This window comes from Amblyomma americanum, chromosome 11 (assembly GCF_052857255.1).
Source record: "Amblyomma americanum isolate KBUSLIRL-KWMA chromosome 11, ASM5285725v1, whole genome shotgun sequence".
NCBI classification, from domain to species: Eukaryota; Metazoa; Arthropoda; class Arachnida; order Ixodida; family Ixodidae; genus Amblyomma; species Amblyomma americanum.
The window spans coordinates 83,262,171-83,334,259 of NC_135507.1; the positions used below are offsets into that span (position 1 = coordinate 83,262,171).

Below are 72,089 nucleotides of genomic sequence, written 5' to 3' on the forward strand. Positions count from 1 at the left end.
TGCGAATGTTGTTTTATACAGTTATCGCCGGCTTACGCTAATGTCCCTTTCGTTTAATTAATGGTTGTGTCAAACCAATCAGGAAGAAATTACAAAACTATTTCGTGACTTCGCAGTTCACCGAGATGGCCACTCGTCATTTGGTGCTGAGGGCTTTGTTGAGAAAGCGTAGAAGTGCTGCCGACGTTATTTTGATGCTGTAGTCTATTTGAAAACGTCACCATTGTTGCTTGTTGTGACACCGAGTGTATTCCAGCAGGCCTTCTAACCTCTGCAGTTTTCCTGAATGGCTCAAGCTTCTCTTGGAGTCCCATATGAGGCCGCATGCTCAATATTATCTCTCTAATCATCACCTTCATGTAAATCAGCCTGACTAATCCCAGTTCAGGAGAACAGCTTCTCCCATATACCTCAAACTAATCATGTGCTTTGAAAGGTTCGGCCACCTTAACCCCGGTAACTACTTAATCTCATCTGCCCATCTGATTTTCTGCCACCTGTTCGCTTGCTTCCTCCTACAATTAATTGTTACCACTTATGTTCTTCGGTTGTCTGCCTTCACATCACATCTGCTTGCAATAACGTTTGGCCTTGATTTAAAATCCGCTGACATTTAGCCGAGTTTGTCCTCTGGCCAATTCTCCTCTCTTCTTGTGTCTTACCGCAGCTTCTATCGGGTTATTTCTATTGTCTACTGTGCTGTCCGCAACCTAATTCCGGGGCTTTACGTAAGTATAGGCAAGGCTTCCGCTTCACAGGTTAGTACGGGCAAGATAAAAGTGTTTAAACATTTTCGTGTTGAAGGGTATTGGAAATGATTTATTTTTGAGAGGAGGAGCCCGTCTACTGTGCGATGCCAGTGCACGTTAAGAACCCCAGGCGGTCAAAATTTCCGGAGCCCTTCACTACGGCGTCTCTCATAGCCTAAGCCACTTTGGGACGTTAAACCTTCATTAACCATAAACCATAAACCGTAACATGCATACTCTAGCCAAAACTGGGTTTGCGGTTTTTTGTTCACTTGTATGAAAAATGAATTGCGTATAGTTATTGCAGGCTTAAGCTAATGTCCCTTAAGGTTTAATTCATGGTTGTGTCAAACCAATCGGTAATATATTCCAAAACTATTTCAGCACATCGCAGTTTGCAAATGCAGATAGCCACTTGTTCAATGGATAGGGATTTCTTGAGAAGAGGGTGGCAGTGTTGCCGACAGCGTTCGAACTTCTAGACTTTTCCTGAATTTCGCAAGCTTCGCAGTTAGGAAGGCCAGCCGCCTTCTACGGTCGCCGAAAGTCAAAGATTCCTCAAATTTTTCAACGATTACCCTACAGATTACCTTGCACGATCTTCGTATGTTTGCTGGTTCAAGCTGTGCTACTCTTGTATCGAGAAATTCTTTTCTTCAGCTTAGCCCTATATCTAAGCTATACGAAACCGATCTTGAAATCTTTTTTGACCTGTAGTGTATTCTCGGTTCTCAGCGCCAATTTCGTGCACCTTAATGCACGCAAGGCCTTGTAGTCAATTTCTGAACAAAAAATAAAACTAATGATGGTGACTGCCAGTGACAAAACCCAGATCATTATAATGGACGAAATGGTGCTCGTGGTAATCGGAATTGTTTTACGATTCGCAAGGTTTCATCCTTCAATTGATTAGGACAACAACCCGGTTAAAAATAATTGGATTCACATGTGTAATAATTTGAACATTGGCCCATACTTCAACGCTTGGCTAACGATGGGACACTTTCGGCCGCTCCTCGAAACTGCCCGTGCCACTCACGCCGGACGTTCATCAGAAGTTATCCCTCAAAATGTTCGCGAAGATTTCATTTCGTGTGCTGTGTGTATCTTTATTTCCTTTGTCCGCGCCTTCTTCAGTGCTTTTGCTCGGCTAAAGGTCCGGTAACAAAAACTCTTTTTTTTCTTACCGCATTCCTATCGTGGCCAGATCAGACTGATTATTAGGTGAAACAGGTGCATTGTCTTCACTGTAATTTCTAGATTCACCTGTCAGCCTGCCCCGCCGCGGTGGCTCAGTGGTTAGGGCGCTCGACTACTGATCCGGAGTTCCCGGGTTCGAACCCGACCGCGGCGGCTGCGTTTTTATGGAGGAAAAACGCTAAGGCGCCCGTGTACTGTGCGATGTCAGTGCACGTTAAAGATCCCCAGGTGGTCGAAATTATTCCGGAGCCCTCCACTACGGCACCTATTCTTCCTTTCTTCTTTCACTCCCTCCTTTACCCCTTCCCTTACGGCGCGGTTCAGGTGTCCAACGATATGAGACAGATACTGCGCCATTTCCTTTCCCCCAAAACCAATTATATATAACTGTCAGCCCCAGCCTAGTAACACTCCAAAGATCTGAATACAGTCACACAGCCAGTGAAATTGCTACGCATCTTGCCTCTTGTGCTCGGCAGCAAAATATTTCATTAGAGAAATTTTCATTTGTGGGGAATCACCTAGCTTAGCTACATGCATTTTAGACGTTCAGGTTCATGTACTTGGAAGAATGCAGGTTTCAATGAATGAATGCAACCTTCGCATGCTAAGCTCAGGATTATTTCACTCATGTAGCGCTTGAGAATTTACGCTATAAGTATACTGCTCCATAATGCAAAGGGTATTAAACAGCAATCCACATGTCTAAACAACTGAACGTGAATGTGAGAATGTCAGAGGCAGATACAATGTTTACAATGTGAATACTAGGCGATAATGACGAACAATTTTGCAGTCCATCAAGTCCACGATGCTTCGGCCCCTCAGTGATAAGGGCACTCATCTGCTCCGCCAGATTATACCCGGGATCAAACCAGTCGGCTGAGGGAGCGTTTCGATGGAGCCGAAACTCGAAGAACGCTCGTGTGCTGTGCGATGTCAGTGCACGTTAAAGATCCACAGGTGCTCTAAATTATTCCGGAGCCCTCCACTACGAGAACACACTATTTCTTTTTTACTACCACTTTCCTCCTTTCCCTTACGGTGCGGTTCGGGTGTCCGCCGAGAAGAGGCAATTACTGCACCGTTTCCTTTCCTACAAAAGCCTTTTTTTCAAAGGCCAATTTTCATTGTACAGCACACTGCGTGTTTGAACACGACAGCGTTACCTGGCAAACGACAAAAATGCAGCCAGACGCCAGTCTACTGAGTGGCGCCGATGCAGCTCGTCCCGATTCGCAGAGAAGCCGGTGTCGGCAGCGTTGGCCGTCCGCGAAAAATACTCCTCCTCGCACTCCTCCGCCTCCTGCTTTTCCTTCTTTTACTGCACCGTACGGGTGCCCAGCGAGAATAGATAGACAGCCATCATTTACTTTCCTTAAAACCAATTTTCCTTTAATTTTCTTTCCCTTACGGCCCGGTTCGGGTGACCACCGAGATAGGTGAGACAGGCGTCTTTTCCTTAAATTGTCAACGGGCCACGCGTCGCGCCGAACGGGCGCTGGCGTTCCGTGCACACCATGGCAACGCATCAACCCGCTGTCGCGTCTCACTCTTAAAGAAGAAGCTTATGCGTCCTGCAGTTTTTTTTTTGCTGTTCGTCTCTACAGCGTGGAAAAATAGAGTAAAAATAATATCCCCACTTCGCATAAATATCAGATTCCAATTTGACATTGATCAAAACTTCGTTGCAACGTCGACAGTACACCGTCAGCATTGAAAGTAAGCAAGGGTTCTACTTAGACGTTGAATTTATTGAGCAGAAGCCGCATACTGGACCACTAATTTTTCTGTGCGCTGAAAGCATTAGCTAGCGGTACCTAATCAAGAAAGTACCGGCTCTATTTGCTGTGTATCTGTGACTACTGCTTGTTTGTGCATAGACACGAGCTTATATGCACGTTTTGATGTTTCCCATCAGCTGGTTTTGAAACTAATTGTCTCGGCCCGATATACTATGTCCTCCAATGTATCATTTTCGGCGCACATTGATTGCTGGTATGGCGGTAAAATAAACATCCCTTTTTGTATTCAATAAGCGTATGTAGCTATGGGTAGCCAGCCTGTCTTCATAAACTTCTTTATGTTTATGAACTCTTCTAAAACTTGGGATCACTTAAGTTCAAATTTGGCGCTATAGTTTTAAAGTGTCCGCGTGGTCGGTTTGGGATTCCTTTGCGCGCCATTACGCAGATATCAGCCGCTTTTCACATGACATCAACTTCAGCTGTATGTCACGTCATCGCACATTATAATCCTTGACGCTAATTAGTGGCCCTTAAATTTAAGTTTTCCGTTATTGTTATTTGCGCACACTGCTGTGCGACGTGCTTGTACAAATCCTCTGTTTATCCTCCTGAACGAACATCCTCAATGGTGACGAAGTGGAGCCCACGGCTCTGATCGAAGGGACTCCGGTTGAGTTCCGTTTGACAACCTTTTGTAGCAAAGGATCGGCCCGGATTACGGAACTCGCTCTAAAGTTGTAGAGCGTGACGTCAAAATGACGAGAGCATGACGACAAGGCAAGACGTCAACGCGTGACGGAACGCAGAATCAACCAATGCCTAGTAGGCCGGGTGCCGCCCCGGAAGCGTTTTTCTGCACGACAAGAGGCCTATTTGCACGGCAAGGGGCCGTATGTTATCTTTTTATAAGAACACACAGTGAATTAAATAAATATTGCTTCATTCTTTCAAAAAAATGTAGTTCACTTTCACTGACATGAATGAAAACAAGAAGAACATCACTTTTGCAAATAACTGCTTTCGTGGGTAACTTTTGTTGCCACGAGGGCGCGCTGGCAGATGTAAACAGTAAACATAATAGTTTGTACATATTACTTCTCCCCCTGTCCTCTATTCCTGTCCCCTCACCTCTCTGATTTCATTTCTCCATTCTGCCTGCTGTCCTTTATTTCCGCTGCCCCAGCTCAGGTGTTTCAGTATCGATGGCAGATGCCGGGGCTAGCAAAAATCTTTTCATTCCTTTTTACTATTATTTTTAATAAAACCACTACCACCACCACCACCACCTTCAAGAAGACAGCTGACCCCACGGCTAGTTCCTGCTTTCTTACGCGTCGTCTGAAATCAAGGTTCTATTTGGTTGTCCTAAGTGCGCGGAGAACACTTGTCGAAGCCAGTGAAGGCCACGAGCTTTCAAAAAGGAACCTGCAAGAAACATCGGTACCGAAAATTGACGAAGACAACTTGAGGTAAGCCGGTGTTATTGGTTTAACGATGTCATATGCCAAGAATAGGATTTTGGTTCAGTTTCTTTTGCTTTAGGAAATACAAAACGACCACGAAGCACAGCTTGTTGGGTAAAATCAACTTTTTTGGCCTCATAAACATCTGGCACAAATTATTCAGTTGAGGAGCAAGAACCAAGCAAGGCGGTTGGGCGCACACTAACAACCTTGCTTGTTTTCGTTCGTTCTTAGCTGTGCTATAAATTGCTGCAGGGCAGCGCACGCTTATGTTCATGTAAAACATATTAGCCTGAATCCAGAGCAAAGGGTTTTCCCTGCTATTCATGCTTTCCAAAAACAGAACAGAAACTATTGCCTGTTTGTTTTCACGACTGTGTTCGCTGCTGCAATTCTCTGCGCAGGAACTCTTGTCTCGAAATGGCGCCAACACGAAGAATGTCGAACGAGCAAGAGCTAATCATAATATAGTTTATGGAGAGCCATCACCTCTTGGATCGGGCTTCTGCCGACCTAATAAACTCATACACAGCTGTGGAAAAGCGCGAGCTGTGGAACCAGCTCGCGTCGATTCTCAAAAACGAGGGGCCGGCCGTTTAAAAACATAAAAACTGTGCCTTGCGCCTTACAAGCACTGTTTACTTCATCTGTGATTTAGTTTAGTCTCGGAGGAGGTGCAGGAATGCATAAACTAGTGGTTGAGCGTAAGTGATTGTTTCTCTTTTGCTAGTGCTCTTATTTTCATGGTTTGCGGGTACCAACCACCCGCACCTTTTTACCCTATTACAGCAGAGGAGATGAACGGAGAGTCTCAGCAAGTTGTCGACAAGACACACTGAGCCCCAATAACCGTGAGTTGGCTTGCCTTTATTCAATCTCCTTACTACCCGGCAGCTGCTTGAAAGTAATAGCACTATCCTTTCTGGCAGCATTTGCAGGAGTAGCCAGATAACTGCAGTTATTTTTCACTATACACAAAACTGTCCCTCGCTGGCTTTGCTACGCAGTGCAGAATGCTTATTTATCTTGCAGTAAGGCTGCAATATCTCCTAGTAGCCTAGCAAATGTGCACATGTAACATGCTATAACAAGTATGGCCGAGATTGCTGTTTTGTATATTTATGTCAAGTCCTCTAATACATTGTATCAAATGCTTTGCTCATTCCACAACATGACGCATTGTCTGATGAGCACATTTTCATTCCTAATAGCTTCACCGGTGCCCTCGCCGCAGCCCTCACCTCAGCCTTCACAGCAGCAGACACCAGAGACCCCACTGCAGTCCACAACGCGTGCCACGCGAGCCTTCTTGGGGAGCGATGGCAAAACGATGAAGTCGATGAGGTGTTGCGCCAGACGCTGTATGAATCGCCTCGTTTAGCAGACCTTACTGAGGCCCGCAACCGCTAGGACACTGCGTTTCAGCAGAGCATATTGGAGATCTGAACTCACTGTGCACACTGCACTTTGCAGAGTCGAAACTGTCACCTTGAGCATAAATACCAGTGCTCTCTTTTGAGCACCTCTACTTCTGTTTTGACGCCTCTTGCGGGGCGTGGTTGGGACAGCTGAGTTTATGAAACTGACATGAGCCTTCTGCAACCATATTTTGTCCAAAATACCTCAGCACCTGACCTTTTACATAAAATGTAAGTGAGATCTCAATATTGGTTGGGACTAATAACTTCTTATTGAAGCTGGTTTACATGCAGGCCACGCGGGAGGTGGCAGAGGAAGTGCGGGCGTCAATTGGGCAGCAAGACCTGCTCGTACGGAACGTGAACCTACTGACGCTGATCTTACAAAAGCAGCTTGAGCCACCTGCACCGCATTGAATTGTTCATTTTTATTTGCATTATTTCCGTGTTTTATATTCATGAAACAACAGCTTTATAAGTTTATATTTATTAAAGAACATTATTTACTTCTCTGCCAGGTGCAGACACATTGAACTATTTTTAGATTGCATTTTTAAATTTCTGTTCTTTATGTTTATTTTTATTTTCAATGTGTGCGTCTCTGCCAGTTGCACAGACATACCATTTTTAGTTTGTGTTCTTGAAGTTCTGTTTTCTGTTTGTTTTTATTTACATTATTTGCTTTTCTGTCAGGTTTCTGTTTCTGTATTTATTCAAGGTCATCTCTGCCATGTGCTATAGCATCATTTTTTTCGTGTAAGCTCTGCAGGCCCAGACGCTTAACCCAGTTCCTTAACTTCCAGTTATGTGTCTTAAATTTTGCCAGGGTTCGAAGCCTCATATACTGTTTTGATTTTCGAGTCTTTCAACTGTTTGCCTGCACCTGTGGCAGCTGCACAAGGTGCAATTTGTAGTGGTTGTTTTGTTTCATTTGCTAGTGCAATATGTGGGGCAAAGTGTTCTGAAGTGACTGTAGCTATGAGGGGCATGATAACATGAGGACTCTGAATAAATTTTGAATACTTCGATTTTGTGCCTGTTAAGTTTGTTCGCATATTCCTGAATCGTTTTTTCGCATTACTTTTCCTGCTTTTTCATACAGTGTCCATTGTAAGCATTATAACATTTTCTATCCTCAAGAGACCCGAGGAAAAATGAGGCTTGCCAGCATTCGTCCAAACTCACTTCTGAACTGGTGTTGAATGCCGGCGAAAAATTTTCGGGGGACGGTTGATCTCCTCCTTTAAAGGTATTATGCAACAATGTTAATGGCTCTCGTTGGTGGGTCCCTTTACGACTTCAAACAGAGCCATGTTGGCATCATCGTCTGTGATACTTGTGTGTCTGATACAAGTAACATGGTTTTTTAGTCCAGTAAAATCTACGAAGAGCAATGTCTTGTATGGAACTTGCTGTGCATTCCACCAGTTATTTAATGTGTTTCAGCATGTGCAAACTTGCGCTACAACGGGGCTACAAGTATGCACAACATGCCAAACGTTTAATCACTAGTATTCAAGCTTGCAGTCAAGTGGAAGCTTTTTTTCAAGGGGAAACAGCGCGTAAGACTTAGACGGAGAGCCAAGAAAACATTGCACTAGCGCTCGTCCTGTCCTCTGCTTTCCGGCTATGCCTTTCGCACTGCTCGCCCTTAAAAATGTACAGCCAACTCGCCCGTTTGGCCACAGAGTAAGATACAACTGTTCTTGTGCAATCTCTGCGCAGCACTCAACAAGACATATGAAAATCATTGTGGAGGCTTCATGCTTTTGTTTCCCTGCTGTGTTTTACTGTTGGGGTAACTGGTAAGAACAGCTCTGGCAAAAAAACATTATTGTGACCAATGAATAAAGGTGGTGCAAAAACAAACGCTTTACTGGTGCCTTGCAGTGTCCACACTACATTTCCTCGTGGACATTCATCAAACACGTAGTGACCGCAATCAACTTTATGGCTAAACGAGCAGGTCGACGTAAACAACGGCGAAAGTCGGTGTACATGAATGCATTTTACTTGTTGGACGAGCTGTTTCGGCGTGTATTTCGACTTGAAAAGGAGAAAGCGCAGTAGCTGTGCGGCAAGCTTGCTGATGCACTGAAAGGCATACTGGTGAACACTGTCGGATTAACAGCAGCTGGTGTGTGCACTTGATATCTTGCCACTGGAGGCTTTCAAGCACACGTAAGAAAAAGTATTTTACAAAATCTGGAATGTGGCTACCTGTGGCCGAGGGCATGATATCACACAGGGGCTCACGCACTAACACAAGGCAAGGGCACTGCTAGTAGCAAGAGTGGCTGCGACAACTCGCCACGCTAACACGGTGAGTCATTGCAGCTACAGCTGCCGCATGGTGTAGAGCTTACTGATGATGGTGCTGCTGTTGCCGCTGCTGCTGTCGCCGCACCATCTGCAGGTGTGCTTGCCTCTGCGCGCGGGTAGTGCCAAAGAGGCCAATGATACGGTCTCGCATTGCTCTACCACGCAGGTAGGTCATGCGGGATCCCGTCCCCGCCAAGTACCCGGCAAGCATAGGTGGCCCATTGTTGACAGAGTCATCGGTAGTGGTGTCTTCGTCTGCTGCCAGGGCTTCCTTTAGACAGATGTGCAACGCAGCACACGCTGCAGTGATGACCACCGCTCGCTCCGGCTCGTAGTGGAGTGTCCGGTACCTTTGAATGCACCGGAAGCGGCTTTTCAGAACGCCAATGCAGCATTCCACAACTCATCGCATTGAGGCATGTGCTGCGTTGTGTTACCCTTCTGCAGTGTTAGCATGCGGGTGCCCTGACACTGGTGTGAGAAGCCACGGAAGTCACGATATCCGCTGTCTCCTGCACAACCAAAATTTGCAGTGAAGTGTGTTGTTGTCTATGTAATAAATTATTCATGCCAAGCAGCTCAACACCAGTATGTTGAACCAGAATTCCTAGGCATGCAGAAGATTCATTACTAAGAGGTACCTCTGTAAGCACAACCTCCTAGGTTAATGATGTACTGTGATATCCTGCACAACACTAACGATGTGTACACCGGTTTTGCCTTGGTGTTTTACGCTTGGAATACGATTGTCTTTATAACAATGTTTCTTTTGCCTGTGCACAAGCAGTAACAGTAAATACACAAACATAAATACGATAGATCATACTGTTACATGTCATCCATATTAAAACCCGCCTCATTTAGTTGTGAGCCACTGCGCAGTACTGTAGCTTAATATGTGCTGTAGAAGTGGCCCGATGATCAACATACTGCTTACCCAGAAGAAGTTCTCCATCCTCCAGCAACCCGCGCACCACCTTCCGACGCAGCCATGAGCAACGCCAAGAAAAGACATCGTGACAAGACCCCGGGCAGCGAGGGTCGACCTCAAGGATCTTCATGTTTGCGTCGAAATCTGCGAGAAACCCCGGCAGACAAACTTAGTCGTGAAGTTCCATTGTCGGGGTCACGGCTTTCGATCACATGCGGTCAGAAAACCAGTCTACTCACGATCATGGTGTTCGCCGCATTGTATCCTTTGCGGCTTCAGAATGCTGCCCTGTTTGCTGGGTATCCGTCCGGCGCTTTGATGGCAATCAGCGTGCCGTCGACGAAGCCGATGACGCCGGGGATGGTGCCGCGGGGACGGAAGGTCGCCTTCGCTGCTGCCTTTGCCTTGGGGTGCACAGGGAAACGCACCCATACCTTCTGTGCGCCGACTTTGCATATGACTTCAGCCACACGCAGCACGCACTTTTCGACCTCTGCTCGTTGCCGACACACACTTGAAAGCCCTAGGAGGCAAAAAAAAAAAAACGGAGAGCGCACCGCACCTGCCGCCGCAACGACAAAGCATTCGTCCGTCCCCTTCGCAGTTCGTCGGCTAGTTCGCCGCACAACCAATCCACTTTCTCCTTATCCAGTCGAAATAAGTGGCGGAGCAGCTCGTCCGAAAAGTCACACGCGTCCTAGTACAGCGTCCTTTGTCGTTGCTGGCGCCGACGTTGCCACCTCAGGCAACCGACGTTGCCGCCTCAGCAGACACCATCTCCGCCATTTTCCCTCTAAAACTGTAAACCGACTCTTCGCGCTCGCAAAAAGTAGCCTGAAACCGCAGGCGTATTTAGGTGTGCGACGTATTGTATTTTCTCTCGTACGTGAAGCTATTGCAGCTTCCTGTGACGCAACTTTTCAAAATGGCGCCGGCAACCCATAGGAGCGGGCGTTTTACAGCGCTCTAAATTGTAGAGTGGCAGAGCGAGTTCCGTAATCCGGGCCCTGTACTAGCCTAGGGCGCCGATTTCACTGCGTCTGCATAAATGACATTGAACAGAAGATGCGGAGTTGCATAAGTGAACACGCTACGCACCACGTGACTCGCAGCAGCTGCAGTCGCGCGCTCCGCGGTCAGGGCGGCAGCTGCGCGCTGCACAAATGCCGCACCGGCAAACGCTAGGTGTATCGGTTAGCTGGGTTAATCGGGAATGCCACTGCTGTAATCGTTCGGTCTTTCTTTTCTCACGCACGTAGTGTCCGTACAACTTACCTGACGACAAGTGGGTGAAACGCTATTGAGGGCAATTGACCAGAGCCACAGTTATGCGTCATTACTTCAGTATGCCTTCACAAAGTATCCTTTTTAAGTGGGAAAACGCATTCAGCTGCACTTTGCCAGTTGCAGCGATGTCCGTCTGTGTTGTGGTGAAAATGTTTATTGATACCGAAAAGTGTGGGGCACATCGGCCCCTAGGCCTCCGCAGGGTTTTCCAATCCTCCATGGTGGTGAGATGCTCCAGGCCCCGATGGGGAGGGCACACTTGCCTTTGGAATGAGATGTGGACAAAAGGAAGGGTTGGGTGGTTGAGAGGTTTCAAAAGGCGTCGGATAGGGCTTAATGACAGTAGGGCATAATATAAGTGGAGAGGAGGATTCGCGTCTGGAGGCGGTGCCATTAGGATCGGTCCTAATTGTTTATGGTTTATGGGGGTTTAACGTACCAAAGCAACTCAGGCTATGAGGGACGCCGTAGTGAAGGGCTCCGGAAATTTCGACCACCTGGGGTTCATTAACGTGCACTGACATCGTACAGCACACGGGCGCCTTAGCGTTTTTCCTCCATAAAATCGCACCCGCCGCGGTCAGGTTCGAATCTGCGTAAAAAGAAACCACGAACCGCAATTAGCTGATGCGTAAAAGCCAAGGCATTCCAAGATTTCGTATTCATTATTCTAAAAGTAATCATTATGCAGAGATTTTAAGTTAGCTCAAAGCTTTCCTCCAGCCATCGATGACACACTGCTAGAGTCGTTGCATTGAAATGTTGATCAAGTTGTAGAAAGCAATTAAGATTTGAGAAGAAATGTTATTAACATAGCATAGTGGGCGAGTTGGTATTGCAAGTTATAGGAACAAAACAGCGGAAGTAAAACAAAGGGGAGGCGCCTGTTCGTGCCTCTCTTTTTCTGGTGTTCTTCTATCTTTTCTTCTGGTCCTTCGTTTTAGTTGCGCTGTTTCGTTCCTACTGTTTCGTGAATACTTTTCTTGTTTCATTTCATTGTAGTTGACTACGGCGCGTAAGAAAAAAAAGGCGTTTTTTTGGTGGTGGTAGTGGTTTTATTATAAATAATAGTAAAAAGGAAGGAAAAGATTTTTGCTAGCCAGGCATCTGCCATCGATACTGAAGCAACTGAGCTGGGGCAGCGGAAATAAAGGATAGCAGGCAGAATGGAGAAATTAAATGAAAGTGGAGAGGAGACAGGAAGGGAGGATAGGGGGAGAAGTAATATGTACAAACTATTTACACAATAAGAAATGTGTCCAGGTTGTGCGCGTGATTAGTTCATTTTAGAGGAATTAAATCACACACGCGCACAGCACTGTGATGGTTACAACTGCAGTGGGGCGTCCAGTTATTAATCGTTCAAGGTAGAACTCCGGAGCGTTCGGTCACTGCGTGTAACTACCTGACGGAGAACAGATGAGACGTCAAGCCCGTGTGTTCGAGGAATGCACAGAGGCTCACCAAAGTTGGCTCACGAGTGCGCGCACTGCCCTGCGACCACAATAGCGTCTTGATGGAGTCTGGTAGTATGCCTTGTGCCCTATAGGCCGCGAGCATATCGCGACGAGCATCGGCGAACGCGGCACAGCGAAGGAGCAGGTGTTCTAGTGTTTCCACTGCACCGCATCCGTCACACACATCACTCGTCGCGATTCCGTGACGCACCCGTCGTTCCCCGGGCCAAACGCAGCCAATGCGCGCGCGGAGGATCATCGCACGTTGTGACCGTGTAAGTGCGCGATAGCCGGTGACACTGTCGATGCGCTCACCTCCCGCGATGCGTAGGTCGAGGTGCTGCTTTCGGAGATGGTCGTGGATGGCCGCACGCACGTCCTCTTGCGCAAGGGGCAGATCGCTGGCAGGTAGTTGGTGTGCAACGGTCGCGAGGTCGTCAGGTTCTTCGTTGCCGGCAATGCCGCAGTGACCAGGAACCCACTGTGCACGCACGGCACATCCCCTCTGCGCGAGGCGCTCGATGCGCGAGCAAATTTCCCGCACTAGTGGGGTACCGTAGCCGTTAGATTGCAGGCGGCTGAGGGCGGCGCGGGAGTCGCACAGCAGAGCACTCCTGGGCGGCGGAGGGCCGACGGTGAGCAGCAGGTCCAGCCCGAGCCGGATCCCCATCAACTCCGCCGTGGTGGAGGATCCCAGGATGGCTGCGTGTTTGCGATGGCGGTGCATGAACATTTATTTCCTCTCGTATTTGAAAAAAAAAATGAAGCTTGGTTTTGAGGAAAGCAAGTGGCGTAGGAACAGTCTCGCATATCTCGTTGCACACCCGAGCAACGCAGCCAGGGATACATGGAGCGTTTTTGTCGGCGATCGCCTCGTGCGAGCTGTCGAAGGCGCCCTTTAGATCCAAGGCCAGGATGAGATGTTCATGACCTCTGTCCCCAAAGTCTGTTCCTGACCTTGGGGAAGTGTTCTTGCTAGGGCAGGAAGGTGTCTTTGGCCCATAGGCATGGCGTGAACCGAACCAAAATAGAATGCAAGAGGTCATTACCTTCAATCTAATTTTTGACGCGGGTGTGGACGCCCCGTTCAGATCTTTCTCTTAAACATGGTTTTAGGGAGATTGGTCGAAGGGCTTCAAGTGACATTTCTTTGCACGGCTTGGGAATGGTAATTTCTTTACGTCGTCAATCCTTAGGTTATATAATCTTTTCCCAGAGTTCATTATTTAAGTAGAGAATGATGGATTTGATATACACATAGCTAAGGTTGCGAATAACTGTGTTTGTGATTTATTCGCTCCAGAAGCGGTGTTGCGTTGCGATGCATGCGCTGCAGCTCGCAGCGCTTTTGTTGGTATGGGGCCGCCAAGTATGGAGTTGGAAGATTGCTGAGGGTGTTTGGTCATGGTGGTAATGAAGTGTCGCCAATATAACGCGTCCACAATACGTACGTGAGTTCCTTGTGGGACCCATAAAATTCTTGAGCTAGTATTTTGAGTGTACGATTTGTGGTCGTTTGGGCTCGGTCGGCTGCAGTGAAACTGCGGAAGATGGACTAGGTTTGAGCAGAGCTGGGGGTTCATTTCAAGGAGGATTAGAACTGTACCCAATTCCGTTGGGCGAGTTAGGTGGATTATTGCTGAGCTCCTTCTGTGATTGAGGCAATGCGGAGGCGGAGTTGTTGTGTCTTTGTTGTTTTCAGCGCTTTATCAGTTTTTCTTTCACCTCCCACAACCGTTGATGTCGATCGATCTCCGGAATGGTGGCCGTGCGTTGTGACTTTTGAGTAGCGGAAGCATGAGTATCTCGGATGTGTTGTCCACTCTGTTATGTTCGCGATCCCTCCTTCGGGTGGGAAAGGCTTTTACGGAATGCTTCCAAAATAGCGATGTTTTGTGTCCCCAACGATAGCTCGCAGCATAGAAGCGCTCGACTACTGATCCGGAGTTCCCGGGTTCGAACCCAACCTCGGCGGCTGCGTTTTTCTGGAGGAAAAACGCTAAGGCGCCCGTGTGCTGTGCGATGTCAGTGCACGTTAAAGATCCCCAGGTGGTCGAAATTATTCCGGAGGCCTCTACTACGGCACCTCTTCTTTTATTCCCTCCTTTATCCCTTCCCTCACGGCGCGGTTCAGGTGTCCAACGATATATGAGACAGATACTACGCAATTTCCTTTTCCTTAAAACCAATTATTATTATTATTATTGTTCGGAGCGGAGACTGGTGTAATCTGAAGGCAATGGCCGCTCCCTAGGGTCTGTCGAAGTTGCGGTCATGTGACACTGATAGCCTGCTACTTAAAATATCGATCAGGTGGGGTGTCTGCTTCGCAAGAGGTGGCTATATGATTTTTATATATAAGTGCTGTGTTCTTCCCAATATTGAAGGAGGACTTCCAGTAATATTGCTACGGTACACAGGCGCGAAGCGAAGAGGAATTTGGTCTGTCGCTGGACAGTATAAGACGCAAGGCCGCTGCAGCTGGTGCTAGTGCTGCTTTCTGGTGTTTCTTCTGTGTATGACCCATGGCTCCTGCTGCTGAACTAACCCCGTAACATTTGGTGGAGGTGTTAGGTGCTACACATGGCCTGGACCTCCGCAGCGGTCGTCACATTGAATCCATCGCTGTGCCGTCCAACGCATCTCTGGCGACAGCGTCATGCAACCCCATTTCCGACCGTTATCGTGGCACAGCCTCGTGAGCCGGGCATTTTTTGTGGCATCAATGACGTCGATTTTGAATAGGCCTAGCCATGGCTGGGACGCGACACTCATGCTATTAGCGTGATCCCCTACTTGACGGGCATGGCGCGCATCTGGTTTGAGAAGCATGAGCAAGACCTTACCTCTTGGGACACCTGTAAGGAGAATCTCCGCGACTTTATTGGCAAGCTAATTAGACCCAAGCTCGGCGTTAAAAAAGACCTTGGCTCTCGAGCTCAATCATCCACCGAGATTCACGTCTCTTACGTACGGGACGTTCTCCCACTTTGCGGTAAGGTAGACAGCGCAAAGTCAGAGACCGACACATCGGCCACATACTCAAGGGATCGCTGACGATGCTTTTAACCTGGTCCTCTGCAAAAACTGCGCAACGGTCGGCTCTGTCCTGCAGGTATGCAGGCAGTTTGAGCAAGCCAACCACCGCGGCATTTCTCCCCGTTTCGACCGCCTTCCGAACACGGCGGCGACATCTTCCTGCGCAGACCTGCTAACACTGCAACAGCCGGCCCATCCTGCCAGTTTAACCCGAATTTCACGGAGAGAACTGGCGGCTATGACTCCCGTCACCTTTGCCCCTCAGCCGCCTGACAGTACGATTGCTCTGATTCAGGCCGTTGTTCGTGAATAGTTCGCGAACGTGGGTCTCAATTCTGGCCTCCCCTCTGCGTCGCCCTGTACAGCAACCATCCCTCCGTTGGTTGCTGCTGCTTCACCGACTCCGGCCATCCCGCCCTTTTAGCGCTACCGGAATCGTGCGGACTGGCGAACCTCAGACGGCCGGCCAATCTGATTCACCTGCTCACGTGTCGGCCACATTAACCGCCACTGCCGCAGCCGTTGGTTTTCCCGACCTCGCCGTAGCTATAATTATGATCGTCGTATGGACTGCGGACCTAGCTCTAACTACAATCGTCGTTCCGACAACGGACTTCATTCTGGTTACGATCAGAATTCTTCCCAAGTACGATTTACGGAATTCATTCTAATTAGTGATTTTCGTATCCCCAATGATAGTTCTAAGCTTAGGAGTGGAGACTCAGGATGTAATGGCCACTCCGTAGGGTCTGCCGAAGGTGTGGCCATGTGACGTTTATAGCCTGCTACTTAAAATATCGATCAGGTGTGGTGTCTCTGGTGTATGTTTCGCAAGAGGGGGCTATATGAGTTTCATATAAAGGTGCTGTGTTTCGCCCAATTTTGAAGGAGGACTTCCAGTAATATTGGTACGGTACAGACAGGCGCGAAGCGAAGAGGAAGTTGGTCGTTCGCTGGACAGTAGACGACGACAAGGACGCTGGAGCTAGTGCTTGTGCTGGTTTCTGGTGTTTCTACTGAGTACGGCCTATCGTTCCTGCTGCTGAACTAACCCCTTAGCAATATGTTGAAAATACCAATAGCTACGGCGGCATGGGCCGCACAGGCTGAGGCTTTGAATACATACACCGGGACTCGTAGTAAATCCAGAGAGAAAATTTGGCAATAGCCTGTTAGGGTGGCGGTATGCGTTCCTTTTTCCTGGAGACCGATAACGTTGGGTGTAGCAGGCGAGGTCTGAATAAAAACGGATGGATGGAAAACTTTATTAGCAAGCGAGCTTGGACCCTTTAAGGTCTCAGGGCCACCCCACAGCCCCCACATCACGCGCATGTGTCCATGCCACGTATGGCCATGACAGTGGCACCCTCGATTCACACAGAGAAGTTGGTGCCCGGGTCGTGCGACGCAAGGAGGGCCTCCCATTCCTCCCAAGTTCAGATGGCGGGCTGTCCCTGCGGGGGACGATCGGCGGGGCAGCAGACGGGGATAAGGTCCAGGGTGGCGTGCGATTTTCCGCAGAGAGTGCCTCTTGGGGAACAAGGCGCAATTAGGGTAGGAGCTGAGGAGTGGGAAGAGTTCGGGGCTGCAGTCGCCTCCAGAGGATTTGTTTGGAGTGTGATAGGCAGAGTTTTGATGGAACAACTGAATTGTTCTACAGATGTATCTCCGATTGATATCGAGCTTCTTTCTGCGCCAGTGACGTCATTTATGTTTCTGATGCGCAAGAATACCTTGGTTCTTGGTTTTTTTGTCTAGTCAACCCTCTTGCATGGACAGTATTCCAAGGCCCAGACATGGCGTTGGAACTTGGCTACGGGCTCGCCTAGCTCTGTACTGGTCTGCTTCGAATTTTGCATCTAGAAAGAAAATGAAAGTTGGTTCTTGGCGAAAGTAAAAGGCGCAGTATCTGTCTCACATATCGGCGACTTCTGAACCGCGCCGTAAGGAAGCCGATAAAGAAGAGAGTGAAATAAAAAGGAAGAAAGAGGCGATGTAGTAAAGGGCTCCGGAAAAGTTTCGACCACTTGGGATATTTAATGTGCACTGACATCGCACAGCACTTGGGCGCCTTAGCGTTTTTCCTCATTCGAAACGCAGCCGCCGCGGTCGGGTTCGAACAAGGGAACTCCGGATCAGTAGCCGAGCGCCCTGACCCCTGAGCCACCGCGGCGGGTGCAACTGGAAGGCAGTAGCAAGTTGTTTTTATTAAAATAGTAATAAAAAGGAAGGAAAAGATTTCTTCTAGACCCGGCATCTGCCATAGATACTGAAGCAGGGGGAGAGGTAATATACACAAAATGTTTACACAATAAGAAATGTGTCCAGGTTGTGCGCGTGATTAGTTCATGTTGGAGCAGAATCTGGAACACTATCACCTGTGTTTGGGTGATGAACGTTCGAAATGCCGCTTGTAAGCAGGGCAGACTTGTGGTTCTGTAGGGGATGTAACTACTTGAAGAGCGTGTTCAACTTCACTTGTATGAGCATCTTTTGTTTATTTCTTGTGCTATAGTTGTGCAGGTTGGCTTTCGTGCTTGTAGGCGCTGATGGCACCGATTGAGTGTAGGAAATTTTCAGAGCATGAGCTCTTACTCATTACGTTTCGAGCTTTCGTGGGTCTGCTACCACCTTGAGATCACAGCGCGATCTGTGGCAGCAGCTAGAAAACTGCAGTCAGTCAGTGAGAAAAAACTTCATTTACAAAAAAAGCTGAGTTGAGAAGAGGTGGGCTGGTTGCCTAGTCCGGCAGGCCATTAGCTGCAGCTTCAGCTCGAGCCCGGCTGACCAGGCCACGTTGGGCCGTAAGATCAGAGCAGTTGAGCAGGCCCAAGCCTCCTTTATGTTGGAGGTTGGGGTAGCGTTGGGGCTTAAGGGACAAGCCCATACCATGTGATAGGTACCAGCCTGCTGTGCATCCCGGAGCGGGCAGGTACCATCTATTTTGGGATCAAAAAATTTTTGTATTGCAAGATTTATATAATTGTTAGTGAAAATACGGGTTAGAATTCTTTCTTCTGAATTTTTTAGATCCTTTCACAGGGGCGGGAAGCGTTAATGTTCTAAACGGTATTTGGTAATGTGGTATACTGATAGCGCATGTTTTAAACTGCATTTTCATGTATCGCTTATCAGCCACGCAAGCAGTCGTCGGCAGATCACATGTTCATCGGCCTATAAAAAGGCACTGTCTCAATAAACGTTTGTTCAGTTCCACCCTGGCGTCCGTCTGATACACAACAGTTGGCGACGAGGCAGCGACGGCGATGGCCGTCGGCAGGATCGGCGAGTATCGTCTCGGCACGAACGCGTCATGGAAGGAATACGTCGAGCGCCTGGAAATGTTCTGCGAAGCGAACCAGATAACGAAAGAAGAGCAGAAAAGAGCAGTCCTGTTGAGCAGCTGCGGCGAAGAAGTGTACGGGCTCATCGTAACTTTGGTGAAGCCAGAAAGACCGACAGCAGCAACCTACGAAGAAATCAAGACTGCCGTTCGCAAGCACCTGCATCCAAAGCCTTCGGAGCTGTATGCAAGGTTTTTGTTCTACAGGCGAAACCAGGCTGCCGAGGAATCGGTTGCGGACTACGTCACGGCGCTTCGGAAGCTAGCCGAAGACTGCGGTTTTGGCAGCGCCCAACTCCCGTTGGACGTCATGATGCGGGATCGTTTCGTATGCGGACTCCGGAACGAAGGTGTTCAACAGCGACTTCTCGCAGAACACAGCCTTACGTTTAAGGTTGCGTATGACTTGGCCACAACTGCAGAAGCAACCGCTAAGCAACAGCGAGACATACGCAAACACGGTCGATACGAGACGGACTGCCAGGAAGTGGTACAAGCAACCCGTGCGAAGCAAGACACCCCAGCGGAGGGGTCCAGCTGTTACCGGTGCAACGGTAAGCACGCTCCACATTTGTGCCGTTTTAGAAAGGCGACATGCTTCAACTGCAAAAGGGTTGGACATATAGCTAAGGCTTGTCGGTCGAAAGACGACAGTAGAACTGCTCGGAAGACAGCGTATGAGCAAAAGAAGAAAGGAGATAAGAGCAAGGGCGTGTACGAAATGAGTGCGTTGTTTTCCCTGTGCGAAGTGAATGAGCAAGAACAGAAGTTCATGGTTCAAGTAACGATTGAAGGGCAAGAAGTTCCGATGGAGGTTGATTCTGGCGCATCGTGCTCAATTGTGAGTGAATATACGTTCAGGGTTGTTGAAAGGAATCACGGTAAAATACCACTGCAAGATTCTGGAACAACTATCGTAACCTGGTCAAAGGAGGCGTTACCCGTGCTGGGTCAAGCAAGTGTCTTGGTGGAATTCAAAGGCAGGAAGGCAAAGCTACCTTTGCTCGTAGTACAGAAGCAAGGCAACAGCCTGATTGGGAGAAACTGGTTTAACCCGTTAGGTATTGGCTTGCGGGGTATACAGCAAGTAAACGTGGAGGACGTGCCTTCGCGATTTCCCGAGGTGTTTCGCAGAGACCTTCCTGGCTTCAACGGACCGCCAGTTCACATCGAACTGAAAGATGACGCCCAACCGGTGTTCCTCAAAAGTCGACCACTTCCATTGGCCCTCAAGGACGACGTGGCCAACGAAGTGGACCGCTTGGTGCAACAAGGTGTATGGGAGCCCGTCAGCTACTCCAACTGGGCAACACCACTGGTAGTGGTAAGAAAAAAAGATGGAACTTTACGTCTTTGCGGCGACTATCGCAGTACCGTAAACAAAGCTATTAAGAGCAGTGGATAGCCCTTGCCCACTACAGCGGAAATGCTCACAGCTCTAAGTTCAAGCAAGTTTTTTACCAAGTTGGATCTAGCCCAAGCTTATCAGCAGCTTACGCTAGACGACGAGACGGCTGAGGTGCTCACAGTTAACACGATAAAGGGACTGTACAAGGTTAAGCGGCTGCCGTTTGGCATTTCGGTCGCACCTTGGGTTTTTCAACGAGTCATCGACACGCTGTTAGCGGGCGTTCCCGGAGTGAAAGCTTATCTGGATGACATATTAATTTCTGGATGTAACGCCGAAGAGCACGCCGAGAGATTAGAGACTGTGCTATCGCGTCTGCAGAAGGCACAGCTACGAGTAAACAAGGACAAGTGTGAATTTAACCAGACGAGCATCGAATTCTTGGGACACAGGATTGATGACTCAGGAGTACATCCCAGCCGAAGCAAGACGGACGCCATCCAGCAAGCGCCTGCGCCCGCAAGCAAAAAGGAGCTGCAAGCCTTTTTGGGATTGCTGAATTTCTACAGCAGTTTCCTCAAGGGCAGGACGGAAGCGGCCGAACCGCTTTATCGACTGCTAGACCGTGACCACGAATGGAAGTGGACAGGTGAGCATCAGCGGGCTTTTGAGAGACTGAAAAATTTACTCAGCTCAGACGCCGTACTTGTGCCCTACGATTGCAAGCGTCCTTTAATTTTGTGCTGCGACGCATCGCCTGTGGGGGTGGGGGCAGTGCTAGCCCATCGTGCGGATGACGGGAAGGAGCAGCCCATAGCTTATGCTTCTCGCACTCTTGGCGTCGGTGAACGCAACTATGCTCAGATTGATAGAGAGGGTTTGGCTGTGGTCTTTGGCGTAAAAAAGTTCCACCAGTACCTAGCTGGGCAAGAATTTACAGTGATAACAGACCACAAGCCGTTACTCGGCCTGTTTAACACGGACAAGCGAGTGCCCGAAGTTGTGTCGCCCAGAATGCTGCGTTGGATTTTACTGTTGTCTGCGTATAACTACCACCTTGAGTACAGACGAGGCCAAGACAACTCCAACGCCGATGCACTCAGTCGTCTACCAGCCCCGGGAGACGAGGACGAGCCAAGACCGCCTGGGGACGTGCTCTTGTTGGAAGCGGTCGAATGCGCACCGCTGCAAGCGGCGGACATTGCTGCGCTGATCAAAAAGGACTCGGTTCTATCCAGGGTAAAGGAATGGCTACTCAGTGGCTGGCCGTCAACACAAGTGGACAGCAAGTTTGCGCCTTATGAGGTGAGACGGTCGGAGTTGTCATTGCATCGTGATTGCATACTGTGGGGGAATCGCGTCATAATTCCAACCGCAGCAAGAGAGAATGTGCTGCAACTCCTGCATGCAAATCATCCAGGGATGAGTGCCATGAAAGCATCAGCTAGAGGGCTCATGTGGTGGCCGAAGATGGACCACGAAATTGAGGAGTTTGTTCGGCACTGTCATCCGTGCCAGAATAACCGGCAATGTGATGCCAAGGCTCCAGTGCATTTTTGGATCAAGCCAGATCAGCCTTGGAGTCGACTGCACATTGATTTCGCTGGCCCAGTCAAAGGAGACGTTTTCTTAGTCGTGGTAGACGCGTACAGCAATTGGGCTGAAGTCGAAATCATGCCATCCATGAAAGCTACGGCTGTCGTCAACAGCTTAAGGAAGATGTTTGCGACACATGGTGTACCGGACGTTATCGTTTCAGATAACGGCACAGCTTTCACTAGCACAGAGTTGCAAATGTTTTTGAAGTGTAATGGCGTGCGTGCAATTTTCACTGCACCTTATCATCCAGCCAGCAATGGTAGGGCGGAGAGGATGGTAAGAGAAGTTAAAGAAGCATTGAAGAAGCAGCAGGAAGGTTCGACACAGTGCAAGATTTCCCGGTTTCTGTTTAAGCAACACACGACGCCACATTCGGTCACGGGAAAATCGCCAGCAGAGTTAATGTTCGGACGAAGACTGAGGTCAGCGTTAGACAGACTCCATCCGGACCGGCAACACGCGCCTGAGTTACAACGACCGGAGACTAAGAGGTTTCGTGTCGGTGACGCGGTCTACGCTAAAAGCTTTTGCCCAGGTCCAAGGTGGAAGGCTGCCAGTGTTGTGGCAGTCAGAGGTCCGGTGTCGTACGTGGTACAGCTAAACAACGGCGAGCGTCATCACAGGCACCGCAACCAGTTGAGGAGCGCCTGGACGCGGCTCGTAGTTGACCCAGTCACAAGTGAGGACTACCACGTCAGGCTTCCTCCTACAGCCAGGCAGCCACAGCCGCTGTCAGCTAGCCCAGAAGCAACCCCTGGGGCGAGTCCAGGCCAAGCCACCCAAGTACCCGTCGAGCCGCGAAGATCAACGCGTGTTCGACGGCCTGTCCTGCGTTATGGCATTAATGGCTATCTAGTCCGTTTTGGATTGTGCAAATCTTAGGAGAAAGGAGTGTGGTATACTGATAGCGCATGTTTTAAACTGCATTTTCATGTATCGCTTATCAGCCACGCAAGCAGTCGTCGGCAGATCACATGTTCATCGGCCTATAAAAAGGCACTGTCTCAATAAACGTTTGTTCAGTTCCAGCCTGGCGTCCGTCTGATACACAACAGGTAAGATTTTCTTTAAAAGTCATGGGTATGGTGGTTGTGGTGGTTGACCAGGTGGTTGCACAGTATTGGGTTTGGGAACGTCCCGGTACGTAAGCGTCTGCAGCTTCGTTCCCTGTTGCCCTCTGGTGAGCCCGTACGCATACCAGATGTTTATGCGGAGGATCAGTTTCCCGGATGCATCTTTAATAGATGTCCGTGGCCAGATAGGGTGCAGAAACCTGTAACACTTTTCGATGCGCCTCATACGGGGCATGATAGATTTTGAGTTCGTTGAATCTAATGCTATAGCTATTTCTTCAGCGTGTGTTATGTCCAGGGCGCGGAACTTCAGGCCGTCAATGATGTGGTTATTATGTGTTATGGTCGCTCTTTACCAGCTCCCGTGATGTGGTCCGGTAGCATATGCAAGAAGACTATAGATTCGGATGGTTAATATCGATTTATGGCCTCCGCGCGGGCTGTGAGCTGGCCCTGATGGTGCGCCGAGGTTGCATTTGGTGGCAGGGGTCTGACGTGGAGTGCCCGACGCCATAATTCCAGGATTCGGTATCATTCTTGTTCTGCATTGGTATATTGGATCTGAAGGTGGGTTAAAAATTGTCGACTTGATTCGGTTTCTGCCAATCCCTCTGTTTGACTAGTTATATGGGCAATTTTAAGCACTACACATGTGTTCGTCATACCGAGGGCGAGTTGTTTTAAGCTAGACGCAGCCATGGGAAGGTCCAGCACATCTCGCATTGAGGCTTGTTGCGCCATCTACAATAGCTTTGTAGAAACAACCATCTGCCGCGTGCCAGTGATGACGTCACGGACCAATATAGTGGACAGATGTGGAACTTTGTGAATATGACGTCAGAGACGAAATGGTGGCATAGTTTCGGTTTCTTGAATTTAGGATGGCGACATTAAAAATCTTGTACCCTCCCATCCCTTTCCTTTTTCAGCTCCTCCTCCCAAAAAATCTTATGATCGGTATGCGGACGAGGCCATTATTCTTTTTCATTTTATTGCCTCAACACACTGATATATGGATACATTCGCTGCTGCTGTTGCTGACAGGAAGACTGTAATGAAAATAGCACGGCCCTGCCTACTGGTTGAATCCGAGCCACAATCGCTGCCACGTGTCAAAAGTAGGAGACTAAACGATAGGAGAGCAAAGATTGAAGGAGAAGACGCGCGCTAGTACGCCCAGAGCCGATCCCGAGGCAGTGCAATGCCGGGCCGACCTGTGCTTCTAGCACTGCGCCGTGTTTCAAAAAATACGGTAATATCTTAGGTCTCAATGGGACCCGTATCAGATATATACATTCGTTCCAATATATAAACTCCGGCAACAAGGGGCACCCATTCGGGGTCATTTGTGTACAGAATTTGGTAAGCGAATAAAACCCTATGGGTTGCGGTATAGAAATAAAACCACAAATTAATATTAGGTAAACATTGTACACATGCAATTACTATTGAAGCGTTACCATATCGCACCCCAAGCCGAATTTTAGGGCCACCTTGACCCCCAAACGAACCATATTCCGTTTGGGATGTATCTTGAGGGGGTGTAGCTCGACAGCGGGTAGACGTGCCTCGTAATTTCTCTAATAGCTGGCTGTAGGCGTATATCGCTGCGCTAGGCGGAAATGTCTTGTTACCTTTCCGAACCGCTCATGGTTTTCTTCGCCGGGCCTGCAGAATGCGGAAATACTTTCGTTTTACGCATGGCAATAAAGCTAACGCTCGTTACTTCAACTTCTTCCAGATGGTGGCGCCTTTTTATATGTGCTTTCCTTTTCTGGTGAGGAACAATTAATGTGCCTGAGGGGTCAAGGGCGCTAAGAGCTGGCCACCTCACCTGATCGCCGGTGTTTGGTGGTGCCTTCTTTGTGGATTTATTTACCTTCCCTGTATATTTCAACAGGATGGAGGATAGTTCATAGGGATGGTGTAGTTCCGCCGCAGGATCTCGAGTGGAAACGAGATCTCGACAGGCAGCGCGATGAGGCTTCTTGATCCGAAATGTACCACCGGTCATGTGCGGCTTGAAGTTGTTGGTTGGGTTTCTGTGGTCTCAGGTTGTGAGATGTCTTGGTCTGCCCGGCTTTGGCAGCTCCAGTTTACTAATCGTTGGCAGGGAAGGTGTTTGGGTATTCCCTGAAGGTCTGCGCATCGGTGGCTGGGGAGGGTGTAGTGTGCGTATGGGTCCGTCGTGCAACAGTTGCGACAGATCTTGCGTCTAGAAATGGACACACCTCTTACCAGTGTCCGCGATACTTTGGGATACCTAGCAGACTTGTCATAAGAGTTTGCAGGGGTAGCAGCCCATTTCTACCCGGTAGCGCCGTGTAGGGCGGGTATCAGGTATCGCCGAGCAGGGCGTGAAACCACTCTCTCATTGATTTAATGAGCTGCGTGAGCTTGTAGATTTTCACGTCCTTGTGTTAAAATAGTCGGTTGGGCGGAGCTTGTCTGTCGGGGTTACGGTGCAATGTTTGCTCTGGAGTCTGGTCGCAAGGTACGGAGGCATTTCACGCCGTCGAACATGATTTTTTCGAGCCAGCAGCGAGTGGCCATACCACTCAGCACCGCGGCGCCACTGTAGGAAATGAAATGATGCAAATACATACAAAATCTTAGGTGAAACAATGTGAAAACGATATAAGCACTCTAAGAAGTACGTCGTTTGGTCACTTGTATGCACACTTGCACGAAAAAAAAACTAGAGACAAAATTGACACGCTGAGCCACAGAGGAACATAACAAAAGAAGATTTTAAATTCAGATGCTAGCTCAAGCACTTCACCGTAGACCATTTCCTGTGACTGACCGACCGCATTCTTTCCCTCTACATAAGGACATAAAGCAACTTCTACCATTGATGTCACGTTAAAAACACCCCAGTCAGTGTAAACCCTTTCCCAGTTCACTTTCATGAATTTAATTCCACAGCGCACTCATTTCCAGCATACCCTCTGTGCATGAGGGTATGCACCTCACACCTCACCGCTCGCCTCGCTCACTGCAAGCTGAACCAGAGAGCTGCGTTGGCTGCGTCCGCCTTTCGCCACCGCTGTTAACCATGTCGCGCCACTCGCGCGCGCCAAACTGCAGCGCACGGAGCTCATAGAGTCAGTGGAAATTTTGGATCCACTGGAACTTTTGGCTGCTCATTGTGTCCTTTCAACAAGTCCCCTCTCATACAGATAAAAAAGCATCTTCCCTCTTCCTTTTCGAACAAGAATGCGGAAACGTGAACATGGGTTTTCGTATGAAAAATATGTGATATGTTGCAGAGGGTGCTACTATATATTCTGCAAGATGTCAACTGCCCACTTGCGGATACCAGTAAGTCATCTTTTCCGGAAAGCTTGTTATCCAACTAAAACGTCTCAAACCCAAACGACACACTCACATTCTTCTTGAGAAGTAAAACTCCGGATGGTCGCGCGCTGTCAGCAGCAGTGGCTAGGCAGGGAGAGGAAAATGCCTTCGTCGCCGTTCCGTGGTGTTTGGGTTGTTCATTGTTCGGGCTACAGGTGCAGAGGGGTGAATGGAGGAAGTTAGAGCGCCGGAAGTTAAAGCGCAGGCGCGATGAATTTTAGCGCCAGGTACAAGGAGCAGGCCAGCCAGCAATATGGCGGTACGGGGAAACGTGTATAGCAAGAATGAAGACAAAGAAGGGGTTTAGGAGGAGAGAAAAATCATGAATGAGAAGTGCACCCTTCCTTGCATCTGAAAAACACCGCTCCTATTGCTGACATGCTGACTTGGAATCCCCTTGGAATGCAGCCCTTTTGAAATGTGTCGCTTTTATGGAAGCTCCTCTCCCGATCTTTTCACGCTGTACTCTCTGGGGGGGAACAGACGAGTTGGTACGTGATTAGTGGCTTTGTCCTGTGTCTCGCGGCATGTTTCATTAGCTTGCAGTTCCTACATCCGTAGCATACTTCACAATACAGTTTTCACCAACGTCCTAGCGGCCGCCACCTCTGGGGCTAGATTACGGCGGTGAAAGGCAATACATTTTCCGTAATCCGCTTATCGCCAACCTTTTTCCGCGTACGCAGCGGAAGGCAGTCTGTGCGACCAAAAATGACTCCCGTGGCGTCATGGCTTCTTAGAAAAACAAACCGAGGCACTTTTTTCGCATGTGATTTACTGTTTTTCGTCTTGGTAAGACCTGTAGCCTTGTAACGATTATTTCTGCTAATATTGAAGCATATTTTCTTGCTTTTCATAATCTCGTCCAAGCTGATGTCAGTGAAAACCACTTTACAAGGAACTACATCACGAGAGAGTCCCCGACACATTGAGTCGCTGTTCAAGCGTATCAAAACGTAGTTCAACAGAGCTGGCCCTCGTTGCAGAAACTGTTTATCTTAATAAAAGTGGTGAATACGAATTAAAAGTACATCGACGCGACGCAATTCTTTTCGTTGCTGTCCATCGCGTTTGCGAGATGCCTTCAGAGCGATGGATTCTGATAAGAGCAGGCGATAGAGTTCAATCGTGACATTGAGTAGCCTCCGATTTGCTGAGTACATAACTCAGGGCCTAGGCAAGAATGGGCCATGGTGTAGCGCCAGTGTAAGCACTGAGCGCAGAGGGTTCGCAGCAAAACTAGATGAGAATAAAAGTTATTATTAACTGGCCGGGAATAGCAATATAGTTGCACGGCCGCAGGTCAGGATCACAGGCATGAAATCGCTAGGAGAATATGTATGAGGGAGCTGCAGAGCACTGACAGGCACTCTAAGGTTATGTCCAGACCTGGAAACAAATCTTTCCACGCATCGATCAAAAACATCGACGTTAACGAAAAGGCTTCATATTAAAATGTGTAAAACAAAGATGCCAGTTTGAGTGTTTTAAATGACGCGGCAATGTGCACACCTTTACCAGACATACAGTATCCGCTATGCATGCTTTCAGGTTCTGCACAATGGCATGCAGCTGGTTAGAACAAGCCAGGCATTTTTTTAGCACAGCTGCGTCAAGCCTTCACTCTGAGAACGCTTTGTGGTTCGTCACGCGTAATATTGGTGCAATCTTCTGAAGCAAGCCAGCCGGAATCGAAACGGGCTCCCTAGGCACCATCATATCACGTTCAAACACGCACGGACCGTTTCCAGTAATGGCAGTGTTATTACGTGCAAGCCCGCGGGTGCGTTTTTTAACTGCGTGAAATTTCGGGCTCATGTCTTTGTATTTAAAACAGCGTTTTAAACACCAGTTTTCAAATCCCAACATGCATTCTTGCAGCTAAAGCACAAGCTATCAAATAGCATGGAATCAATTTTAACGCAGCAGCACCTCTCCCAACATCGGCACACGCAACAAGCTTCCAGGCGCTCTCTGCAATATTCTGGGCGATAACTAGTTTCACATAAAAATAAATCGGAAACCTTTTTTAGCAACGATGAGCCAGATCGTCACGTAGTACTATTTTAAATGATATATTTCAGGGTAATTAAAAATGATGAGCTCTTTTCCACACCTATTTTTATTACGCCGCTGTATAGTATAATGTCCGAAAATGGCAATATTTAGGCCATTTCCCTGACGCTGCTATCTTTATTGGCCGGAGCACGCTGTGAACTTCGTAGGTTAATGGTGCAAAGCTGAAGCTGGTAATAGCGCAGATTGGTAGTTTTCTCGTGGTGGAGCGTTAAAATCCAGTTCCGACCGTGGCTTTGCGGCACCAGTAAATTCCGGAAGTATACCTTGGACATTGTTTCATTAAATCACATATATATCATAGAATTCGGATATCGAACCGAGCTTCATTTACTGAAATGATCGCAACTTCAGCAACTAAATCTATTTGCTACCTTTGTCACAAAACACAGAACGGTGGCAGATAGCCTAAGCCATGTTAGATTATTCAAGCTTATGGCAGGCTAATATGCGAAATAAACTGAAAAACTAACTTAAGTTAGACTCGTGAAAGTTAGAAAGAACTTAGAAGCTAGCTAGCTTCCACGCAGTCTCACTCGCCCACGTGATCACTGCATATATGCGTTGCGTTATTTTCTTTAGAACCTCAGCCGTTCCCCCTATGGCACTGCAATTGAACTGCAGTTGTTGTAATTGCGTTTTACCCGTGTTTTTCGTTTTCTGGTCCATGTTCCTTTTGTGGATGTACAGTCGGGGACAAAACTCTGGAGACCACATGTTCCTCAAACGAAGCCAATAGCTCTGCTATTAGCCGGCGGCTGGAGACCACACTTGTGGAGGTGAATGTCGAAATTTTGCTCTTTCATCTCCACAAAATAAGTGCGGTCTCCAGCCTCTGGCTAATAAATATAGAACTATCGGCTTCGTTTCAGGAACACGTGGTCTCCAGACTTTTGTCCCCGACTGTATGTTCTGTAAATATGTGTATCGAGGGCGGGGAGGGGGGGGGGGGAGGGAGTATGCATGCGTTTTGCAGTAAGAATGAAATTGTCGCTGAAATTTTATTTCACTGTGATTCCTCATATGACATCAAGCCGGTGCTTTCCTAGAAATAGTACCGAGCCACCACGTCGCTCAATTGTTCAAAACAACATAAGCAGCGCACCGTGGCACAGAGGCAAAGTTTGAAGGAAAGAAAGGTAGGAGTCGGAGGAAGAGTGATTAATTAATAGAGGAGGTAAGCCCATCGCAGCGGCGAAGCGCTAGGACCGAAATAGTCCGCTTTCAGCACCGAAATGAAGAGAATGATGGACACTGCGATTATCAGAAGAAAACGGGAATAGAAAATGAGCGCTAGAAGCTCTAGGAACCAGGCATAGGAGAGCCCTCCTGTTCGTGATTATTTTGTTGTGCTCATTAAAAAATATTTTGGGATATTTTCGTGATACATGTCATTTTCACATTTGCCTACATTTCGGCTACTTTTTCTCTCTTTGGCGTTTAGTGCTCGGACCCATTTACAGCTCTGCTTGAGACGCATCCACATGCTTAGCCGCGTGCGCCTCGGGCTGAAAATTCTCTCGGGACTATGCCACCGCCTCTGTCGCAAAACAAACGCGGACTCCCTATTCTTGCCCTCTGGGCGTTGCGCAGCGGAAGTGCAACCTTTTCTTTCGGAGGAACCTCGGTGCCAGTATTTGGGTTTGAAGGGGACTTGCAAGCAAGTGTTTTTTTACTTTTTCAGGCACACACACAGCACACGCACAAGTACCCTTTACACCCCCCCCCCCCCATAAGAAAAAAAAACAAGACCGGAGCTGCTTGAGCCTCTTCGAAACACGTAAGCGTGGTTTAGCCAGCCACGTGCTTAGAGTAAAGCTGCGTTTACCTGAAAAATACAATTTAGCCGAAACATGTGAAGAAAACAAGTCGTGCCTAGGTAATACGACCCCCGTTAATATGGACGACTCGAATTAGGGACAATTTAAAAAAGTTAGTCGTCGCGGCAAGAAAAAAATGTCATGACATCTGACGCGAAGGCAGCCACGGGCCTGTGCTCAGTTGCTGGCGGAATTTCCCAAATCACACACACAAAAAAAAAGAGGCATATTTGGCGCCGTTCCTTTCTGCCCCTGTGCAAAGACTGCGGGGAGGGAGCGCCCACAGGCCGACGTGGCCTTGAAAACAACCCGGCAAGCCGGCCCGAACAGCGTTTCCTTCTCTATTTTTCTTTCGCCGCCGTTGTTCTGGGGTTATGCGTTATGGAAGTAATTCTGTGCAGCGCGTGCAACTGTCTCTCTATTTTCAGAGATCACCTTCGCTGCGCTGCACATGGGAGGGGGATGGAGGGCGGAGAACAAGAGTTTTCCCGCGTGGCCGCGGACAGCTGCGAGCACTGCTAAAAAAAAACGAAAAAAATTTTTTCGTCACGTGACCGAAGAAGCTGGGTTTTGGCGGCATTGGAAGCCGACGCCGAAGGCAATCTTTGCCGGCGGCATGGCCTGCATGGCCGCGGTACGTTAGATGTTGGGCGCAATTTTCCTTCATGTCAGGCACAATTCGGCGTTTGCACGGACGTTTGTCTGCTGCCTGCAGCTGCTTCGAGTCCTATCGTGTCTTTTTCCACTGTTCCCTCTGTGGCGATCGTGTTCAGTTCAGGATGCTTGCTACGAAGACGGGTTTGGGTTGCAACGACTTCGCGTGTGCGACTTCATGAAGCCACCAGCGAGGGCGGATCGAGCACGCGAGAAGAGTGGGGAGTTGCTTCCATCTTGACCTTGCGTCGATACATGTAAGTCATCAAGCAGTGCATGCACAAGCGTAGAAAGTTGGCCTTGTTGACGTGAGTTCGTCTTGAAAACAGCGCTTAAGATGGACAACATGAGCGCCTCCGTCTTTCTCGTCTCGTTCAGCAAGGCGGAAATTTGGGCGAGTTGGTAAGTATTCATCATTTTTGCTCACAGCGCAGCAAGAATGGGACACGAGACTAAAGACAAACACAAACAAGCGCTGACGATCAACTGTTTTTTTTTAGTGAACGAAATGCGTATAAAGCCACCGCGGTGGCTGAGTGGTTATGGCGCTCGGCTGCTGGCCCGAAAGACGCGGGTTCAATCCCGGCCGCGGTGTTCGAATTTCGGTAGAAGCGAAATTCTAGAGGCCCGTGTACTGTGCGATGTCAGTGCATGTTAAAGAACCCCAAGTGGTCGAAATTTCCGGAGGCCTTCACTACGGCGTCTCTCATAGCCTAAGTCGCTTTGGGACGTAAAACCCCCATAAACCAAACAATGAAATGCGTATATATACAGACAATGAAAGACTTATCAAGACAACAAAAGTTATCTGGAAGGCACGTGGGAGGTCAGATAACTCAATTCCCTCTCGGATGATATATATATATATATATATATATATATATATATATATATATATATATATATATATATATATATATATATATATATATATATATATATATATATACGCCTTTTGTTCTTCGATAAAAAAACCAGTGAATAGTCAGCGCTTGTGTTTGTCTTTCGTCTCGTGCCCCGTTCTTGTTGCGCTGTGAGCAAAAATGATGAATATTTCTCGTCCCGTCTTTACTGCAGTAATCAAGACGAAGCTGGGTGACTCCACGCTAAATAAGACTGCCTAAATATTTCATATTTTAAGTTTTCTTGATTTAGTGGGCCAAAAGTGATTTTCATTTTATGAAAGTGCTAGTATTTCAGAAGGAAAAAAAATTATAAACGATGCCGTGGCAGAGGCAGCGTTCTCAAGCACAGCTCATTTTCGCAAATTTGCCATGACGTAGGAATCTAGATGTGAAAGCCATGATGGATATATTTCTTGTGGTAAATGTATAGGTGAGAAGGCTTATTTCCGCAATATTGAGGAAGTTCTTTGCTGGAAAAAATTTCGAAAACGAGACGTCTCAAAACGAGACTTTTTTTTTTAATTTTGTTTCTCCGCAAATATTAAGCACGTTTCCTTCAAAATTGTACAGTTGATAAGCACTGAGGTGTAAAAAGGTGTACTGACTTTCATTGCTATATAATATAGGGAAGTGCAAGAAATATTGCTCCCAAATTTGGCATTTCTGAACATAGCAGTGTTTTTCAAGAATGTTTTCAACAAAAACCACATCTCCAGTTTTTCTTAAAACTTCGGAAACAAGTTTCGAGAAGGAGGTGAAAAAAAATGTATGAAAGAACATGTTGCATTATTTTGTTTCCACCAATGTTATCCAAGCTCAAACTTCTAGTTTTTTTAACGTCAGCAGGAGTGCCTAAATAAGGGGATGGAAGCTGCAAACACGACCTCGGCTGCTCTAAATTTTTTCCAGATCCCAATACTGAGACCTTTTTCATCAAGAGAGAGCATACCTAATACTTTTTGAGGACAGACACTGATCTGTGATGTAAGGAGGATTCGGTAGTGCCGTTATGGCCGGCCGGGTGCAGGTAACAACTTGGAGTGCGGCCCATAGGAATGCATCTAAAGAAAAGATTTTTATGTAATTATATTGCTGCACACTGCACCTATGAAGCTGTGTGTCTCCCCAGGCCCTCGCTTTGTTGTTTGATTGCAGGCATACAGTGGCTAACTTTATTTTCTAATTCGTGTTTGATTAAAAAATATTTTGGTTTCTTTTTTAGCCGCTGTTAATTTATTTGGATTGGTTATGCTGGTATATCCCAGATTGGTGATAGCTATGCTGCTGTAGGCATTGCTTCAACTTATGACAAATTTTCTTTAAGCTTTTGCTTATCACAGAGCCTCCAAAATGCCTATGTTAAAAGCTATGGTACAGAATGTGGATTTGTATATCACCTCTGGCAAGCACATATTATGATGTTTAAAAAAAACATTGACTTTGAAATGATGTTGTTTACCTCCATGTTCATTTATACTATGTAGTTGGCTTTTTTTTAAATCAAAGACAATCTTATAGGTGCACTGTGCAATCAGAAAATTACATTGAGAACTTTTGTTTACCTGCACTAAGCAATAGTGGTGCTGTTGAATTCTGTTTATGTTACAGTTCGGTGTTAATCCACAAGAAGTATTAGGTACGCTCTCTCTTGATGGAAAAGGTCTCAGGCTTGTGATATGGGGAAAATTTAGAGCAGCGAAGAGCGTTTGCTGCTTCCGCCCCCTCATTTAGGCGCTCTGGGCGATGCTCAAAAAACTAGAATTTTGAGGTTGTATAACATTGATGGAAACAAAATAATGCAACACATTCCTTCGTACACTTTTTTTCCTCCTTCTATAGGCTTGTTTCATGAGTTTAAAGAAAAATTAGCGATGGGGTGTTTTTCTTTTGGTTTTTTATAAACACTACTGTATTCATAAATGCCATATTTAGGGCAATACTTCTTGCACTTCCCAATAATATGTAGCAATGAAAGCCAGCATAATTTTTTAGCACCTCAATGGTTATTAATGTGCAAATTTGAAAGATATGTGTTATATATTTGTGGAATAAAAAATGAAAATAACGTCGTTTCAGATTTGTGTAGTTTTTGAAAATTTTTCCAGTAAGCGACAACTTCCTCAAAATTGCGGAAATAAGCCGACATATTCCTTCTCACCTGTACGTTTAGCACGAATAATATGTACATCATGCTTTCACATCTAGATACTTGCGTTACGGCAAATTAGCAAAATTGAGCTCTGAAAATGCTGCCTCTGCCTTGATATCGTTTATAATTTTTTCTCCTCAAATATTGGCATTTTCACAAAAAAATTCACAGTTGGCCTGCTGAATAATGTGCGCATAACAAGTAAAATAATTGAGAAAATTAAAAATGAAATATTTAGGAAGTTTGATCTCTCATGGAATCACCCAGCTGTCAGAAGCGATAAGATATGCGTCTAAAGTTATAAATATATGACTCTTACAGCGCAGTGAATAAACATCGACCGTACTCGCTGCCATAACTTGGAACCGAGAAAGCGTGAGTACTGCCTCATGTTTATTTGGCATCATGTATGCTTTCAATCAGCCAGGTTTTTTTGTGAAGTACTGTGAAGTAAAAAGTTCTTCTTTCGTTTGTACGGTTAGTTTTACTAGCCAAAATATTCTTCTTTTATTTGAAATGGTTTATGCTTCATAGGGCTTGACGTTCCAAAGCGACTCAGACTATGTGGGATGCCGTAGTGAAGGAATCCGGAAATTTCGACCACCTGGGGTTCTTTAACGTGCACTGACATCACACAGCACTCAGTTCATATATATTTTTAGAAGTCTATAAAGCTAAATTCTGGACATTCTGCATACTAAAATTTATGCCTGATGATGCAGGTAGTCTGTCTTTCTAAACGTGGGGCATCAGGCCAATTCAGCACATTTCTGCTGAATCGGTGCAAGCATCACTCTTCCCCGCACGGGAAATATTTTTTGTGTGTGATGCCTCAGCATTCAGTAAAAACATTCATTAGAGTAAAAGCATCTAAGTAATCATTGAGGGAAAATCCAACTGCTTTTGTGTAATTGTCGAATCAGATGTCTGATTGTACCATAATTTTTCACGTGCAGTTCAATTTAAATGCAGTGCTCTACACATGGTACACCCAAGAAATCAAAGAAATAAAGAAATGTCTAAACTCTGGTTTATTAAAAGTGCACTAAGCAGTGTTTAACACTGGCAAAATTTAAGCTGTGCACTTTCACGACTTTCGGTGCTAGCGTGGCTTACACATTTCGTAAAAAATGCAAGTTTGATATGGCATAAAATGCTGTAACCCCAGCTTCAACTTTCTCACAGTGTTCTTGGCATCCAGGCTCTATCTTCTACTCTCTTTTAATGTGGCCCAGGATACTGCATATCCGTGCTCTGTGATGCCTAGCGGGCTGAGCCGCCGTGCTGCAGTATGCAAGCAGCAGCGCTTCTGGTGGCTTTCCACAGCGTAACGGGCTGCCGGAAAGGCAGACGCGCCCTCCCAGTCGAGCCACTGTAATATATTCTAGTTCGCTGTAATGATGTGATTGTAGCAGTTACAATGCTGTCTGTGAAATAAAATGCTGTGGTTTCCTAGACAGTACTTATGCACAGTAAATTTATATGTGCAGTCATGTTTACTTAAAATTGTGTTACATATTTGTGATGTTAAAAAGTTGGTATGCATATGCAGGTCCTTTTCAACGCCCTTTTTTCGTGGTCGTCCGTGGATATACCTTCACTGGATAAAGCACCCAAGAATGCGCCTGTCAAGTTCAACCTCAGCTAGACTGCTGCTGACGATGCCTCGATGACAAGCTGCTGCATACGACCTGCGCATATGCCTCTCAGTTTGGCTTCGACCACACTGTTGATCTGGAAACAAGGACGCACTAGCAGCACTATTTCCGAGGGGCGGATATTTATTTGCCAGTTTCAAGCCGGCCAGCTGGGGCGCGACATCGCATCGGCCTTGCGCTTACCACTGTTTTTCGCCCAGGTTAGTTACTGGTTTTCCACTGCATGCTATTGTAGTTCCAATCGATGTATTATTGCGGTGTCGTGCCCCGACGATTTGCTTTATGTCATGAAAAATGTTTGCTGAGTTGAAGTATGGTCATGGTCTGTTATGTCAAATTTTACTGTTAATATGCGGTGATATTGAGAGCAACCCTGGTCCCGGTATTTATACATACAAGATGAATCGGATAATGAAGCCATTGATGGCATTTACGCTGTAATTGAACGACTAGAACTTTGTCAGTCGCAGTTCCTTCAGGAACTGCATATGCTTAAACAGCAGCAGGACGCTACAATTTTGTCCTTAAAATGTTTACTGGGCAGGATCGCTACACTAGAAAACGACATGCATTCCTCACAGATGGCCGCAAAGGCTGGTGATTCAAACGCATCATCGTGTGTTGACACCTTGACCAGGGGTGTTGTCCATCTTAAGGCCTGTTTTGATGTGTCCAATAGGTTCCGCAAGAATAATTTGCTTATTCTAGGTCTAAATGATTCCGCAACTGAGAGTTGGTCTGAAGCTGAAAAAAATGTGCACGAATTCTTCTCGTGTCATTTTAACCAAAATGTTCCACCTGAAAGCATCGACAAGGCTCATCGAATAGGTCGCTTTGTTGATGGGAAACACTGGCTCATTGTCATTGAATTTTGTAGTTTTAAAGTCAAAGACAAAAGCTTATCGTGCGGCCCTAATCTAAAGGACACTAAGTTTGCCATACGCGAAGACTTCACGCCCGCAGTCAGAAGGCACGCTTCAGGCTTTCACAGTACGCACGTGACCTGGATTTTCCTTCCAAGTTGCGATTTGATATGCTCTTTGGCAACAAAAAATGTTTTGTCTATGATTTTCAACATTACCGAGTCGTTGAGCTTCGAGAATGGCAAAAAGGGAGGCTCGTGCCAACCTTTCATTCCGTGCCCTTGGTGCCAGCAAATTTTGAATTGATAACTCTCGTTGTGAATTGTAGGAGCATAAAAAATAAAACTGACAAATTTGCTACTCGTTTCCCCTATAAAACCTCATGTTTTAGTTGGCACTGAATCATGCTTGGATAATTCTTTTCTCAGCACTGAAGTATTTTCCACCGGTTATGACACGTACCATAGCGATCGACCCTTGCATGGTGGAGGGGTCTTTTTACATGTTGACCAGTGTTTTAGCTCTTCATTAATAACAGCGCCCCTAGTTGGTTGCGAGTCAGTATAGTGCAACCTTCGCCTAAACAATGGAAAGAATTTGGCTCTTGGCTCAGTCTACCGTCCTCCTTCCGCTAGCAACCCTGTCGCTTTCAGATTGCTGTCTGAATTTCTACTCAGCTTAAAAAATGACATTCTTTTTGGTGGGGACTTCAACATGCTTGATTTCAAATGGGTAGACTACAAACCTCTTCGTACGAACCATTCTTCATTGTCTTCATTCTTTTTTGTATTAATTACTACTAATGACCTATAACAGTACGTCACTGAGACTGCACAGGAAACTGAGCACTTATCTTCAGTGTTAGATTTACTGCTCTGCAACCGGCCTTCAGTAGTGCGTGACACTGTGATCATACCAGAAATAAGCGACCACAGTTGTGTTGTCGCTAATGTTCGACACTTTTCATATTTAATTCCAAGAGGTCGACCTCGAAAGGTTTTCTTTTTTAATAAGGGCGACTATACATCAATTCTGAACAAAGTTGCCCCTTTTCTTCTTGAATTTATTAATCTTAGCCAGAATTTAGACTGTAGTTCCCTTTGGGAATTTTTCAAGAATAAGCTGGAATGCCTAATTGATCAGTATATCCTATCCAAAAGTCTTTCTGGGAAGCGCCGCCGCGACAAACCGTGAATCACGCTGCAGACCAGACGGCTTATCAGGAAGGAACATCGCCTTCTAGAATCATACAAAAAAAAAACGGTGCCCTGCTGTATTGCAGTCGATTTTTGCTCTTGGCAGTTCACTAAAAACTGAAATAAAATCTCAAGGATAGCTTTGTAAATGACTTGGGATCAAAACTGCGTAATAATCCCAATGAATTGTAGACGTTTTGGGAGCGCAACGGACGTGAACCAGTTGGAATCCCGAATTTAGACCTCGATGGTGGAGTTATTACTAATGATGGTGATAAGGCATGCTGATTTAATTCCTTTTTTCAATCTGCTTTTGCACCAAGGCACATCGGAGAACTTCCGTTAATTCTGAATCTGTCACTGAAACCATCTCTCAATTTGTTTTTAGTCACCAAGGCATGTTAAAATTACTTTGTGATATCAATTCATCTTCTACCTATGGTCCTGATGGTGCTCCTAACTGTTTTAAAGTCATGCTCGAATGAAATTTCTCATTACCTAGGGATCTTGTTCCAAGCATCTCATAATTCTGCGTCTCCGCCAAATAACTGGAAAAATGCTAATGTGGTAACAGTGCATAAAAGTGGTTCAGAAAGCTCTGTTGTTAATTATCGACCAATTTCTTTAACCAGTGTGTGCTGTAAAACGTTGGAGCCCATAATATATAGCGCAGTGGTAAAACACTTCGACTCTCATGAATATTTTACAGAAGTTCAGCATGGCTTTAGGTCGGGTTTTTCCTGTACTACTCAGTTGCTTGGGTTTAGTAATAATCTGTTTTCTTCCTATGACTGTGGCTCTCAAATAGATTGCGTATTTCTAGATTTTAGAAAAGCTTTTGACTCTGTACCTCATTTACTAATATTGCATAAGTTAAGTTCTCTTGGTCTCCACCCCGCTGCCATTGATTGGCTTCATTCGCATCTTCAGGGCCGCATGCAAAGTGTTTTGATTAATGGTTCGCACTCAGATTACGTAAATGTTTCCTCAGGTGTACCACAGGGGTCTTTTCTTGGACCCCTTCTTTTTCTTATTTATATCAATGATATTGTCTTGGATCTTACCTGCAAAGCTCGGCTGTATGATGACGATTGTCATTTACCATGTTGTGGAAAGTTACTCTGATGCGTTAAAACTTCAGAAAAACTTGGATTCCATGCAGTGCTCGTGCTCAAAATGGTAAAGGTCTTTGAATTCTATAAAATGCCAATTTATTTTCTTCACTTGAAGGTGTTCCCCTTTACAAACAAGTTACTCATTACATGATGTTTCCTTGCAAAAAGTACTTGATTATAAGTATATCGGCGTTTATTTTACATCTAACCTAACGTGGACAAGGCAAGTATAGTATATCACATCCAAGGTCTGCAGGATGCTCAAATTTTAAAACGAAATTTCAATAAAGCACGGTTTAATGTCAAACAACACCTGTATTTCATGTACATACGACTAATTCTTGAGTATATTTGCCCTGTATGAGACCCCAGTTTGCTTACTTATGTGATATGCTCGAACGCGTCCAGAATAATGCTGCGAGATTTGTTTCCAATAATTACAGCTTTACAACTAGTGTCATGTCTCTTAAAAACCATCTCGGTTGGGGATCTTTAGCTAACCGTAGGAAACATTTGAGGTTGCAAATTATGCATCGCATCTATTTTGGAAGGTTGAGCATTGACAAAGACTGGTACCTGCTTCAACCTCACTTTTTTTCTAGACAACAATCATCAGTGGAAGGTTCGAGAGATTAAATGTAAGACAGATATCTCCAATGCCTCATACTTTCCACGGACAATCAATGAGTGGAACAGGCTGCCGGCCAGTGTCACTGAGTGCTGCACGGAAGGTCAGTTCCGTGCATTCTTGTCTAATGTGTGACGTGGCGCGCCGTTCTTTTGTGCGTCTTTTCATTTCATTAGCATTTTTTAAAGCGCGGTTGTTCTCCTTCAGTCCGTGCTTCCCTTCATCTATTATTACTTGTATTTTTTGTATTTGTATTTTTGTAGTTATATTTGTATTGTATTTTGTGTTATCCTCTGTACTTTCGACCAAACGAGCAGGAGTCATTGCGTTTCCCCCCTGCAATAATGCCTCCGGGCGCTGCAGGTATCTGTAATAAATAAATAAAGTAATAAATTTTTCAGAGGATGGCCTACATCATGATGTTCATATTTAATGCAGGTTATCAGCAGCTGGTTTTGCTGCTTGCCCTACAAGCAGTGCCACTGCCATGACTGGTCCGGGCCCTGGCCCTTTTTCCACTTGCAAAAGCTGGCATTTCTTCAGTGAGTGCATCATTGGAACTTTCTTACAGATTTCTGAACTTATAAGAGGTCATTACCACATTCAGCACTGCTTTTGAAATAAGCAACGTTCAGATGTTTCCATGTGAAGACTTGTGCTTGCCGATTTATTCTAGAAGATTCCTTTGTGAAATCCTCATTGGACTACACAACCCAGCAGTCCTTCTTCCCTTTGGTCAGAGTGACTGAAAAACTATTGTTACTGTTGTCGCTACGTCAGCAGAATAAGCATTCGAGCATCGTCTTGCATTACCAGCTTGTAACAGCTGATGGAAAGTTCGAAGTAGTGGTACCAGTTTTTTATTCCCTGTAATTTTTTTCGGTATTGTAATTTACTCTCATAATACTGAGGTCTGATGAAGGATATGAACTGATAGCAGTGTGAACTAATATTCTGCATATACATAGAGACTAAAAACTGCGTTCTGGCATTCATAGTTTATGAATATTGGGTTCAGCTGCTTTTTACGCCTTTGTGATTGTAAACATGTTCACTTAAGCATTATAGAGACACAATAAATGGAGTCCCTCATAGCCTGTGGCACTTCGGGACGTTAAACCCCCTTAAACCTGACAATGGATTGAAGTTTACCTCTATCAAGTCAATAATTATAAGGACAACGCGACCAACCTCACGAAAAGTGATGCTTTTGTAAGCTAACAATGACAAAAAAAATACAAGTGTTACCAAGGCCCGCCGGTTTAGCAACTGCGCGTGTCTACAGCTAACTTTTGGTGGGGATAGCAGAGGCTTCGCAACACCGCCATTCACTTGAGAACGGTGGCAACCAGTCTTTGGGTGTGTATGTCAGGAGTTTGAATCGAGTATTTGGATCACGAGTTTCAATCAAGCATTAGGAAATATTAAAATTCAATTACCTCAGTCCTAAATTGGTTCTGGCTGCCATACAAACGTTAAGGTGCCTAGAAAGAGCCAGAGATTGTACTAAGAACACAAATTAGATTCTAATTAGCATGACTGGGTAGAAGTGAGATTTATGAATACGTCACTCCACTGCAAATGTCTGACATATTGCGCTCGACCATCTCCATTTTGTTGAAAATTCAATAAAACTGGTCCCAGCACGTGTTATATAAGTTAAAATATTTTTTCCAAAATAATGTTTCGTGAGGTTATCTCAGTTTGAACATTTTGGAAAGGCTTTCAGTGAAACCAGGCAGCGCTCAATAATGATCAAAAATCCAAAATTTTAGAAAACACTGCACAAATATTTAATGACATTTGCACATATTCTGGCTCTCGATATGATTGAGATCTTGGATTTTTTGACGGTATAAGTAGTTTTAGGTTTAAATAAAGTTAAAGTTTACTATATTGACATTTAAAAAACATATCTACTTCTTCTCAGAATGGCCTTCTTGTCTACCTAGATTTCTATTACCAATAAAAAATGTTACAGCTGATGAAACTGAATGCATCGAAATGAATTAAAATACTGAAGTTGCAGAAAAAAGTGTTTTGAAACATAAGTAAACACTTTTTTTCTTTCACCCTGAGGTGGTCCAAGTCAAAATACAGACGATGGCAGGTTTAGTAGAACAATTATTGGCTTTCATTTCTGAAGTTTTAATTGAGGTGGTTTTTGTTCAAAGCGAGAAAGAGATTTTTAAACTCGAGCTCTCGTGCTGCAAGTTGCGTCATATCTTAACGCTTCATCGAGTAACACAACACCTGCCTTGACACATTTATGGCCACATAAGCACTTCAGTTTACCCTCACTCACTGTGCATGTTTAGGGCTGGAGCGAAGGCAGGTATCGCATGACATTCGACGGGTGGTATGCAATAAACGAGTTCGTTTTCGCTTTTGAAGTTCAAACGAACCCACTATGGCATAAGGCAGCCAAGAGCAGCAAAACTATGGCTTTCAGTGTGCTGTCTCGCTTGAGCCACAATGAAGGAACGACCAGCCGGCACAGCTGTCGTAACACCAGTCCTTTTAATATCCGAATAAGATCACGGAAAGCATGTGCCTCGGAGCGCACGTGACGGTAAGAAGTCCTCACCACAGCTTCTGGTAACGCGAGACACGCTGGCGCTGGCGCGGCCCTGATCGAGTGGAGCTGCCTTGCTCTCGAGTGATCAAACATACTGCGACCGCGGCACCGGCACGCAGTCTCCTCCTTGAATTCTCTATACTTTTTTTCTTGCATAGCAGGCAACGCTGCTAAAGTAGCACGCCTTTTCGCAAATGTCAAGTCCGTGCCCAAAATGCAATTCACCATAGAGGCACAGTGACCACATGCATATTTCGCGCTGCAAATCTCAGTTACCTTTAGTGACAGCCTCCTGCCCTTCGTTTTACCTCTTGCCAAATTTTTGTCCTGCGGCTCATCGAGGCTTCGAGAAGTAAAAATGATTTGTGGTGATACGATATGCATCTCATAGGGTGAATCGCATATACACCTTGCGCACCTAAAAATTAGTCCGCACTCAGTGAAAATTATAGCCAGAAGTCCTGAACACTAAGCGGCTCACAGCTTTGAGCATGGTTTTCAGTGATACCAGTTGATATTATACCGTTTTGTTTTCGTTCAAACACTGAGCGATTCGTTGAGAAGAAGAGATGATATGTGGCGGAGTAAAATGGCTTAGCAGACACACATCCACAGCATTGCCTGTTATGTATGAAACGGAGTGCATGTGTCTGTTATGTCTCTCACAACAATGACTTAGTATGGCATGAACACACTGAATAACAATGTCACTGTTGCATGTACCACCCCAGCAGCTCAAAGAAAATCTTTTCCATGATTATCTGTTCGCCTACACAATGTTCTGATGCCTGTCCACAGTAGAAACTTCACTTAGAATTTAGGGCTGTGCTGTGCTCTGTGATAAAGAGGTGCAGTGAGGACGCAGCTTGTGGTGGATGAGCGTAACTTCAAAAATTTTATTCTCGCTTTAAACAAAAATCACCTTGATTAAAACTTCACAATTCAAACGCAATTAACTGTTCTTTGTAACCTGCCATCGCTGGTATTTTTATTTGGACCACCTCAGAGTGAAATGAACAAGTTTTCATGGTTCCAAACGCACTTTTCGGCTACTTCAGCATTTTATTTCACTTCGACTCATTAAGTTGCACGAGCTGTAACATTTTTATAGGTAATAGACATCTAGGGAAGCAAGATGGCTATTTCTTAATTTCCAAAGAGGAGTAGATATTTTTTAAATATCAAAGTAGTAGAATTTTTACATTTTATTTAAATTAAGAAAAAAATTATACTGTTCAAAACTACAAGATCAGAATCATATGAAAAGCCAGAACTTGCAAATGTCATTAAAACATTTGTGGAGTATCTTCTAAAACGGTATTTTTCGTCGATCATTGAGCGGTGCTGGTTTCAAACGTTTTCGCATTGTTGAAACTGCGCTCACCTCATGATTAAATTTTTTCTGCATCTGGCTTAGAATTCACACATTGCAAAAATTTTGCATGAATTTTTTGAACAAATCGGATATGGTTGAGATTAACTCTGGGACGTTTGGTTTGGAATGAGCCATCATTGACAGTCAAGGGATGATGTTTTGGTTGAACTGCGACTTCTATCACACTTAGCTTTCCAGATTTTGACCAATGTTCCCACTGTGCTCCTTCCTCTTGCCGTAGTTACTTGCATTTGATTTTTATTTTTGCTCAATCTTAATACCAGTCATAAATTTTTCCCCAAGAAACCCTGCATTTCTGGTTAACCAAAGCTTTGGCACTGTTACTCGAAAGTCATCACTGTAAAAAGACACATAGTACCTTGGTTGTGACAGTGACCAGTGTGACTGACTGCAGGTGCCAGAGAGAATAATAAGTATATAGCAGTCAAAATAGAAAGTTAGAGCAAAAGCTTTGAATAGCTTGCCCATTTTCTGAAGCTCTCCACCCCCAGCTGCATATAGCTTAGACCCACGTGCTTTGCACTATTATCATTGGACAGTAGGTAAGTGCAGGCATTATTAACTGATGGCCTCAACCCTCGTAGAGGTGGAGTTCTAAATGTGGGCTCACCGAGCAAGAAAGTGCACTACAAAAAATTCACCATAATGCTGATTTTTTGTGTGGTGTACAAAACTGAAGTAACACAGCACTGCAACATCAATGTAAACTAGCTACGTGGTGGCATTAAGGCAGGGTAAAAGCCCTTGTGCAGTCATTTCACTGCTGATGGTTGCCCAGGCATATGCAGATGTTCTTCTGTTTAGCACGTGCACCAAAAGAAAGCTACTGATTGCCATTTGATGGTGATTTTATCATGTAACCTGGCTCGTCACTACCTCCTTTTTTGCAGCCTGGAGTTGGATATAATCCGAGAATGAGGCAGTAAATGCCCGTTAAAGGATGCCCTTCAGCCAATGGTGTCGATCGACTCTCACCATGTCCTGCTTAATCGGCTTAGACCTGCTAGTGTGACATCGCCATGGGGCGGCAGATGAAGGGGGATAAACCAGGGCTTAATAAGACTAACCGTGACATCAGAAGAAGCAGTCAGTGCCATTGCTTGAAGGGCCTTTTTTGAGCGGCTGCTTTGTTCTTTAGGTGTTTCTGACTGTAGCATGCTCTGATGGCACTCATGTCATTTTTTTGTGTCTTCATGGCACATATGCTCATGCACCATATTAATTGCAATGCAGGAAGCCCCCATATAGCTTTAATCTGAAATGATTAAATTAAATTCTGTGTAGCTATTGCAAGGAGGTTATGGTATATAGAGGCACCTGAAAAAGCTGTTCTCCTGGCAGTGCCATTGTTACATTATATAGTCCTAGTTAAGTTATTGGTGGACACATCTAGTAGCCTCAGAGCATGAAATACTTAAAGCGGTTGATGCCATTTTGTGATGGAACCTTGAATTGGCAGAATGTTGTGGCACGTGGACCCATCTGCCTTAGTTTTTCAGGAAACGAGGGATTGTGAGAACTAAATTTTTTTTGTGCCAGTTTATTTCTTCCTTGCTTTGATGTAAAAACTTGAGTGCAGGTTGTTTCATGAATTTGTAACTGAGAAACTTCCGTTCTGTTACGTTACTGTTTTACAAACTTTCTCGTCTTTCATGCCTCTTTATGTGTTGACTAAGTGTATTAAGTGCTTGTGTATCTTTGTCTGCTGCCCAGGTCTGTCCTGCTGTCTGGTCCTCCAGGATAAGAAATCGGTGGACTTGTGAGCAGTTTGGCTGTAACCGTATTTAAATAAAGGCCATTTGTGGTATGTTTTCTTTTCAGCTGAGAAAAATCTTGTTCTGTTATTGCAGTGTGCCTAAACCAAAACATGCAACTACTGCACATTATACATCCCTGCTTCTTGTGCACACATTACACCACTACTCTGCGTGATTAAAAGGCCAGCCATTGCATTCTGGAGAGAAGCATTAATCCATAGTTTAAGAATTAAGTTTAAGCCAGACTTGATCATACATACCATTTGGCAGCTGGCTTAAACTTTCACTTGTAAGCTGCGAAAATAGTCTTCATAAATTAGTGTTGGTTTATGCCTTAGGAGGAGTACATTATCCATATTAATGGAGAGCAAGGTTGCACTAAGGCAATGTAGTGCAGAGCTTCTTTTCTGGGATAACAATAAGCTTTGAAAGGATATATTTATGCTTACAAATGTACCATAACTACCTGTTAGGAGGTCGAATTTGCACTGTTTGGCGAAGTATAACATTGCGCCCTTTAAAGATATCAAAGAGAGCATATCTTTATGCTGCTGTGGAATTACGTTAAGCTGTCTAAACAAACTCAAAAATGCATCACTACTCCTAGACAGCCTAACATTGGACTGGTATTGGCATAAATTTACGCTGTTGTGGGAGTAAGAGTTAACCTCTTTGGACTAAAATGTCTTCCTGAAAGGTGTAAATGTAGTCTTGGGCAGCATAAACTTACTGTGCCTTTCAAGGTGTAACTTTGCACTACTGAGAGAGTAATGTTTACACTGTCTGTCGTGCACTAAAACATAGTCTTGGGCAGCGCAAACTTGCACTGCCTTTCAAGGTGTAACTTCACACTAGTGGGAGAGTAACGTTTACACTGTTATCGCAGACTAAAACATAGTCTTGGGCAGCGTAAACTTGCACTGTCTTTCAAGGTGCAACTTACACTAGAGAGAGTGTAACGTTTATACTGTTTGTGTGGACTAAAACTTTGGTCTGGAGCAAATAGCGTATTATTACTCTCTTAAAGGTGTCAGCTCAGCGACAAGTGGTTTACCCCCAAAAAGACTAAAATTACACTGATTTTTAGAGTGCGGGCGTTCCTTATCAAGCCAGATTGTACTTTGTCTTTCAGGTTTGTGGTGCGTCGGGAATTATTTTTGGTGAGACGATCGTTGCCAGTTATAATAGAATGGCATTTCCGCAGAATGTTATTTATGTTTAGAAGGGCGTTGGAACATTTTGTTAAAAGGGCAGGCGGCCACTCACTGTTAGTTTTTGTTCGTTTTCTTAGGCACCTCGACTCGTTTTAGAGTCGTCGCTCGTTGGAAAGCATTAGGAAAAGGAGTTCTGAGTATGATTTCTACCAATTAGGGTGCTTTTTAGCTATAGAAGTAATTTAAAGTGGTCGTCGTCAGTTCACATTCTACTCAGGCGTGTTGCCTGTTCTACAAATATGCCTTGCTTACAATGTCTTCGATGATGGCCAGTGAAATCCAAGTATTGCTGTCGGGCTGTAGAGTGTGGCTTTCAGCTGGCTATTTTATTATTAGACCGTAGTGTCGAGAAAATTGATTTGCGTTGTAGAATAATGTACGGTAAATTTAACGCCGAGTGGAGCGAATTGAGGTGCGAGAGGAATGCTTTTTGGGTCTCAGATCCGTGTTCCTTAATAATAAAAAATGTCGTCTATGTAACGCACGTATATCAGCGGTATTCTTGAAAATGAATTTTTATGTTTAGACTCCGGTAGCCCAATACAAATATTTGCACAGTTCGGTGAGAAGAGAGTGCCCATACTTGTTTCAAATACTTGAAGGTAATAAGAAGAGTCGAACTCAAAATAGCTGAGCGTGAGTAGCAATAGAAACAGCGACATGTACACTTCAGCTTCATTTGGTTGTGAAGTTTGAGTTAGAGAGTTGAGGAGCGGATTGACCGGCCCTTTCATTTATGGGAATATTTATTCAATTTTCCTCTTTCTTCTTTGGACAATTTTATCTTTAGCTTGTGGCCTGATTGTTTTGCCCCCATTTCTCAGGAAGAAGTCTTCGCATTCCTTTCCACCCCACACACATTTCTTGTCATGCATTCTGTGAACTCGCCCCCATGTTTTCTCTTTTCAATTTATTATGTTTTTTTCGGTATTTCGTTCTGCCATGCTGACTAATCCCTCTTCGGAGTTTTTCAGGTCAAACGCAGCCAGTCATACCAAAACACATGTCTGGAGACACAACCTTGCAATGCCGCGCGCGCCATCTCCCCACACCACCGGTTTTCTTTCTGCTGAGTTGGCCTTTTTCCATTCACAGTGTTGGAGGTCAACCGGTCAATCAACATTAGAAGCCGTCATGACTGGTCAAGATTCACCCTCTCCATCCTAACACCATTCCCACTTCACACCCTCCTCACCCTAAGCGGGCCTTGATCCCCGGAGAGATGACATCTTTTAAACCGCGCCTATTATTAATGCTTTGCGCAGACGAAGGAAGTCCAGTCCTCTTGTCGGAACGTTGGCAACAACTCTGAGGTTTTCGCTCCTTTGTTCATTTTAACAGCACATTTGCAGGAAGCAACGAGGGAGAAGTAAAGAGCTTTAAACGGCTCTTAAAAAACCTTGATAGTAAAAACCAGATCAATTCAGTGGTAAAAAACATATTGTAGAACTGTACGCAACCTGGAAAAACCACATCTTTAAGGAATAGTTCTATGATAGCTCAAGAGTCAGTGCCCTACTCTTTACAGCTAGATCAGGCTGTCTTAGAACGCGAAGATACAAAAGAAAATTTAACCAACACGATGACACGTGAGCAATGTTCGGTGCATCAATAGAAAGATTTGCACATCGTATACAAGAATGTGGCGTTATATTGGGGATGTCGATGAAGACAGAGTCACTGTTTTTAGAGGCCCTAGGGTTTATAGGCGACAATGGTCATGTGAATGAATCTGCGCTAGAAGTTAGCACAAAGCGTTCCTAAGCTTGGAAGAAGAGCAGGATTAGGACTTGTATTTGAAGAAAATGGTGAATTTACATACCAGTTTAATACACCGTTAAAATATTATCAAGCAAAGAGAAAAGCCGAGCATGGTGGCAACTACTACCACCACGTTTCAAAGGGGACACTGCTATCCTCCATTCATCCACATTGGGCAAGAGGTCGATTCAGTAAAGGTCCACGCATAGCTCGTCACTCTACATTCTCGTTCCTATCACATTTTTTTATGAACACGATTTCGTGAGTTAAAATCATGGAGTGCAGGCCAAGCTTTAACAAAACGAAAAGCAAAAGGTCCAGTTAATTGCGTAGGATGTGTTAAAAGGTGCGAAGTGGCCTAATACATTTTGTTCTTCCCCAACATTTTTCACGGCGTACATATGCGTTTTTGTAGGATGTCAACACAGCATAAAGTCGATCTTGGAACAGACGCCCACCCATCAAACAATCGAACGAGGGTCCTTCTGCATCGGTTTCAGTGACTTTAAATGTCCAGTCGTGAGCGGTAACGGTAAAATGAGCAGTCGCGAAACGCCTTTTGGCAGGACAGACCGCCTGTCCTCGCTAACTGCTGGAACAGCTGCAGCTGTGATGAGTACTTAGTGGGCGACCACAGTTACGCAAATTGCTCGTGTGCGCGAAGCGTTGCAACGTTCCACTATGGACGCCAGAGTAGTGCATCCGCTGCCGGACTTGAACGCGAAAGTATGTGGGAGCGGTCCTCGATCATTGCCGTCGCCGCTGGACGATACTGGCCTCCCAGTGCCCGTACTCTCCGTCACCGCGCATCGATTCAGTTGGCGCGTGTTCAACAAGCCTCGCGACAGCAGTCCGTAATTTGAGTGTAATTAGTGTAAGTGCTGATGTAATTATGTAATTACAGAGAAAACAACGTACACAAGAATTACACGCTACAGATTGCCAGCAAAATCAGCAGTCAGTGGTGGACAGCATTCTAAAATCTCATCTGATTTTTCCTTCACATATATGTCGTCTATTTGCAATAACCTCCTAACAGCGTCACACTATTAAGGTCCGGTTACTCTTTGTGCAACCGTCGAGATACTTGATGATCCCATTCATTCCACCCGGAATCATCTCGACATCGTCACTGAACTGTTCTCTGTCTTCACGGACACAATTTACGCGATCCTTTCCTTGCCGCCGTGCATAAGTAAGGTACCCATAGCCATGGCCTTTTCCCGCCGATCACTCACGTTACCCAGATACGAGCTTTGCAATTTTATTTTATTCCTTGCCTTTTTCTTTTTCGTCGTACCAACTTACGTGCCTCAACCCTTCACTCCGCTGTTTATCTTTTGCGCTCCTCTAAATTGTTTAGCCATTGATAAACACTGGGTCAGCTCTATCCCTGAATCTCAAATAGAGTGTGTACACCTTTTTCACATTCCTTTAAATGCTGATCCATTTTTGACCGTTTCGCTCTTCCTCTTTTTATAAATGTTTGCGCAACTAATCCTGTGTTAAATTTATTTTATACATTGACTTCCTTATGTTCCTAATGGCGATTTTGTTGGCCTCGGCCTTCGTTATTGCATTTCCTACTTCGCTGATACGTAATCTGAAGCCCGGAGTTTCCGTCGACCCCATAAATAAAGCTACTGTACGGCCCACCTGGCCCCTGTCAATCACTGCGCCCCCACCAACACTAAAATGGGTGTCATCTCGTTCAAATCCTCGAAAAACGCCTACTCCATGCACTAATCTATCAAGTAGGCTTTCCCCAGCGGGATTCAGCGGCAGACCGCGAAGCTGTGCGCACTGGGTCTGGCAACTGGGTGTAGAAAAAATTGTGCCCGGAAGATTCGTCCCCGGATAATACGCCCCCCGAAAAAAAGTCCCTTGAGGAAGCGCCCACTGGGAGAAAAAGCACGCAAGCGAAATTTTACCCGAACCATGCAATCTTCAGGAGCCCACTTGAGAAAAAATGTTTCCTCTTTATTGGACTCTTTCTTGTCTGAGAATAGAAGTAAATATGAAGTATTTTGCAGCACTAGATCACACTATGGTTGTGTAGTGCAGGTCAAGCCAACGTTTCTCTTCACAGTGTTTTGCAAGGGTGGCTTCTGCTAATAATCTCTCTTTCATTTTGACCGATTTCCATGAAGCCCCTGTTAATATTCTCTATTCTACACCTACCCCCTGCGATTTCACGATAGCCAGCCAAAGGGGAGAAGGAGAGAATCGGTTAAAGGAGAGTATCATTAGACGCCATCCGCTAGAGAGCCTCATTTGAGGGGGTGTTTGCTGATTGATTCTTGCGTTGTATGCGACTTTAGTTAGTTCATTGTTCGGGATAGACATGCAGAGATGTGGAGGGGAGGTATCGGAGAGATGGGGTTGGTAGGGCGCGGACAAAAGCTCGTCTTCTTAACTTTACTGCTTCCCAGCGCTGCAGCAACTTTCGTTTTCGCTGCGTTCTCTGTTTTTCTCCTCCGCCGTGTCCGCTTGCCAGCATCGGACGGCAGATCAGTTTGTAGAGACGTGTGAACACGTTATGCGCGGGCCGCCGACGAACCGTCCGTCGGCTGAATCACCCGTTATACCACCTGGCGCCCTATAACATTCTCTTTCACACGGCCCGTCTGCTCATGCCCGCCTCTCAACTGGTTGAGATCAAACCACCACCTTCTTCAGCGCATGCGCAAACGACAGAGGGCAACAGCTGTCAAGCAAGCACGTAGCACTTGGAAGGCAGAGTACGGATCTCGTGGAACCGGGTCTCGCCTACGTCACAAAGATGCGTTTGCTTTAAACATGGTTTCTAAGTAGCAGCCGAGTTTTTCCTCGTTCCTCCAAGCGCACATCTTTGGAAAAGAGGAAATTTTCGTCTCTGGCATCACCGCCTTTATTCTTCTCTCCGGGAAAATCCCGGCTGCGACTCGCCTATCTCCCTTACCACCTCCAGTTTAGTTCGGCCGCTGTCTGTCAATTTGGACACACCGGCGATAAGCACGTTTGTACTCCCTTCCCCATCTCACTTTCGTCCACCCTCTTGCTGTTACTACCACCATTATGGCTTTGTCCCTTCCCACACTCTTGGCTCTGACCTCATCTCTCGGCTTTTCACTGTAAATCTCCTAGCTGTCACTCCCTTGCTTACGAGTCACTTTTTCACAGCTGCCTGGGATTCATGCTTCCTGATCTATTTTCTCTAAGATGTCCAAGCTACCAAAGCCAATGCCCATTCCGTGCTCATGTTCTGCACGGTCATGTCCGCCATTTTAATTTACAATGGCGGTAGCGGCCACGCTTTGCTCCATTTCTGGCCACTTTTCCCTGAGTATTCCGTTCTCCCTGGTCTCCCTATTCCTGATACCTTTCCAGGGCATCCACACACAACTCTAATGTGGAGTTTTCACTGTCGATCCTGATAAGCTGAGTGCATAACACCTTCACAAGAGTGGTTCGCACTGTAGCACCACGTGAGTATTGGTACCAGAAAAACCGTTAGCATATGTGGAGGCTCAGACACAGCGTGAAAACACATGGTCAAATAAACTTTGATAAGTTCGTTCTTGCAGAATAAGCACAAAACACATACGACGCAAGAATGTAGTTTTCAAACTATGAAGAAACGAAATTAATAATAGATAAACTTTGTCATGTTCAAACGCCGACTGCCGCCAGGAAAACGATGAACTATTATTTGGGCATGCAATTTTTCGTTGTAACTCGGCAGCAGGAAAGCGCGATTCAAGAGCTAGGACGAAGCCTGACACTGTCGGATATAGCAGCGGCTGTTCATGGTACCCACTCTAGCTTATCACGAACCCCATGAAGTAACAGCTTTCGCAGCTGCAACGCCTTCTAGTCAAGGTGGGATGAGATCGCCCAAAACAGCTCAATTCCCAGGAACGCCCAGAAGCCTGGATGACCTGAGGCATCTAGAAGGCTTACTCCCGAAGCAAGAAAAGGAAAGGCATTTCTAGGGTTACAATATACTACAATAGGGCGTCTACAATAGGAGGGCCACGCCCGACTAGGTGCGGCCACTGCCTGCATCTCCACGACCAGTGGCGCCAACCAATGCTGCGGATTCGATTTGTGCACGTGGTTCTAAGAACCTACCTTTTCAAAACCGTCGCGCACCGGTCAGAAACGGCAGTCTCGAGCTCAGTCGCTGGTGCTTGTGTAGTGAGTGCATTGCAGCTGTGAAAAGCATGGAATCGAGATCGCGTTTTATCTTCTTATTGATCGCTGCTGGCAGAGAGATTCTGACTAGCGCTGCGACGACCAGCGACGAATTTCCCGACGTCGTTGTCGCCACGAATTCCCAGACGGAATACACCCGCGGTAAGTTCCTCGGCAACTTATGCCCCTTTATGGCAACGGGCACGGCACTTTCAGTGCCGCAGAACGCGCAGGTACCATTTTAGCATAGCCTGATTATAACAGCCCCCGTGAAAGAAACCAGAATATTAATTGCTGCTGTCGCTTCGTGCGTTGGGTAAAACATAAATAAGACTTGAGGGCTGATACGCTGTACGAGTAGGTTAATGCTTTGGCAAACGTAACCATGCCAAGAAAGTTAGCAATATAGCGTAGCAAGAATGGTGCCTCATAGGCTATAATACAGGGTTTTTCACCTTAGACTTTGGACAATCTTTTAAAATAGGCTTTTTTCATTTACAAGACCGCTTTTGCGGCATAGCATTGTGAGCTTCGCAGTACGAAGGAATACATCTAAGATGTGCAAATTAGCAGTCTGATTAACCATTACCGGATAACGTACTTTATAGCTATTGATGTACGGTTCTAAAATTATTTAGAAGCGTGTAGAGCCCACCCTTACCATTATCTATATCAGTCTTTAGAATTTTGAAAACGCGGTAACCTTCTGCGCTCTGGCAGATCAAATTTAATTACACACCGCGCCAATACACAAACATTTTCGAGAATCTTGCGGGCAAAGTGACCTCTTCAGTGCACATAACACATCCAAAAAGCGAAAATAGAGAGATTTAGTTTCACGTACGTAGAGGGTTCACGTACGCAAACGTGAGAAGTCTACGTAGCCTGCACGCAGGCCGTTTGAAACCCTTATATTTACACGTACGCGACGCACGCCGCGCGTTACTCCTAGCGCCATCTACTAAGAAACACAGACACTGGTTGTAGGCTAAATCATCCAAGACAAGTCTGTAAGCCAAGCCATTCGGTCTGTCCTCGTGTTTGGCGGTTTGGCTATGTTTGGCTATGTTTGGCTGGTTTGGTTCTCTCTGAGTACGAGATCTCGCGAGACCGTTGCTATAACGACGACCAACGCTACTTCGTCAGGCTTAACTGCTTAACAATCGCCCTTCTGTCTGAAAAACAAAAGCTATTTGTTGCTTGAACCCTTATTCCAAGGTAAGAATGGGCAAATCGAAGGCGAATACAACAGTTCAGAACACGAAATCGAGTCGAGGAATTAACGACGAAGCTGTTATCGCTGTGAAGCGGCGGGTAGGGCGCCGCCATGTTTGTCAACGCTACGTGCGCAAGCAACGCAAAGACCGCAACGTTGAAATCCGAATCTCACGTACGTACGCGAGACTCGCGCATACCCTTTGCGTTCTGCGCATGCGCACTGGTCACCCGTAAGAGCTCTACGTACGCGAAGCCTCTAAGTACGTCAAACTAAAACTCTCCAATGTGTTGGGCCACAGCGCCGACGGCAACGGCATTATAGAGAATCTATAACCGCTACGGATATTTGTTATGGAGGGCTACACTACTATCAATAACTAAAGAGCTTTGCGGTAATAGATAAAAAGTTAACCATTCAATATTAGTTAACCAGACTGCTAGTTGGCACTTCTTTGCTGTGTTCGAGCGTTGTAGACGGCTTGCAGTGTTATGCCTATAAAAGCGGCCTTCTAACTCAAAAAGCATATTTTTAAAATTGTGTAATGTGTGAGGTCAAACACCCTGGGTGTGTAAGTGTGTAACCGTTAGGCTGACCTTTTGAGAGCTTGAAGACTTTAGTGGTACAGTACTGTCTCCACACGACATCTGAGAATCAAATACCGTTGTTTCATTCCTTTTGGGAAAGACTGCTCTTGTAGTGTTCCGAATATGGTTGCTTTTTCGTTAGGAGTCCTGACTACGGGTGCCTGATATCAAAGAAATTCGTTACTTTGACTCTTAAGTCAAACGATCATAGCACAGTTGGACAGTGCATCTTTATGCACAGGAGCGTTTTGTACTGAGAGATCGGCTCAGCTCAACCGCGCCATTAGAGAGAGGGTGTGAAAGGACACCGGAATAATTTTGACCCCGTGGGACCCGTATGGGTTAGGGAGTTATGTCAGCCATATTCCGTACCTCGCTATTCCTGAAAACAAGGGGGCTAAGGATTCTCCGCAAAGAGTGTGAACAATTCCTTCACGAGAATGCCCCAAGTCGCTCTGCACAAGTGGCCAAACTATATATATTCCTGCCTGCGGTGTATATCTTGCGAGAAAGAAAGTGAAATGGCGGTGTCTTCGCCGCTGGAGGGACACATGTGAGGGAAATACGCTGCTTCTTCCACGAGTTGTATTCGAGTTTAGTGTCTCTATATAGCATATACAGGAATACTACACAACCCTGGAGCGGAGAGCCGCCTCTTAGGAGCTTTTGTGTGCGCGCGCATGCGCCTGTACTCTACTGGGCCTTCCCCCTCCTCGTTTGGGAAGATTGGATATCCCTGAAGAGGAAGATTGCTCTCACATCTCGGTGGACACCTCAACGGCGCAATGATGGAGGGCAAGAGTGAAGGAAGGAAAAGATAAAGAGCATATAAGAGTGTTCCAGAAATTTAAGCCACCTAATTAATGATTTCATCCACGCGGGGATCTTTAACGGGCACCGGCGTCGCTCAACACACTTGCGTCTTTTCCGTTTCGCTTCGATCGACACGCGGCTGCCGCAGCCGGATTCGAACACGCGTACCCCTGCTAAGCAGCAGGGCGCGATAAACACACAGCCACCGCAGCGAGTTTCTCGTTTGGGAGGCGGACGGAGGGTTTTCCTAGCAATTTTCGCTTGCGTATTTCGCCGTGATCGAGAGTCAAGAGGGGGTGGAGTTCCCGTTCTAGTAAAAAAAACATTGTCTGCATTTCTTATACAACAGATAGACAATCTCCGAAGTGTGAACTTAAAAGTCTTTTTTTCGGCAGAATATTTTATTTGCTGCATATAGAGCGCGGTGCAAAAATGCTGAGGTGTAACACTGGGCGCGCTGGAGCGTCCCGTTTATGTTCGGCCGTGGCGGAGCGCGCCTTGCAGTTAGGGTGCAAACCGATAGATGGCGCCAATGTCAGTGGAAAGCAGTGGGGCTGATTTATCCAAGGCATTATGGTTTAAGGACAGTGAAGGGAAAGTAGATTTTAAGCGGGTAGAAGTAACCAAGCGAAGGTATAATGATTGGTGGCTATAATCAAGCGAATGGTAAAATTTCATGTCATGGCTAGGTGGCTTGAGCCACCGCCCGATCTAAAGGGTTCAGCCGTATCCATCAATCCATCTATCCATCCAGTTGAGCGGTTCTGGCGCCTTGAGATTTCACTGCCCAAGCTCGATTTTCACTTTGGTGGCGTGAATTGAGTTCAAAACTTTAAGGAAATTCTTTGCTTGAAATTAAAATCAGTAGTGTGGCAGCCATAAAAATTTGCAAGAATTTCTCTTGTGTAAAGCAGTCTATGATATGGACACGGCCGAGCACCACTCGAAGCTAATTCACCTTTCGCTTCCTCGCTCAATTCGTGTTTAATTCGATCTAATCATATATCTAAGCATAATAAATATAAGTGGGGTCTCGTGCCCATTTCCGCTCACACGGGAAGAAAATTATTGCACCGGAAAGTTTTTTGCTTCAAGCTGATCGTTCCTTCTTCACTCTACATGAAGACCGTTCAAACATTGCTGCGGGCTAGTTTTCAAGATGCAGCGCACTAGTAAAGCGTGGCTATTTACGACTTAGGTTTTAGGCAAAAACTTTCTCACGCCGGAAATGTATCAGACGGAATGAAAGGGTGCGTCGGATTATGGGCCATAACCCAACACGAAAGCTTGAGAAAACGGCATCTTGATTCCGTTGCGAATGATCATAGAATGGGCACAATTTTCAATAAGACCCTTTCCACTGGAGGCTAAAGGGTGGGGCGGTGTATTTGTTGAAGCGCCATCAAGTGCCAGACATGACGTCGGAGTGGCAGAGTCAGAGTCAAGATGCTGTCGCTTAACCGCTGGCTCCAAGGCTGTTTCCGGATCTGCAGGCATCACAGCCGGCAAGGAAGCTTGTAGAGGCTGCATCGCACCGTTGTTTTTGACTTTCGGCCGACGTCGCTTGGATGCCTGCGCAGAAGGTTTCCTCTCCCGAGGTGGCTTTCAATGTCTCTCTGGCCGCGTGAGATACTTGGGACAGTTTGGAAATAAGGTAGAAACTGCATCTCTGGACAGCACAGGGCTCTTTTCCGCGTCAAGTAGCACTCTTCCATCGAGCTCCGCGTAATATTCCCGGGTTATCGCGTCCCCTGCTAAGTGCTTTGCGCAGACATGGTCAGTGGGCATTAAGGTCCGCTCTGCCCTAGGAACCGCACGGCGCCACTTCTTCAAGCGAACGTTGTCGGAAGGGGCTTTGAATGATGGCACACGCTGCGCACAAGTCCGGTAGCCCGAATTGCAATTCGGCACGAAGCACTTTCTTCCCATTGCGCAGCACTCACCAGCTGTGGGCTACTCTGCCGACGATAGCCAAACGCAGGGTCTTGGTGCAAAATAAAAGCACGCGTACGTTTAAAACAGTTCAGAAGTGCATCCGCACACTCAGAAATGTGTCAAACACACGTGCGCAGTGCCGCTTAGTGTGGGCCCGCCTTTCGCCGCGCCCTCTAAGTTGGCGACCGCTTTACATGGCAACCCCCCCCCCCCCCCGATCATATTGTGGCCGCGAGCGGGCGGCGCTCTCACTCGCGGCGGGGAGAGTGGCAAGACCTGAGTATGTTATTTTCACACCGTGTCCTTGACTCATTCCCAACCTCTCTCCGCTGACCGGTCACATTAGAATGGCTTGGGTTAAATCGCAGGGGGTGGCAATAGAATAAGGAATAACTAGGACTTGATCGGATTAATGATGGCGTCATAGAAATCGGTCACAATGAGAGAAATTTACAGCAGCCGGAAGTATTCTGGCCACCCTACCGAAACGTTGGGAAGAGTGGGCTGGTTGCCAGACCTACCGGGCACACCTTGGCGGCACGCCGCTGAATCCCGCTGGGACAAGGCCACTTGACATTTCTCGCATACTGGTACGCTGTAGGGAGCGTTTATGTACCGCCTTGCTTAGTGTGGGGACATCCTTTGATCTACCCTTTGCTGATGCCCCCTAAACTTCAGTGTTGCCAGTTCTGCTGCTTTCTAAGAAACCGTGTCATGTTGGCCCCCAACTAGAATAGTACAGTGAGCTGCTTTTGTATAGGGTGCCAACAGTTACTTCCACTTTTGTGTGCCCTGGGGATATGGCGCAGGAGAAAGAGGGGCTGATCGCTGGTCAGCTGCCAGCAGCTTTTGACATCGCGATCTGCTGTGCTACTCTTAGAAAAGGCGCAATGCCGCCTTGCAGGCTCTCCTAGCTGCAGCATCCTTTTCTTCCAAATTCGCTCCCCTCTAACAAAATCGCGGGGGGAGGGAATGGAGGGGGGGCGGAGAGGGGAGATATGGCAGCACCCTCTAAAGAACCTAAAGCCTGCTGGCTCTTCCTCCCCTGAGCTATGTCACGCAAAAGAGGCCTACAAAAAAGTTCTGTGCGGCACGTTTCAAAACTATGAGCGATGTGGGGGTGTTGCAGATGAGGCCAGGAAGGTAAACAATGGCGAACCTCACCTATTCCGACAACTCGGAGTGGGGTACTGCAACGACGACAATGCGATCGGTTCGGCAAACACGTGACACTCTTTTGATTCCCTCGGAGAAAGCAAAGTCGTGGCACGTCGCGACATGCTTCCAGAGGCACTTTTTTTTCTGTGCGCTGACCGTGCATGCAGACTCTACACCTTGTGCTGCGCTTGGGGTTGTGTGTCCGTCGAGGTGATGTGCTAGTGCATTAATTGGAGCGAAATGTGGATTAACCTCCTGCCTGGATATGCCTAACAAGTGCTGCGTACCCAATTGCCGGATTAATTGCAAATCAGGGCCCAAAAACCACGTTCTCAAGTCTCCCCGGGTTGAATCATAGAACGTCTGGATTAGGGCTATACCACGAGCAAATTTCGTTGTCACAGCAAGGGTAAGATGTTTGGAACGTCTCCAAATAATACTCTGTTCAGAAAAATAGGATAGACAGCGCTGAATTGTAGAAAAGTGTCTGTAAACCAGAACGATTTTGTTACAGTTGAAAGCAGCGAATCCAGCATTTCAAGAGATAACTCTCTCGCAAAGTTACCGCTGCTTTTTAAAAAAAATTGAACTTCCCTCTAGGTTTGCGAACTTCACTCGTTCGAGACGGCCACCACATCGACGAGCTTACAGAGAGCACCACAACTGCGCCGCTTTCGCACAGCCACAATCCCAACAAAGCTTCCACAATGCCTGTCTGATCTTTCTAAGCCATGTACCTCAAGGGATGTCCTCGACTCGAAGCAAACGCGTCTTGATGCTGCTGCTTTGAAAAAAGCGCTTGAAGAGTCTGCCGAAGCATTCTGCAAAGAGCAGGAAGTGGATAAGATCATAAACTTGGCAGAATATGTAACCAGCAAGATACATTCTGGCATATTATCTAAAGAAATGAGCGTTAATTTACTGCGCATATTGAAGATCAAGCTCCAGGCATCATATATGAAGTTGCTGTAAAAGCTGACTTTATCATCACAATTTACTTTGTAAAGTCGCCGATAATTAAAATGGGCACCAATTTCTCCATTCCATCTGTACCAAAACAGCAAGAAATCGGCGGTGGAGCTACATGTGAGCATTGAGAACAGCTGCGTCGGCCCCAGTCCAAGTACCAAATCCGCAAAAGAAGACATCTGCCTGCTATTTTGTAATTAAATGGACAGCGGAAGAGTATATTGGCGCGTGCTCATGGGAGCGCGCCGACGATGAAGTCGAAGTGTGTGTGTGGTTCGGACAGCCATCTTACTTGAGGAGAAGAAGAAGAAGAAGAAGAAGTTCCCTGCTGTGTGCTGGACTTCGCTGAGACTGTGATCTGTGCCGGTCCGGTCTTCGTTACATTTTTGGTGGAGGTGCTGGGTACTTTCCAACATCTACGTGCCCCGAAGGCTCTCTATGAACACGGATTTGACTCCGATTCATCGCAGTACGAGCCGCCGAATCCAAGGTCAGTCACCAGAGTACGGTCCGTTATCCCCTAGGCCCAGGGCTCCAGCTGCGACGCGCAGGACTGACGCGGCACCTATGGCTAGCAACGGAGACGCGGCAGCTATGGCTGACAACGGGAACTCAGCTGCTCATTTCCTGGTCCTCCAGCCGCGAACGCCGCCGACCTTCCATGGCGAAGTGTTTGAGGACGCGGAGGACTGGCTTGACCAGTTCGAGCGCGTTGCCAGGTACAACGGCTGGGATGCGGAGCGGAAGCTGCACAATGTTTACTTCGCTCTTGACGACTCGGCGCGGACGTGGTACGAGAACCACGAGACAACGTTTCCTTCTTGGGAACGGTTCCGTAGCCAGTTGCTGGCGACCTGCGTCAACACCGACCGTCGGGAACGAGCTGAGTCGGCGCTGCAGTCAAAGAACCAGCGACCCAATGAGAGCGTCGCAATGTATTATGAGGACATGACACGACTGTTCAGAAGGGCGGATCCAAACATGGCCGAGGACAAGAAAGTGCGCCACCTGATGCGCGGTATAAAAGAAGAACTGTTTGCTGGGCTTGTGCGAAACCCACCTAACACCACTTCGGAGTTTCTATCGAAGGCCACTACCGTCGAAAAGACCCTGCAACAACGCGCCCGCTATTACAATCGCGCCGTGAACACCGTATTAACTGCCGACTTTGCGCCAGCCTCCAGCGACTCCGCTGACGCCCTTCGGGAGCTGGTTCGATGTATCGTCTAAGAAGAGCTGCACAAAATGCGCCTCTCTGCCCAGTCGCAGTCGCAGTGTCCATCGTTAGCACAAATTATCCGAGAGGAAGTGCAGCAGGTGGTTCCTGAACCTGTTGCCCCTGCTGCCCTTACACCGACGCCCCCGCGCCAGACGTACGCGTCGGTACTCCGACAGAACTGCGACCTCGCCCCTTGGAGCACCAGCCCATCTGCATCTGCTTTCCAGCCGCGGCCCCCGCCTGTCCCTGTGTTGCCCGAAGCCATGCTGCGGAAGACGGACGTGTGGCGGGCACCTGACCAGCGGCCCCTTTGCTACCACAGCGGTGAGGCTGGCCATATCTTGCGGTGGTGCCCTTATCGTCGAGCTGGAATTCGCGGATTTCATCCGCGAGTCCCCTGTCCGCCCAATGGCGAACGGTCCCACGAAATTGAGGAGCACCTGTCAACGCGCCGGGATCACACTCACACTGATTTCCCTCGCCCTGACTACCGCCCACCAACCTCTACCCGCTATCGTTCGCCGAGTCCCCGTCCTTCGACAAGCCGTTTCAGCCGCTCACCGAGTCCTCGCCGGGGAAACTAGACCCAGCGGCCTGCGGAGGTAAGGCCGCTGACGAAAGAACAGCCGAACATCCTCCATCGTGTTCCCGACCAGACGACGGCTATGAAACGAGGACACGTGACGATCACAAACGATGTGCAGCTTCGAACTTACCGGTCGATATCGCCGATTTAACGGTTACGGCATTGGTTGATACGGGAGCGGACTATTCGGTTATGAGCAACGAGCCAGCAAAAGAACTGAGGAAAGTTTTAACCGCGTGGACTGGGCCTCAGTTTCGCACAGCTGGTGGGCACCTAATTACCCCTGTTGGCCGGTGTACGGGGAGAGTTACAATCGACGGATTTATTTACGTTTGTGACTTTGTTGTCCTACCTCACTGTTCGCGCGATGTCATTCTCGGCCTGGACTTTTTACAAGTTAACGGCGCCGTTATCAATTTACAAGAGCCGCGCGTGACGTTTTCGCCGACGCAAGCAATTGAAATAGCCGACCCAGACGACTCCAGGATACCCGCCCTGCGTATTGCTGCTGATGACGTGACGGTGCCTCCGCGGTGCAGCATGATGGTCCCCGTGCAAAGTTACTCGCCCGGTGATCGATCGAGACGTTATGGCAGAGAGAAACGTCAGCCTTCTACTCGAGAAAGGAATCTGCGCTGCAAGAGGGCTTGTTCGCTTACGGGATCGCTCTGCGACACTCTTGATCACCAACTTCGGAACAGAGTTCCAGCCTATTGCGAAAGGAACGGCCGTCGCATACGTTACCGACTTCGTTGAGCCCGCAGAAATATGTGCTCTGGAGCTACCGTCGCCGGACGGACGCGATGCAGCAACCGTTCTGTCTACCGTGGACATTAATCCCGGCTTGTCGGTGGGTCAGAAGCAGCGCTTGTTAGAGCTCCTTCACGATTTCGCAGAGTGCTTCGCCACGACATCAAAGGTAGGGCGCACCCCGGTAGCCAGACACCGCATCATCGTCAACGAGGAGACTAGCCCCATATCCCAACACCCGTACAGAGTGTCGCCGGTGGAAAGGGAGGCTATACGATCCCAAGTGCAAAAAATGCTTGCAGACGACGTAGTCCAGCCGTCCACGAGCCCCTGGGCTTCGCCTGTGGTATTCGTGAAGAAAAAATATAACACCTTGCGATTCTGCGTCGATTATCGGAAGTTGAATCGTGTCACGAAACGTGACGTTTACCCCCTTCCCCGTATCGACGACGCCTTGGATCGACTGCGTGAAGCTAAATATTTTTCTTCACTTGACCTTAATAATGGCTACTGGCAGATCGAAGTGGACGAAAGGGACAGAGAGAAGACAGCGTTCGTGACACCTGACGGCCTTTATGAATTCAAAGTGCTACCCTTTGGACTCTGTTCTGCGCCAGCAACCTTCCAACGCATGATGGACACAGTTCTTTCTGGGCTGAAATGGCAGACATGCCTAGTGTACCTTGATGATGTTGTCATTTTTGCTCCTAGCTTCGAGGAACACCTCAACCGGCTGCGAATGATGTTACAGGCGCTCCGTTCGGCACAGTTGACGATAAAGCCACAAAAGTGTCTCTTTGGTTTCGAAGAGCTCAGTTTTCTTGGTCACGTGATAAGCGCTGACGGACTCCGTCCTGACCCGGAGAAGACTGCCGCTGTGGCACAGTTCCCGCGCCCAACCGACAAAAAGTCCGTTCGTAGGTTTCTGGGCCTCTGTGCCTATTACAGACGTTTCGTTGAAAACTTTTCCACAATTGCCGAGCCCCTTACAATGCTTGCTAGAGACAATGTATCTTTTGTGTGGCATGATGATCAGGAATCTGCCTTCAACGAACTACGCAGCCGCCTACAAATTGTCCCAATACTCGCCCATTTTGATGAACGAGCTGCCACTGAAATTCATTCTGACGCCAGCAATGTTGGTCTCGGCGCTATTCTCGTTCAGTGGTAGGATGGCAACGAGAAAGTCATAGCGTACGCCAGCCGCTCCCTCTCGAAAGCAGAGGCAAACTACTCTACCACAGAGAAGGAATGCCTTGCGGTAGTGTGGGCGATTAGCAAGTTCCGACCATATCTCTATGGTCGCCCGTTTCGAGCTGTCAGTGACCATCATTCGTTATGCTGGCTAGCCAATCTCAAAGACCCTTCGGGACGGCTTGCGAGATGGAGCCTTCGCCTCCAGGAATACGACATCACGGTAGTGTACAAGTCCGGCCGTAAGCACAATGACGCCGATTGCTTGTCACGTGCACCTGCCGACGTTGCTCCGGCCGAAACGGAGGACGACTTCCCGTTTTTTGCTCTCGTCACGTCGTCCGATATGGCCCGGCGTCAACGGGCTGACTCAGAGTTGTGTCCGCTCATCGAGCATCTGGAGGGCCTTAACGTCGCTGTTCCGCGGCTTTTCGTTCGAGGTTTGGGTTCCTACAGTCTCCGAGATGGCGTCCTTTACAAGAGGAACTTCGCCCATAACACGGAAACCTTTCTTCTGGTTGTGCCATCCGAACTCCGTCCAGAAATCTTGCACGCCTGCCACGACGAGCCATCGGCTGGCCATTTGGGTGTTACGCGGACGTATGCCCGCATTGGTGCGAAGTATTCCTGGCCAAAGTTGCTCTCGTCAGTCCAGCAATATGTGAGGACCTGCCGTGACTGCCAGCGACGAAAGACACCACCAGTTAAACCCGCAGAGCTTCTCCAGCCCATCCCACCGCCTACACCTTTCCAACAAGTGGGCATGGACTTGCTGGGCCCATTCCCATTGTCTTCCTCTGGGAACAAATGGATTGTTGTGGTGACGGACTACTTAACGCGGTACGCCGAGACACAGGCGCTCCCCCACGCTAGTGCTGCAGAAGTGGCTCAGTTTTTTATGACATCAATCGTCTTGCGTCACGGTGCGCCATCAGTCGTCATCACGGACCGTGGAACCGCCTTTACGGCGGCATTATTGCAATCTCTCTTCGAACTCACCCACACCAGTCACCGGAAGACAACAGCCTATCATCCCCAAACAAACGGCTTGACTGAACGCCTCAACCGGACGCTTGCAGATATGCTTGCTATGTATGTCGACGTTGAGCATCGTACGTGGGACGAAGTTCTTCCTTATGCAACCTTCGCCTACAATGCGGCTGAACAGGAGACTACCCGTCTTACACCTTTCCAGCTGGTCTACGGACGGTGTGTCACTACCATGCTGGATGCTATGCTACCCGCTGCACACAACGACGGAGACATCGGCCCCTACGCTGACGTTGACACATTCGTCCAGCGGGCTGAAGAAGCCCGCCAACTCGCAAGGTGCCGGATTCGACATCATCAACAACTCGACGCTGGTCGCTACAACCTCCGACACCGATGCGTTCGGTACGAGCCCGGAGACTCTGTATGGGTATGGACACCTGTGCGCCGCCGCGGACTCTCCGAAAAGCTCCTCCGACGCTACTTCGGTCCGTACGAGGTGGTTCGTCGTATAAGTGATGTCACATACGAAGTTTTTCCGCGGGACACGACCTCCTCACCACGTCGGCGCCATCCGACCGAGACTGTCCACGTGGTGCGCATGAAGCCCTACCATGACAGGCTGCAACCCGCCGCTTTACCAGCTTAACAGCTCTCTGTATTCTCTGCCGCCCGCCGTCCATACCGAACATTACCTTTGCTGTCCGTGTTCGTTTCCGGCGTCGGGCCGCTGCCTTGATGGAGGGGGTAATGGCGCGTGCTCATGGGAGCGCGCCGACGATGAAGACGAAGTGTGCGTGTGCCGGTGGACAAAGACGAAGTGTGTGTGTGGTTCGGACAGCCATCTTGTAAGTTCCCTGCTGTGCGCTGGACTTCGCTGAGGCTGTGATCTGTGCCGGTCCTGTCTTCGTTACAATATATTTGTTTTGAGAGCAAAATTAAAATAAATACAGGTGTCCCCAATAAAACCACATACGCAGCTGTGAACCGAATCGAGTGTGTTTCATTTCTCAGTATTGCTGCGCTCCATAAAATTGTAGGTATAGAAATTAGGAAGGTAAAGGCTTTAAAACAGAGGTAAATTTATTTAAAGGAATGTACAAAGATAAACGTTTACTGAGAGAGACGAGAACATCACAGAGTTGCTGACATTAGCATCTATAAACAACCTTTACAGAGCTGGTTAATGGCCATTGCGTCTAAGTATATGTCTCGAAAAGTGCCAGATCGTTATTCTAGCGTTTAGCAGAAGAAAAATTGTGGATTGATTAATGGATGCTTATTTCTGCTAGGTAATTCTAGCCGTGATTCCGCAAATTCTACCATAAGTGGTGGCGACTGCGGGCGTTTTTTGGTGACGTCACGGGAGGAGTACTCAGGCCTTCTCAAATTCTCTACAGGGTGCTGGATATGGGCGTGGGTGTTTAGACAATTCCCCCCTCAGCACTGCACTCACGCTTTCATTTTTTTTTTCTTCTGGGAACAGGGTCCTCTACAGAATAATCCCAAGCCCATCTATCCGTCGAGATGGATACCATCACTTTCTAGTATGAGGTGTCTTATTGTTACTGCAGATTTACCGCACACACAAATATGTCATCTTCTTCGCTAAATTTCTTTCTATAGCTGTGATGCATTCTAATTTAAGACATCCTGACCAAGCTTTAAAGAGTAGGGCACTGTCTCTTGAGTTAACATGAAACGCTTCCTTCCTGATCTGCTGTTTCTAGTATCAAAATCACTCTACGCTACGCTTCTTTTCCATTCAATTTATCAAATATTTACCTTCCACGTTTTTAAACTGTCGGTTATTGCTCTCTCTTTCTCCGGCCTCATTGCGTTGCTGTGCGCTACTGTATCTATAACTAACGTTCTGATTAAATTGGCTAATTTATAGATTTGTGTAGAACTCTTCGGCTACATTAACGATCTTATCCATACTGCTAATGGCATTGCCCTCCTTGTCTCTGAACGCCCACGTCCGGTTTTTACCAATGCCTAGTTTCCTAATAAGCATACTCCCTTTCTTACGCTCAAATAGGCGTATTGGTGCTTAGAGTGGAGGGCAGGAATGCGGCGACGTCGAGGTTGTCCTCATCGGTGACGTCCTTCAACACTGCGTCGAGCGTTGGCATGTGGCCTCCCTGCCGCTTACTAGGTAAGGGTTCCACGGATTTGCTCCCTTGACTGTGTTTTGTAGGCGAAGGGGACGTAGAGCATGATCGCGTCCGATGCTCTGTGTTCGGTGTAAACGTAGACGGAGTGTACTTACATGCAGTTCTTTTCAACTTTACCTCATTCACGGTGCCATTGAGATGTCTACGGCAAGAGAGAGGTACAGCCGTCTATTTGGGTTTTATTGAGTCAGCGTAAGTTATCTCACAAGAATGGATTGCAAACGTTGGTAGTTCTATTCATCATCATCATCATCATCATCATCATCATCAGCCTTACTACACCCACTGCAGGGCAAAGGCCTCTCCCATGTCTCTCCAATTAACCCTATCCTTTGCCAGCTGCATCCACCCTTTGCCTGCAAACTTCTTAATCTCATCCGCCCATCTAACCTTCTGCCGCCCCCTGCTACGCTTACTTTCTCTTGGAACCCACTCCGTTACCCTTAAAGACCAGCGGTTATCTTGCCTTCGCATCACATGCCCTGCCCAAGCCCATTTCTTTCTCTTGATTTCGACTAGGATGTCATTAACCCGTGTTTGTTCCCTCACCCACTCTGCCCGCTTCCGATCTCTTAACGTTACACCTATCATTTTTCTTTCCATGGCTCGCTGCGCTGTCCTTAACTTAAGCTGAACTCTTTTCGTTAGCCTCCACGTTTCTGCCCCGTAGGTGAGTACCGGTAAGATTACGCTGTTGTACACTTTCCTCTTGAGGGAAATTGGTAAACTGCCACTCATGATCTGCGAGAATTTGCCATATGCGCTCCACCCCATTCTTATCCTTCTAGTTATCTCCCTCTCATGATCCGGATCAGCTGTCACTACCTGCCCTAAGTAGACGTATTCCGGCACAATTTCTAAGCTCTCGCTGCCAATTGTGAACTGTTGTTCCCTTGCTAGACTGTTGAACATTACCTTGGTTTTCTGCATGTTAATTTTTAGACCCATCGATCTGCTCTGCCTGTCTAACTCGTTGATCATGATTTGCAGTTCACCTCCTGAGTCACTCAGCAAGGCAATGTCATCAGCAAATCTCAGATTATTTAGGTATTCTCCATTTATTCTTATTCCCAACTGTTCCCAATTCAGGCCTCGAAATACCTCCTGCAAACATGCGGTGAACAGCATTGGCGATATCGTGTCTCCTTGCCTGACGCCCTTCCTTATTGGAATTTTATTGCTGACTTTATGGAGGACTATAGTAGCTGTGCAGTTGCTATATATATCTTCCAGTATTTTGACATAAGGCTCTTCTACCCCCTGATTACGCAATGCCTGTATGACTGCTGAGGTTTCCACTGAGTCGAATGCTTTCTCGTAATCAATGAAAGCTATATATAGAGGTTGGTTATATTCTGCACATTTCTCTATCACCTGATTGATAGTGTGAATATGATCTATTGTGGAATATCCTTTACGAAAGCCTGCCTGATCATTTGGTTGATTGAAGTCTAACGTTGCCCTGACTCTATTAGCGATTACCTTAGTAAATACTTTGTAGGCAACGGATAGTAAGCTGATCGGCCTGTAATTTTTCAAGTCCTTGGCGTCTCCCTTTTTATGAATTAAGATAATGTTTGCATTCTTCCAAGCTTCTGGTACAGTCGAGGTCATAAGGCATTGCGTATACAGGGTGGCTAGTTTTTCTAGCACGATGTCCCCTCCATCCTTCAACAGATCTGTTGTTACCTGATCCTCCCCAGCTGTTTTTCCCCTTTTGCTTCTAAGGCTTTCTTTACTTCATCTTTCGTTACTGGCGGGATGACGCATTGCTGTGCACTGCTGTCTTTCTCATTGGCGCTCTGATTACATTGGCTACTGTACAGCTCTGTGTAGAACTCTTCGGCTACGTTAACTATCTTATCCATATTGCTAATGACATTACCCTGCTTGTCTCTTAATGCATACATCTGGTTTTTACCTATGCCTAGTTTCCTCTTCACTGTTTTTAGGCTACCTCCGTTCTTTATAGCATGCTCGATTCTCTCCATATTAAACTTCCTTATGTCGGCTACCTTGCGCTTATTTATTAACTTTGATAGCTCCGTTAGTTCTATTCTATCGGTAGTGTTAGATGCCTTCATGTTTTGGCGCTTCTTAATCAGATCTTTCGTCACCTGAGATAGCTTCCCGGTATCTTTTCGAACTGTTCTACCGCCTACTTCTACTGCGCACTCCGTAATAATTGATGTCAGGTTATCGTGCATTGAATGAACATCAAGATCATCTTCCTCAGTTAAAGCCGAGTATCTGTTTTGCAGCGCTATCCTAAACTCCTGTGCTTTCCCTCTTACGGCTAACTCGTTAATGGTCTTCTTCTTCGCTAGCTTCTTCCGTTCCCTCTTCAAGTCTAAGCTAATTCTAGACCTTACCATTCTATGGTCGCTGCAACGCACCCTTCCGAGGACGGCCACATCCTGAATGATGCCAGGTTTAGCGCATAGTATGAAGTCGATTTCATTTTTAATCTCACCATTGGGGCTCTTCCAGGTCCACTTCCTGTTTTCTCGCTTGCGGAAGAAGGTATTCATGATCCGTAAATTATTTCTATCCGCGAATTCGACTAATAACTCTCCCCTGCTATTTCTAGAGCCTATCCCATAGTCACCTACCGCGTGGTCGTCAGCCTGCTTCTTGCCCACCTTCGCATTGAAGTCGCCCATCAGTACAGTGTACTGCGATTTTACTCTATTCATTGCTGATTCTACGTCCTCATAGAAGCTTTCAACGGTCTGGTCATCATGACTGGATGTGGGTGCGTAGACCTGCACCACTTTCAGCTTGTACCTCCTATTCAGCCTAATTACTATTGCTGCTACCCTCTCGTTAATACTGTAGAACTCCTCTACGTTGCCAGCTATATCCTTATTAATGAGGAAACCCACACCTAGTTCTCGTCTATCTTTTAACCCGCGATAGCACAGTATGTGTCCGTCCTTTAGTACTGTATACGCCTCACCTGTCCTCCTAACTTCGCTAAGCCCTATCACATCCCATTTAATTCCCGCTAGTTCCTCGAACAGCACTGCTAGGCTTCCCTCACTAGCTAAAGTTCTAGCGTTAAACGTTGCCAGGTTCAGATTCCAATGGCGGCCTGTCCGGAGCCAGAGATTCTTAGCACCCTCCGCTGCGTCACAGGTCTGACCGCCGCCGTGGTCAGTTGCTCTGCAGCCGCTGGGGACTGAGGGCCGAGGGTTAATTGGTTTGATCATAGAAGGTTGTGGCCAAGTACTGCACCAGGGTGGCCAAATCCTGCTCTGGTGAGAGAGTGCGTTGTCGGTTCTGGTCACCGAGATAAGGCCGCACTCCAGGCCTGGTCATGCAATTCCATCGACACGCGGATTTTTCTTTTTTTTTTTAAACCCGGTGGAGAATTGCGCGGCACCAGGATTTGAACCCCGGTCCTCTTGCACGCGAGGCGGATGTTCTACCTCTACGCCATCGCTGCGATCTGGTAGTTCTATTAAGTAGCATTAAGAAAATACACGAAATACATTTACGCCTGTCAACTGCCATCAAATACGAGCGATATCAATCCATCTTGATTTTAGAAGACATCAAGGTACTGACTAACAACGCATTACCCATTAAAGCAAAAACCCTAATGGTCCCGTTCGGAGGAAAACCCGGCATCGGCGCGACTGGGAAGTTAAGATCCGTGGAATGGGTGTAGTTACGTAGAAAAACACGTTCGCTAAAAGCAAAAAAAAATGGCTGAGGCTTGGCTGAGCTAACCCTGGCTATGCAAGCGAAAGCACAGATTACATGTGAGGTTACTTTCTAAGGTTCTTCGGGCCGAAGCACAGTCTGACACACAGACGGACGACGTGGGTCGTTGCGGGTTCCGCACTGCGAGAACTCACTTCCAGCGGCTCGCCAGTCTTCGCCGCAGCTTCTAACAAGGCTCTTCGCTGTCTTCATTCGGCATTTTTCGCTCGCCGTCAAGCCAGGCGAAGCTCCCGCCCTTCGTTGCTTTCGGCTGGCCGTTTAGCGCGTTTACGCTCCCTATCAATTGCTAAATCCCTCGCACAGTTGACAATGTCGACCGGGTGATCAGACTCGGCCAGAAGTCTGCGAGTACCCACTCTCGAGGACGTCGGCTCCGGTTGACTTGCTTCGTCTATAGCGAGACAGTGGATAGGCAGCGCGCAGCCGCCGCGACGACGGCGGAGCCTTTGACTGCAGCTGCTCCGAGTCACGTGGTACGTCACATGGTTACTTACGCCGCTACGCTCCTCCTGTGCAAGGTCATTCGTGCAGACGCAGCGAAATCGGAGCCGCTGGGATAGTAAAGCTTTGGCTTTCAGAGGTTGTCAAGCGGAAGTGAACAGGATCCCTTCGGTCGGGAGCCGGCCACTACTTCTCAACCAATGAGGATGTTCGTTGAGGAGGACAAACAGAGGATTTGTACAAGCACGTCACGCAGCAGTGTGCGCAAATGACATTAAAGGAAAACTTAGTTTTAAGGGTCACTAAATAGCGGCACGGATTATGTGCAATGACGTGTAATACAGCAGGATATGATGTCACGTGAAATGCCACCGATATCTGTAAGAGCGTGCCAAGGAATCCCTTATTTGCAAGGTGAACTTAAATAATGAAGTTAATGAAAGCATATTTGAGCGCCATACCAGCTATCAATGTGCACAAGCAAGAGCACATGGAAACACATAATATATCTGGCCGGGACAATTTCAACAATGGCTTTTAAGCTCATGTCAGTGATCCTGAACGCCTCAGCACCGCAAATGGAGCCGGTGCTTACTTGATTAGGTACCGCTAGCTGACGCATTCAGCGCACAAAAAATCAGTGGTCCAGCATGGCGCTTCTGCTCAACAAGTTCAACGCCTTAGTGAAACCCTTGCTTCCTTTCAACGCTGATTGTGAACTGGCGGTGTTGCATAGAAGTTATAACCAATGTCACATTGGAATCTGAGATTTAAGGGAAGCGAAGATATAATTGTTACTTTTCACTTTGCGTTACCTAGTTCACGACGCACAGCAAAAAAAAATACACAACCGCGTGCAGTACAATGAGAACTGGCCTTTAAAAATAGGTTGTTTGAGGAATGAAAACGGTGCAAGAATTGCGTAATGTCGGTGGACACCCCAACCGCACCGTAAGAAAAAGAAGTGGCATTGAAAGAAGAAATAAAGAGCTGCCGTAGTGGAGGGCTCCGGAATATTTTAGACCACCTGTGGATCTTTAATAGCACAGAGCACGGGCGCCTTGCCTTTCCTATAAACTATTATTATCATTATACTACAAGAACACGGCAAAACAGAAAACGAAAATTGTTCAGTGCACGCTAAAGATCCCCAGGTGCTCGAAATTATTCCAGAGCCCTCCACTATGGCACCTCTTTCTTCCTTCCTTCTGAGGGTTCCTCCTTTATCCGTTCTCTTACGGCACGGTTTAGGTGTCCGCCGAGATGTTAGACTGCGCCATTTCGCTTCCTCAACAATTTATGTTACATTTTTGAAAGGAAATGACGCAGTAGCTGTCTCACATGTTTGGGTAGACACCTGAACTGCGCCGTGAAGGAAGGGATAAAGGCGGAACTAAGAAAAGAAAAAAAGAGGTGCCGTAGTGGAGGGCTCCTGAATAATTTCGACAATCTGGGGGTCGTTAACGTCCACTGACATCGCACACACAATGGCGCCTTTGCGGTTCGGCTCTATCGAAACGCTGCCTCAGCCGACTGGATTGATCGCGTGTGCTCACATGAAGTGATCGCGTCGAGTGCCCTTATCACTGAAGGGCCGAAGCTTCGTGGACTAGGTGGACTGCCAAATTCTTCGTCACCGTCGCACATTCTTCATATTGTAAAAAAATTGTACGGCACTTAAGCTTCGCCTTTAAGAGTGGAACGCGACACTGTGTTGCAGCACTGCCAGGGAGTCCACGGAGCGTCATTTCCCGTTCAGCGCGACACTTTGCCCGTTAGACAAATCGCGCTGCTGCGCACGGTGAAACGGACGCGCGGAACTGCAAACCACGTAGAAGCGTTGTCGGGCACCTTGCTGAAACGCGCGGGACACAAGTTGCAGCCGTAGTTCGTCGGCACATTGTTCTCGACAAACACATCGATGCCACGAACGCCAGCATAGCTTTTTCGCCGAACGAACGGGCAGCAAGCCGAAAGCTTCGTGGTGAACGCGTTTTGGATGTGCGCGGCGTTGTTTGCCACTCACCGCGTGATTCCTCCGT

At 46.9% G+C, this 72,089-nt stretch overlaps 1 protein-coding gene across 1 annotated transcript; it reads left to right on the top strand.

Annotated features, from left to right (window-relative positions):
• Positions 1–18,880: 18,880 nt before the first annotated feature.
• LOC144109757 (uncharacterized) lies at positions 18,881–24,969 on the top strand. Its single transcript, XM_077642553.1, has 3 exons — positions 18,881–20,281; positions 20,687–20,954; positions 24,878–24,969. Exons 1-3 carry the CDS (start codon positions 18,881–18,883, stop codon positions 24,967–24,969), a joined length of 1,761 nt encoding a protein of 586 aa, XP_077498679.1.
• Positions 24,970–72,089: the final 47,120 nt, after the last annotated feature.

Coding starts and splice junctions, on each gene's coding strand:
- LOC144109757 (XM_077642553.1), top strand. CDS start 18,881: ATGGCCGTCGGCAGGATCGGCGAGTATCGTCTCGGCACGAACGCGTCA. Junction 20,282..20,686: donor GGGCAACACCACTGGTAGTG/GTAAGAAAAAAA, acceptor TCGCGTCTGCAG/AAGGCACAGCTACGAGTAAA. Junction 20,955..24,877: donor CCACGAATGGAAGTGGACAG/GTGAGCATCAGC, acceptor ATATTTCAACAG/GATGGAGGATAGTTCATAGG.